The 70,059-nt window shown below is 53.3% G+C and overlaps 2 protein-coding genes across 2 annotated transcripts; both read right to left on the reverse strand.

Moving 5' to 3' along the window:
- Positions 1-14,121: 14,121 nt before the first annotated feature.
- PTGER2 (prostaglandin E receptor 2) lies at positions 14,122-24,960 on the reverse strand. Its single transcript, XM_019495698.2, has 2 exons — positions 24,183-24,960; positions 14,122-18,175 (listed from the first exon to the last, which is right to left on the reverse strand). The coding sequence occupies exons 1-2, from the start codon at positions 24,933-24,935 to the stop codon at positions 17,930-17,932; spliced, it is 999 nt and encodes a 332-aa protein (XP_019351243.2). The 5' UTR covers positions 24,936-24,960; the 3' UTR covers positions 14,122-17,929.
- A 19,784-nt stretch (positions 24,961-44,744) lies between these two features.
- Positions 44,745-54,904, reverse strand: LOC106737960 (prostaglandin D2 receptor). The gene is made up of 2 exons (XM_014601308.3): positions 54,044-54,904; positions 44,745-45,523 (listed from the first exon to the last, which is right to left on the reverse strand). Exons 1-2 carry the CDS (start codon positions 54,869-54,871, stop codon positions 45,269-45,271), a joined length of 1,083 nt encoding a protein of 360 aa, XP_014456794.2. The 5' UTR covers positions 54,872-54,904; the 3' UTR covers positions 44,745-45,268.
- Between the last annotated feature and the right edge of the window lie 15,155 nt (positions 54,905-70,059).

Below are 70,059 nucleotides of genomic sequence, written 5' to 3' on the forward strand. Positions count from 1 at the left end.
GGGCTTGAGATCCTTCCACGGGTGCCACACAACGTTAACATTGAGATGTGCAAACATGATTCACAAGAGCTTTCAAACAGGCCTCCAGAGTGTCCAAAACATGCTGATCCGTTGCGGTCTTTCTGAGCAATTTGCAGTGGAAGAGATGCTCTATTATTTTTCAGCAGTCAAAAATGCAGTGAAAGCTAAGAGCTGGCATTTTCTGAAGGGGAAAAGCTTAATGTTCTTGAGTTTAGAAAGGTTGAGAACCATAGGTCTAGATTAAGAACAACTTGTCAGAAATAGGTTGTTAAGATGGGTTTTCACTGGTGAAAAGTCAAAAACGAAATATGGACCAATGCTGGTGAAAGTTATCTTGGGCCCAAGTCACATTGTGAAGGAGAGACCCACCCGCCCCGGAGCAGCCATCAACTTGGTGATCTGGGCACGCGCTGGCGAGGCAGGTCGCTTTGGACCAAGCCCCCGGGCAACATCGTGAAGAATGGGGTCTACCCCACTGCAGTGGAGTGTCCTGCTCACCGGACCACTGGCTACTTTGGGGCATCCTGGTGCTCTTTGGAGACTTCTTGTGAAAAGCCCAGTAAAGAGCAAAAGGTCTATAATTTTTGGTAGGAGGGGGGAGCTTTTCTCAACCTCCATCAGCTGGCTGCGCAGAGTGTGCAGGCCACACAGCAGGATTTGCAGCGCTCGGCAGAAGTGGGGCATCCAAGGAGGAGTTTATGAACAACATGGAGTGTAACTTCCTCGAGCTGAAGCAGCTTCACAAACAGAGGCAGGCACCTCCGTAGATGTTGCAATCTTCTTGAGCTGGTGTAGCTGACTCATGAAACATATCGGTGCCAAAGCTCGGAGCAGGCATCCAGCTAACAGGGCGTACGGAGCTCAAGGCACAGCGATGTGCCAGCGTTCATCTAGCAGCATTCAGCAGCCTCTCCCCCCAGGAACCGAAAATGTACTCAAAAGCTGGAAAACCCCAGTATCAAGCCCCCGTCTTCCAAAACCTAGTGGAACCGATCACTCGGGGCAGATCACAAACCGAGCCAGGTTGGTCCTTAAAAACAATCTGGTTTCTGAGCCAGGAGATTCCTAACCAGCAACAAAAAAAGGTTGGAAAACTGTTAAAAACAACAGTCTTTTCCTTTTTTTTTACTCATGGAAAAAGTTCTCATTTCCCAAAGGTTGTATCCGATGAACAATAAGCCTGCCCCCAAAAAGTCATCCAGCGTCACAAGACAGTTCAGACAGAAAAGGGGAAGGAGGCCGTGACTCCTTGCTTGTTTTTGTGGGGAAGCTAATTAATGAAGGTCCTTTTCTGCCTTTCCTTGCAAGCCTATCTCAGTTACTGCATGGACCAAGCTCCCAGCTTCTCAGTCCAGTATTCCCGCGGCCCCGCCATGATCACGAGCTGCTCTCAGGAGCTCATGGATGGGCACCAGTTCTCTGCTCGTTTGCTCCAGTTCTCTGCTCGTTTGGGTGGGCGGCTGAGCTCTATTTAATGGAAATCACACGTCAGCCCCTTCTGTGCAATATAGCAACTTCATGTGTAATCCAATGCTAAGGCAGGTTTAAACAACCCAGAGAGGAACACCTCCGTGTATAGCTGAATACCTAGTCTGACATGTCACTCAGGTCCTACTCATGTTTTGCTTTCTCCCATCACTGTAGGAGACCTGTTTGGAAAGAGCTTGGCTGGATCCCTCCTATGCTACATCATCTCCCAGGACGTTTTCCTTGCCTGTTGTAACCTGGCATAAGACAGAGCAGTCCCCAGGCTGCTCTAGTGTGACCCAAGGTCAGCCCTGCACACAGCATCATCAGGTGAGAAGGAGCAGAAGCCAGCGAGCGTGAAGCGTGAATGCAGGCCCTCTGAAGTTCCCTCTGCCCCGGAGCCAGCCTTGTCTCCCCGCTGTAGCAATCAGCGGGCACAACCCCCCTCTTAGGCTCCAAGCACACAGATCCTGCAGTCTTGATTCAAACCAAATTCTCGTTTGGGTGCAAGGAAGCTTAGCTTGAATCAAGCTTAAGCGATGAAGCCAAGGTCAGTCTCTGAGAAACCAGCTCTTTCATCCAAGCCAGGGAGGTTGAGGTTGGATATTAGGAAAAACCTTCTCACCAGGAGGGTAGTAAAACACTGGAACAGGTCGCCCAGAGAGACTGTGCAATCTCCATCCTTGGAGGTTTTTAAGACAAAGCCGTGTCTGGGATGATGTAGTTGGGGCTGGTCCTGCTTTGAGCAGGGGTTGGACTAGATGTGACCTCCTGGGGTCCCTTCCCACCCCCTTTTTCTATGATCCTATAACTGGATCTTGATTTTCTTTACATCAGCATGGCCCTGTAAACTTCAGAGGGTTAGAAAATGAGTCAGAATCGAGGCCTAAATTATTTTATGCGGCAGAAAGTTTCTCCTCTCTTTTAATAGCCATCTTGAGAAGGGGGTGAGGTCACCTCCTGCCACCCAAAGCAAGCCAGAGGCCAATGCTGTATCCTTGATTCACCCAGCCTCCCACCACCACTCCTCCAGCTGCTGGCTGCACATCTGGAACTGTCCTGTGCTGACAAATGCAAGTGCACAAGTCCACACACAGCTGGTTTTCACTGCAGTTGGCTCGGCTCTGCTCGCTCACAATTGCATGAACTTCCTTGGCTGCCCAAATTCCCCTGCAGTCAGCAGGCTGATGTCCCCGATTATATTATGTCCCATGACTGCCACTGCACAGTTTGTCTAGAAGCTTTCTGATGCAATAAGGCTTGATTGTGGATCTTCCTGAGGACCTTATTAATCCTTATTAATTCATGGCTCTGGCCCTTATACACTTCCAATGATAAGAGACACGCAGGACAATTGAACACAAGCGGAGGTGGCTGATGGTCTGTGCCAGGGATGCAATGTTTTAAACAAGCTATTTCCAGCGTGCACTTTATCAGATGGAGGAATCGGGACAGGCTGGCCACTCACTTCCCTTTCCTGGGCTTTAGTAAAGATGATCCAGTCCCTGTTGACTTGCATTTAAAACCTAAAAAAAAGGAGTAAGGAGTCCTTAGTGGGGATCCCACCAGTTTTCCAGCTTCTGGTTTATTGTAGACAATGATTCGCCAACAAGGCAAGAGACTGTCTGGGCTAGTGGACAGGCCCTGAGTGTGCTCTGTTCGAGCTGGTTGTACTGGGCACAAGGCTCAGGTGGGAAACCAGGATAGCCTGCCTCTCTTACACAGCTGGAGGAAGGGCAGCCTCCTGGTGCAAGCACTGGGCTGAGTGTAGGGAGATCTGGGTTCGGATTTCAGCTTTGCTGTAGTCTTCCTGCAGGGCCCTGCCCAATCACTACCGTCCAGATCCATAAAGGTGTCTAGGCTTTACTCCCATTGGAAACCGCGTGTACATCCCCAAAGGCGAATCAGGGAGGGTGAGGCACTCCAGCACCCTTTGAGGTAATGGCAATGCAATGCAATGCAGATGTGGACACAGTGCTAAGGCCTCTGGTTTTGCAATCTGTATGGTATTTCTGGCCATGCAGTGGATGGAGAAGCTCCTGGCTGCACAGCCGGAGCTGTCCTGTGCTAACAAATAAAAGTGCAGAAAGATAAGGGCCGTGAATATGTTCTCCACAGGTTCGGCATTCAGAAACGGGGTGGAATGGGTTAGCCAAATGCTCAGTGCTGCTCTGCCGCGTGCTCCTCTCTGAGTATGTCCAACAGACTCTTAGGACCAGTTCAGTAACAGCTCCGTTCATCTTGGAGGCGCTACGTGGGTTTATGTGGATCCGGGGACCTTATTTCAAGAACACGTCGCGACTCGTCGAAGCCCCAGTTCGGTGCCCTGCAGCAGTACTGCCTGGGCTGGAGTCATGTCAGAGGCTTGTCGGAGGAAGTGTGCTGCCTCGGTGCACGGCCGGGGTTAAAGCTTGCAGAAGACCCAGCTAGACAAAGCCTTGGTGGGTCCTGCTTGGAGCAGGGGGTTGGACTAGATGTGACCTGGTGAGGTCCCTTCCAGCCCTCATTGCCTCTGATTCTGTGAATCTAAGCAGCTGCGTGCCCTCACACTTATAACCGTTCCCCTTTGGTGTTTCTGTCCCCTGTGTGAAAGTCCCACATCAACCCACTGTGGGACATCTGGGAAAGGAGAGGAGCTGATCACCCCAACCTGCCAAATCCTCTTCTACAGGCTCCTACACAACGTTTAAAACCATGTAGCACCCAAGTGCCTTCAGACATCACCTTGTCCCCTTCCTTGGCTCTCTGGAGTGTATTAGAGCAGCGCCAGGACATTGGCAGGGCCCTTTGTCCTCCTACTTTGCCCCTAGCAGGCAAGGTTGTCCCTGGTGTTTGGGGATATGTGCCTTGTCACTGAGTGATAGGGTTGATTTGTATGGTTTTAAGCATAGGCCAGCGGTTCCCAAGCTGTGCTATGGGTACCACCAGGAGTACGCAGACAACCTGTCAGTGGTACACGTTAACAGATTTATTATAATTACTTTATATGACAAAAATTTGCCGGTGGTACTTCAGGTTATATTGTTTGAAATTGGTGGTGTGCAATCTGTCAGAGTTTGGGAACTACTGGGCTGGACGGCGGATTTGTATGGGATGGTTTGGACTGGGCTGATCTTGCCTCAGGCAGGGAGTTGGACAAGATGATTTCCGGACGTCCCGTCCGGCCCCATGTCTCTGTGAATGAATCCATGACTAAGCTCCGGGCAGGGAAACCATCTGTCCCACATTTGTTCTTTCTCTTCCCCTCTCCATGCTCCATGCAGTGTGCTTGGTTGCCTTGGCAGGATTTTTCTTGTTTTCTTCAAGCCACTGCCCATCCCCAAGCTCACGCATGTTGGCACCGGTCCGCTGATTGTGCCAGAGAAGCTAGAGCAAAAGGCGCAAGGGAAAAGTCTACTTCTCCTTCCCTCTGCTCCCTGCTAGCTAAGCTCTGAAATGTCCCTTTTAATGGCAGGTAGAAACCAGCTGTGGGGGGGGTAGGCTAGGTGACTCTGGTAAGGTCTGGACAAAGGGGGTTTCCTTGGAGCGGTGGGATGGAAGGTAACGGAGGAGCTTGTGGAGGGAGCTGGGTCGAATTTCCCCTAGATGCTTCTTGGAAAAATCTAACAGACATTAGTGCAAAGGCAGGAAATCTCTGCAGGAGTTCGCTGGTGGCCTCTCCTGAACCAGGAACTATCTCTGGCCTGATGTCACTGCCCTCCTGGATGTGAGGCCTGGAAAGCCTGCTGCCAGCACCAGCCACCCCAGCTGTGCCCTCGTGGGAAGAAATTAGCCGAGAGCAGAGCCAGCGGGGATGGGTGCAAGTCCACGGTCCACCTGAGCCCTCAGCCAAGCGGGGGGAGACAGGGGAGCATGCATCTCTGTCCAGTGCAGCCAAAGCACCTGCAATGCCCCTTCTCCCAGTGGTGACCTAGGGCGCTCGTACATGTGACGATGTCACAATGTATACGTGACGAAGATTTCTCTTTGTGTGGCTCAGTGGTGTCGCACATTACCCGTACCCGAGTTTTGTGGGGTTTCAATGAGGTTGCATTGTTGCAAACTAAACTACATTGCAATTTGGAGCATTGCAGCCATTAGTCAGTTCACCCCTTGGCTGCGGGGGAGGCGGGCACACCGGGCAGGCTCCGTGGAAAAAAAGGATTGGAAAAAAGGTGCCTGTGGCTAACAGGATGCCTGGGTCCACCTGGGAACTGGCTGGCTTGCCCTTGGGGCAGCATGGGAAGGTGGCAGGTGGGTGGCTGGGTGTGCTGGTGGTCAGAGAAGGCGGCAGAGATGCTGCACAGGGTGCTTGAAGCCCGGGCAGGCTGCTAGCTGGCTGGGCGCTGCCCCAGCTCAGAGGCTCTCAAGCCAATGCTTTCCTGAGCCTGTCCGGGCTTCCAGTGCCCTGTGCACCACCCCTGCTGCACACCCAAGTGCCCTCCTGTCACCTTCCCATGCTTCCCCGGGGGCGAGCCATTCCCAGGTGGCCCCAGGAGGAGCCTGTCGAAGGCAGAAGCAGCGAGGTGCCCAATCCTTTTTTCTTTTCAGCGGAGCCTGCCGCCACTCCTGCAGCTGACAGATGAATAGCCCCCCAGCTGTGGGAGAGGCAGGCTGGCTTCACGGAAAAAAAAAGGATCAGGCCCCTTCAACCCTTCAGCAGGTAACTGCAGCCACCAAGACAATTACGTATCTAGTGACGGAAACTGAAACAGTGAGATTGCAATTAAAAACTCACCGTTTCTATTTAGGGGGCACAGAATGAAACCCAAAGGACTAGACCCCCGTCACGTGTACAAGCGCCCCGAGTGGCTGGGTAAGGACGTAAGGAAGCTGCGTGCTCCTTGGGGGCAAGGCTTATCCTTAAAGGCACAGGAAAGGTAGGAGTAAATGACGGATCCCAGGGACACCTTCAGTGCAGCAGGCTGCACAGCTGCAGGTTGTATTAAGTCCCTGGCCAGGTCCCACTCCTGTTGCTCCACGTTCCTCCAGCCACCATGGTACCATCCACAGGGTATCCTCTCTCCCCTCGCACGACTCAGAAAAGAAATGTCCCTCGTCCACCTGATAGGATTGTAATCCTGGCTGCCACCTTCAGAAACTTTCCATAGTCCAGCAAGAGCAACAGACCATTCTCTTCAGCAAATGCACGCAGACCCATAGCAATGGGCTCGCAGAGCTACCTAGATGGCTGACGCTCCCCTCCCTGGGCTTTACCCAGGCGAAGGCAGGGAGTGGCAGCTGGAGGAGGAAGTGGGGAGCCAGGAGGCTACGACTGCAGCTAGAGCGAGGGGGGGAGTGGTGGCTGCGGGGGTGGATCGGGGGGGAGGAGGGGTGCACCGGTGCACTCGCACCCCCTTTGATTCCTGCTCCATCCAAACTTTAAAACCAACAGCCTGAGAGAATCAATTCACTTCGTGGCTCAGTGTCCTCTCCCTGATTCCTGCTAATCTCTCTCCACACCATAGGTGTTAACAACCTTCGCCTCTTTTTAATGACCTCAATGCTCCACTATTCAAACCATCCTTTCTTCTACAACGTTGCTGTCTGTTAGCCCTTCCTAGAAATGCCTCTCTCCTGTTTCCCAGCCCTGCAGACTGTTTTTTGCTCTAGCTAAAATCCTTAGCTCAGGTGTGGTCATATTAACTCAGGTATAGAAATGACTGATGGCAGAGTATTGGCAGTTCTGTCAGGACACTAAAGAAGGCTAGATTTTGTTTAATAAGTCTTAATAAGGGGCTTATATCTAACTATAACGACTACAGGACTAACGAGAGTCTCTTTTGACTGTTTTGACTATTTTTTGCCTAGTTTGTTGTGCTTTTTAAAACTGTACCCTGTATACAATCTAGCAAATTAGTGCATGTTTCTAAAATGATATTCGTTTTTGCTTTGATCTCAAACTGAATAATATAGTGTTAGCCCCCTAGGATATTATTAAAGCCTCTAGTTTCTCTTTAACTAGAGAAAAATGTGGTTGTGTTATATGTGCCACACCATCTGCCACCCTCCTCCCCCCCACACACACATTTTCAAACCCCTAGATCTACCTATGAGTGACTGGGTGAAAGCCTGGGGGCTACATGCTAACCCCGACCTACTTTATATGGATAGAGGCACGCTGCTGTTTGGATGACTAGTAGCAGATGAGTTCAAACTGAAGAATGGAAGAAAATAGTCCTGGGTTTTTTTTGTAATGTGCCTAAATACCAAAGTTTAATTTTCTCAGACTTCAGAAAGAACATCCCCCGGGCTGGGCTGAGAACATTGATTCATAGTTTGTTTTATTGTTCACGTGTTTTGTGAGCCAAGCTCATGGTTTTACTTTCAGAAGTATGGGAAGAACTGAAGACCGGTGTGGTGTTTCCTCTAGTGCCTGAGTCACCCAATCCAGTTTTTTGGGATAAAACAGGCAGTCACCAGACCAGGAAGGGGTCTGTGCTGCTGGGTGTTTGAGCAAAACAGATGGCAGCAAAACTGAAGAAAGAAAAATTAATGTGTCTTTTGTAGCAAACCTGGAATGAAGCTAATGGAAGGGATCGTTTTGGCAGCCACGTGGCTCACAACAGCAGGGTCTTCATTATTTTCATCTTCCTCCATGTTCTGCTAATAAAATCCTCTTCTCATGCAAGGAGGAATTGCTCATCTCGGGTCATGGAGATCACACTCCCTGGCCTTGCTGGAGTGTGCAAATGGTTGTGCCCAGGCCTGACACTCCAGCTCCAGAAAAACATCTTTCATGGGAATGGGGAAAAACCTCTGCCTCTTTCATAGATTCATAGATTCGTAGATTCATAGATGTTAGGGTCGGAAGGGACCTCAATAGATCATCGAGTCCGACCCCCTGCATAAGCAGGAAAGAGTGCTGGGTCTAGATGACCCCAGCTAGATACTCGTCTAACCTCCTCTTGAAGACCCCCAGGGTAGGGGAGAGCACCACCTCCCTTGGGAGCCCGTTCCACACCTTGGCCACTCCAACTGTGAAGAAGTTCTTCCTAATGTCCAGTCTAAATCTGCTCTCTGCTAGCTTGTGGCCATTGCTTCTTGTAACCCCCGGGGGCGCCTTGGTGAATAAATACTCACCAATTCCCTTCTGTGCCCCCGTGATGAACTTATAGGCAGCCACAAGGTCGCCTCTCAACCTTCTCTTGCGGAGGCTGGAAAGGTCCAGTTTCTCTAGTCTCTCCTCGTAGGGCTCGGTCTGCAGGCCCTTGACCATACGAGTGGCCCTTCTCTGGACCCTCTCCAGGTTATCCACATCCTTTTTGAAGTGTGGCGCCCAGAATTGCACGCAGTACTCCAACTGCGGTCTGACCAGCGCCCGATAGAGGGGAAGTATCACCTCCCTGGACCTATTCGTCATGCATCTGCTGATGCACGATAAAGTGCCATTGGCTTTTCTGATGGCTTCGTCACACTGCCGGCTCATGTTCATCTGGGAGTCCACTAGGACTCCAAGATCCCTTTCCACTTCCGTGCCCCCCAGCAGGTCATTCCCTAGGCTGTAGGTGTGCTGGACATTTTTCCTCCCTAGGTGCAGCACTTTGCATTTCTCCTTGTTGAACTGCATCCTGTTGTTTTCTGCCCACTTGTGCAACCTGTCCAGGTCTGCCTGCAGCTGTTCCCTGCCCTCCGGCGTGTCCACTTCTCCCCATAGCTTTGTGTCATCCGCAAACTTGGACAGAGTACATTTGACTCCCTCGTCCAAGTCGCTGATGAAGACATTAAAGAATATCGGTCCAAGGACCGAGCCCTGCGGGACCCCACTGCCCACACCCTTCCAGGTCGAGACCGACCGATCCACCACGACTCTCTGGGTGCGACCCTCCAGCCAATTTGCCACCCACCGGACTGTGTAGTCATCCACATCACAGCCTCTTAACTTGTTCACCAGTATGGGGTGGGATACCGTATTGAAGGCCTTCCTGAAGTCTAAGTATACGACATCCACCCCTCCTCCTGTGTCCAGGCGTTTCGTAACCTGGTCATAAAAAGAGACTAGATTAGTCAGGCACGATCTGCCTGCCACGACCCTGTGCTGGTTTCCCCTCAGCATAATTTGTCCTGCTGGGCTCATCCACCTATTTCCATGCTCGCATCTAGTCTGTGCTGGATCTCTCTTTCCTAGGTTCGGATCTGTTCCCACTGAAATCCCACCCACCCCGGCACTCCTGAGCGGGCTGGGCAAACCACAGAAGGGATCTCCGTCCCCTGCCTTCCCCCACGCCCATCCTAGCACAGGAGCTAGGAGAGGAGGGCAGGGCGAGGGGACAGACACTGCAGACGCACACCTCTCTCCGAATCAGCTCCAAAGTGGAGCTCAATCACCACCCCCCCACACTCCCCCGATCCAACAGCGAACATCTGTTGGGTTGAGAGGGTTGGTCTAACTCATGGTGCTTTCTCTGAGGGCCTGATTCAGCTCAGCTCTTCTTTGACACCTGTCGAAGCTCCTGCAGGTAAATGGAGCTTTGCCTTCATACCGGCAGCCCCCAGAGCACAATCAGGGCCCCGCATCTCCCGTTACATAAAATCATTCCTCTTGATTAAAAAATCCCAGGGGAAAAGAGGCTGGATCAAAACAGGAGCAAGCAAGTTGTCCTTTGTCTGTCTACTGTCTCCAACTCCTGAAGGACAAAGGGGTCTGTTCACTGGGGACACCTCTTACACCCTACAGCAGTGGCTCTCTTCGGCTCCACACCTCCCTTGGAAAATGCCAGCTCTTAGCTTGCACTCAGTGTTTGACTAGGAAAAGAAATAACAGAGCAATTCTTCTGTGGCAAAGAGCTCGAAAAGACCCCAGCAGGTGAGAATGGTTTTGATGCTTTGTGTGTTCCCATCTGAAACCTCTGGGTTTATTTTGTGAATCACACACGAGGTGTTTTCACACCGGCACCCTTCGAAGGGTCTCGCAGCTGCAACCCCCTGGCTGAGAATCCCTGCCCTGTAGGCATGAGAGGAGGAAGGCTGCATTGCCCCACCGAGACAACAGAGCAAACCTGCCCTCTGATGCAATCAATGTGAATTTTTAAGTAGGCCATAAATGCCTACCGAATTTGTGCATGCTCTGTTAAGACCATATCTGCTCCCCTGTTTGTCTGCTATAGGAAAAAATCCTTTAACAAACAGAGGAAGATTGCTCCTCCATGGCCTGTTTCCCTTTGACCTGGTATTTGCAATGTTCTCAGTACACAAAATGGGAAATGACAGCTCAAATTTTATCATTGCAGGTGTCAATGGCCTGCAAAGCTTTCTACATTATAGATCAGCTGAACAGGATGGAAGTTACTTATGCCAGGAAATGTTTCCTGGAATAAGAGAAGCCTGTAAAAAGGTTACTAACACACTGGTAAATGAAAAGTGGGGAGAAAGCAAATACTGATGTAGGTGAGACAGGACAGGCCTCTGACACAGCCCCAGGGGCAGCCAACGAGCTCAGAGGCCAGGCTAATAATAGGAGATCGGTCCGAGAACGAAGGCTGAAGCTTTGCCTGTGCAAAGGGTATCACCCGGCTGCTGGGGAATGTGTGAACTGATCCCTATCTTGTTAGCGACTGGAAAGGAAAATACCCCCCCTGACTTCTTTAATTTGCTGAAATGTGCACTGGAGGCCAGAGCCCCGCAGGAGTCTGGAAATGAGCCCACGAGCTTTAGAAAGCAGGCTGGCCAAGAACGCAGAGGGAGGAAGGGAGAACGGGCTGGGAGCACCGGAGGCCTGGGAAAGACCAGTGGGTGGAGGGCTCAGCCAGATGCTTTAAGAACAATGGTCCAAATGAACTTCCCCGGCCGTTGCCATGAGGTTTGCAGCTGCTTTAATTGGACTGGGACAAGGACTAGCAGGAGACTGAACCAGAACGGGAGTGAGGGAGGATGGGCGGCACGGCAGAAAGTGCCTTCAGCACAGGCAGGAGCTGGCGGCGTCATGGGGAAAGGCAGGTGGATGTGCTCTACACAGAGCCAGGGTACAGGACCCTTTCTCCTCCTCCGGGCTTTCTCCTCTGTTGCCTGGGCTTCCAGAGAAAGGCGAAGGCCCAGCTCTGCTTTGAAAGGCAGGAAGTGGGACCCACATGCAGAGGATTGCAAGGCTGGGAGCGATGCTCTGACCTGCGGGAGGAAGGAGCCTGCGTTGGGAAGGGGGCTCTCGCTCCTTTTATTTGCACTGCCGGCTGGCGAGTCCAGGTGCCCCCGTCTAAAGTGCTGGGGCAGGCAGATGGGGCTGGGCTGCATCCCTCTGTCAATCCGGCCTCCAGCAGCCTGGCCAAGGCTCCATGGAGAGCCGGGCAGGCACTGGACATGCACGCTACACGTCTTCCCCAGTGCCTGCACTGCCATACAGGGCCCCCCAGTGCCCCTAGAGCTGCTTCCACCCCTCCCTCTGCCCCTTTGTACCTGCCCCTCCTCAATGTTTTTGCCTTCTGCCCCTCCACTTGCAGTTCACTGTCTTGTCACCCCTCTCCGCTGGGGCCAGAGCTGCCCTCCTCCCAGGGCTATTCTGCACCAGGAGGTCCCTTGTTGCTGGGGACCAAGGTGTGTCTGAGGCTGACCCAGCTTCCATGGAAATAGCTGTGAAGTTTGGCCTTGCCAGCCACTGGCCACCCACTGTGGTCAGATTAGGATGTAGTTTAGTTTAGTTTAGTTTAGTTTAGTTTAGTTTAGTTTGCAACAATGCAAACTCATTTAACAACCCTCAAAACTATTGCACGTGAACAGTGTGATGCCATTAAGCCGCACAAAGTGACATTTTTGTCACGTGTATATGGTAGTGGTGTCACGTGTACAAGCACCCTATGAGAGCTGTTCCCTGCCACCATCTATGGATGAAAGGTAAGTGGTTAATGAAGTACTGCCTACTCCTGCCTGGCAAACACAGGGTGTCTGCAGGATGTATTCAGAGAGCTCTGGGATCATGCATTTTTTCCAAGATAACCGGTTAGATTTGTGTAAATCACAGCTGGGTGGACATGTGGTCACTGTCTTGTGTTCCTGAACTCCAGGAACAGGAGCAGCAAAAGCCGGATGAGCATGAATAAAGGCTTAGGGACTTCCATGCTAGAGGGTTGCAAGAAGGTGTCTTCCTACCCAAATGAGCTAGGGTTGCTAGCTCTGCGGGCTGCAAGAAGGTGCCTTCCTACTCATGTGAGCCTTAGAGCGAGGTTTTGTCTCTGACCAAATCAAATGAAACCCTGCTCTGGTCCTGGGAAACCTGCCTTTGGGGGCACTTGCTCTTCCTGCAGAGCGTATAATATAGGCACATACCTGCTCAGACAAGTTTCTCCTGGAATCCAAGCACCATGCGCATGAGAAGCGAGCATGGCCTCTTTCTGGCCCTGGCCCTGGCCCTGGCCCTGGCCCTGTTTCTGGGTTTGTTTGGTTTTTTGCCCCTCACACCCCTCTAAACAAAGCTCTCTGCAGCCGACTGAGGAATTCCAGCCATCGTACGCACGAGCAGCAAAGCAGACACGTACGATCAGCAAAACCGAGGGTGAGCTGACTGCAGCCCTGAAAGGTGATGGAGAGGAGGGGAGCTGAAATATGTGCGCATCTTTTAAACATCTTTTAAACATCCCAGGAGCCACGTACAAGACGTGCACGGGGGAGTTTGTCTATCCGCGTCAGAAACGCGTGAGCACATGGCCGGATCCTCAGGTTTCCAGAGGTGCAGCACAAGCCCAGCTGTAATGGGAGTCCGTGGAAGCTGCATCTCTGCAAAGCAGGCCCTGGTACTCGGCTAGACCCCACCATCTCCATGAGTAAGTCCACCTTGGTGACTGCAGCTTCAGCTCCTTTTAAACATCTGCTCCAGCAAAATGAAGGTTGCGCGCTGCACATGTAGGGCAGCTTTATGGCCAACAGCTCCGCGGCAGCTGGGAACAGAGCTGAGTCAATTCTGCCCTGTATCAGTCATGCAGAGCCTCTCGTCTTAAAAGGTTTTTGCATTTCTTGAGCAATGCTATTCCACGTCTGTCGTCCGCCCACCCACGTTTCAGCAGCCAGCAAACTTCCTGTGGATGTTGGCTAATTGACAACTGACACAACCGCTGATATGTTCAGTTCAAGCTCAGGTATTAGCCGCTCTCACTTTTCACACAGATTCAAGCTGTATAAAAATCAGCACTATCATGGGGCCTGGCATTAATTGTTCTTTGGCTGAGCTCAAATTCACAACTTATGTCGTATTAATTAGATTGTACAAGCGGCATTCAGAGTTTGTGTTTTCATAAGCAAGTTGGGAAGCCAGTATATAATCTTGGAGTCAGAGGAGCGGATACAGCGTTTCTTTCAGTAGTGATGTCTTTTTTTCCATGCTGAGAAGTCATGATTCCAGTCCTGCCCCAGGAAATACGTTGGAGTCAAGTATATTTTGGTGACTTGGGAGCTGCATTTTTTCTGGAAGAAAATGAAGAATCGCAGGATCTGAAATATCAGGATTTAGGATCTGAAAGTGGGCAGATTCACTTCCATCACTTGAATTTTTCCGTAGTCCTTGCTCCTTCACCACAACTTCCTGCACCAAGGAGCAGCTCCCTCCCTGAAGTTTCCTTACACATTTTTCTTGTAAAACGCTCAGCATTATTTAGTGCGGTCTACATGTTTCACCCATGCGACCGGTCTAACCTGCCTGTGTGCACAGAAAAATCACACGCTTCAGGCAGCTTTGTTTGAAAGATGACTTTTATTACTATGCATCAATCACAGGAACGGGAAAAGCTTGGGACTTTGCCTGGTTATTTTCAGGCAGTAATTGAACCCTTAAATACCCATCACAAAGATCAAGTAGCAATGAAATAAAACACTGCATTGCTTTCAGATTCATTAGGAAGTGGAGCAACGCAGTCTCCGGAGACGTCTGACATCAGCTATCCCATGTTAGCAAATTCATCTCTGGCAAAAGCAGCTTCTGAGGCCCAAATCAGAATCACACAGCAGGGAAGGGAAGAGGGGGAGATAAAACGAGGTGATTCTCAGTTGAACTGGTGGAGCTGTAGCCTCTTACACCAGCGACGGATTTGCTCTCTGGCCTTTAATGGGGATTGCATAGCATGTGGACGTAACGCAGCATTTACCCTGAAATCCCGAGGAAGAGAGTACTACGTCCGGATACACAAACCAGCACTGGCAAGAATAAACATATCAGACGGTGCGTATCTGACAGCCTGAACATACGGGTTTTATGTATTTAAATAAAAATCTCCCCAGAAAGCAACACCCTCAAGCGTTCCAACTCATGTCGCAATATGAAAATAAGTTGTCAGCAAAGGAAAGTGCTGCGTTTCATTTCCTATTGACTAAGCCTTGCGCTCTGCAAGAGAGAGAGGTCAGCCCATTTTCCATGCAGAGAGCCCGCGGTTTGTCCGGGCACCGATGTCCATACCGCTCTGCCTGCCTCGAGCTCAGTGGGGCCAGGGTGAATGGACTGAAAGCAGAATAGGCTAGGGGGTCATAGCCCTGCTGGGCGAAGGCTGAGATGAGCTGACTGTTCAATGTAACCTGCGGGCTTTCCAGCCCTGGGATGTTCAGATGCCCGAGGAGAGGGGGCAGAGGCAAGCCGTGAGGGGGGCACAGGCAAGCCGTGATGTGCGCAGTGAAGGGGTTGTGGGGGTGAGAAGGGGGTGGCCTGCCATGATGGGGCACGTTCCAGTCCATGCCACCGATGCGTACTGCTATCAGTTGTGAGGCCAAGCAGCGTTAGCAATGCAGGCTGAGCACGAAGGGGCCTTCTGTGCATCGGTCCATCCCGACATGGCCTCATACCCCGAGGAAAGGCCTGTGCCATGCAGAGCGGCATGCCTAAGCAGCTGGCGTCATTGCCACAGAGCTGGGACTCGGCACGCTAGCTTGCATGCCGGCTGCTGGAGTAGACCGCGTCCAGCCATTCTCTGTTCATCAGCAGCCATTTGGCCTGTGCGAGGCAAGCAGCTACGGGGCCGGTTCTGCCCTGGTAGCACTGGCGGCTTCACCGAGAGCGGACTGGGCTGGCTCTGCACCAGGACCAAGCTCGGGCATGTCTCCGTTTGCTCTTCAAAGCTGTTCCTAATGTGCAAGACGAGCCAGCCAGCCAGACAAGTGCTGTACGAGCCAGGTGCTCCCGTACCCTCATTCAGGTCCCAGAATAGGAGCAAGGAGCTGCTTCACACTAACAAGTCGAGGAGCTGCTTCGCACTAATGATCGTGCAACCAGGCAGCATCGCTGGCTCCAAGAGCAGCAAATCACCCGCCCCGACACTGCCCCCAGCCCTCCATAACAGACAGGGATTGCCTTGGCTTACAAGCCTGAAACTCAAGAGAGGGAAGGCACCTGCCTTTCGTAGTCTTTAGGGCCAGTTTTTGCCTGTCCTTTACATTGAAGGGTCAGCCTGGGAGCTGAGGGGCTGTAAGGGCCTCTGCTGTCCTGCCAGACCTGATCAGGCGCAGCAAGGCAGGGTGGGGAGCAAAGCCGCCCCATGCAGGGCTGTCTTCCCTCTGCTGCCCAGGTCCTCCATGCCCTTTATCACAAGCCGAGCATCTGAGGTACAAGCTAGTCCCTGGGTGGTGGGGCTTGCTCTTGTGCTCTGGGTCAGGAGGTAATTCCCTGCAGGTCAGACCAGCAGAGACTGGTGAGGGCTTTTCCTGCCCTCTGGCATGGGGTGGTTTACGCTTCCCAGGGTCATCAGAGCCAAATCTAATACTTAGCACCTTCCCTGCCATTGCAATTGCCAAGGCTTTTGTAGGACTGCTCTCCTGCCCTCTCCCTGAACACTGCGGGGGGTTGCCCTCCTGTTATCGAGGGCTCGGAGACCCTGGGGTGTGAGGGGGCTGGAGTGGAGGCTCTTACAGACCCACACAGCTGCCTGTCACATCAGACACCGGCTCCAGAAGTCCCTTCCTAGCCTGTGCTGCCAGGGGACACCCCCTGTATCACCAGCAGACTGGTGAGGACGGAGCATGAGACCAAGCCACATCTCCAGCGTGGAAAGCCCATGGGAGAAGTTATATCAGTGTGTGCATGAAGTCAGCTGCCAGTGGCTGGGTCCGTGGAAAAAGGGCACCTGCTGCTGGAGCTGCCCTTTCAGCTCGTTCGACCGTAGGCCTGGATCTTTGTTTATGGGTTCACATTCAGGTTCAGGACTCGGGCAAGGAAGTGCTGCCTTCACTATTTAGCTGTTCTTTGCACAGGATCTAGCCTCCTGCAGGCAGGGGTTGACGTGTATGTGTGACCCAGCACCAGCACAGAGCAAGCCAGGGTCCTGTGCTAGCAGAGGGAAGCTCAGGGCGGGCACACAGGCAGGCAGAGGGGAGGTGAGAAGAATTCAGCATTCAGCCAGAAAGATCAAACCTGAGATGGAAAGGACCTTTCTGCACACACCAGAATGCAAAATTGGGATGGCTCTGGCTCATGGGCCGATGCTGAGCGAGGTTAGATGAGGCAGTGAGTGATGCCTGACAGGACCGGCTGGGTCCCCAGTTCAGGAGAAACTTTGCAGGTCTGAGTGTGCGAGGTAAGGACCAGCTCATGGGGGGTACTGGGCCGTGGCTCGCTCTGGGGCTGCGTGCCAGCGTCCTGCTCCACGTACCGGCTGCTTCAGATGCTATTGTGAGGGTCCAACTCCCCCCTGCACCACAGCGGAGGCCAGGACCCCTGAGACAGGCGGCCGGTTCCCCTCCAGGAACCAGCACGTACAAGCGACGTCCTGCGGCCTGTAGTTTGTGGACCTAGCCCAGGGATACAAAGGTGGTGGGTGATAGAGGAGCCCCTCACAAGAGCAGAGAAAACCTCCCTCCCTGCCTCTGCACAAGCACCGAGCACCTCCGGCACTCACAGGCTGCCAGGACCCCGTGTGTCCCCCCGCCTGGCACATGGGCTGTGAGCTTGAGGCACCATCAGCCCCTTGCTGCCTCCGCCCTGTAGTGAAGGCTACAAGTCCAGCTGGGAGAGAGGCAGAAAGCTCAGGCCTAAGGTGAGGTGAGAGGGAGGATGGACTGAGGCAGGTGTAGCAGCAGGGGGGAAGGAGCTCGGTTTCGGTAGTTGGATACACCGTGTGTTAAGCTACAGCAAGCTGAGGCCTCAGTGGCTTTGGTGATACAACCACTGTCCTGCAGCTACACTTGGTGTCTCCATCCCTCTGCTGAGTTGTCTCATGAGGCAATAGTGTCACCTGGGCTTCCCAGGAACAGTTTCAAACACGCTAGACAGCAGTGCATCCTATGCTGAGCGCACAGTACCCGAGCTAGAGGAGGCAAATCCAGTTACTGTCAGCTTCTCAGACACGGTCCCGAAAGGGGGTTCTGACGTGCTGCATCGTGTGCTCGCATCACGTGGACTTCTCACGGGCTTTCCAATGGGTGCTACAGAGTCCCATCGGCCCGGCTGCGGTTTGGTCCGTTGGACAGCATATGTAGTCGTTCGTCAACCTGAAAGCACCGATTGGTGCATGCTTTTACCCTGAGGAGCCCTGGTCTTCCAGATGTCTTCTGCCAAATCTGCCTACTGACTACAAAGGTCTGTCTGCTTATTGAGTTCGGCCTGTTCAACGGCCAGCGTCGGCGCCTCCTTTTTGGTCTTGCAGGACATCTCACAGCACAGCACAGAATGTATCAACCTCAGCACCGGCGGCCTCAGGATGGCAAAGATCCAGGGGTCAATGATTGAATTCATGGATAGAAACCTCAGCGCCCGGAGGTCCTCTTGGTAGTTTTCGGACTGGGTAAAATGGTTCACGTAAACGCGGAACTGCAGAAACAGAAAGGGAAAAATCAAACGCTAGGACCTGTCCCTCGTCTGAGGGCATTTGGAGAGACAGCTCTAAAATGCCATCCCCTGTGCTGCCCTCCCCAAGGGCTCTAAGCAACATCTGGATGAATTTCTGCGGCAGATGTGTTGCTGTTACGGCTCTAAGCAAATTCTAAAGGCTTTTATATTCTCTCTGAAAGCCATGGGACAGGCACAGTAAGAGCGAGCCCACTGTACCCATCATATTGGTGATCCCAGATTTAGGGCTTCTAAATGACACTGTGGCCTTTGCCATCCCTAAGGCAGTAAGGAAAGGACAGATACAGTGCATGTGAGACCACAGAAAATTGCTCAGAGCTCTGGAGGCTGGCCAGTGCTTGGCTGGGCCTGTGTGTGCAAAGAGATTTTGTTTATCCCAAGTGCAACTGGGACCACAGCTCCCTGGGGGATCCTTTTGCTGTGTCTCTGATCTCCCTTTGTGTGGGCTGTGCTGGCTCTACCCAGAGCATGCAGGTGCAAGGAGCAACCCACGGTCTGAGTCCCCAGATGATCGCTGTACTGGATCACTTCCCAAGACACGCTTGCCTGCCACGTCACGGTAGCGCTTACAGGCCGTGCTGGGAAGATGACACAGCACATCTTACTCATGTGACCCCAGCTGCTCAGTCCCAGCGGTCGGGCATCTAGGAACTGACAACTGTGTAGCAATGCTGGACTCGAATGCTCTGGCTGGAGGGGGCTGGGAGGAGATGGTGACACGGACCCGGCCCTTTGCCCCCACAGAAAGGGGTTCGCCTCTTGCACATGTCATGACCAAAAGTGAACTGAATTGTGTTGCCTTGGTTACCAAAGCACAGGGTAAACTGCCAGCTGTCGAGCCACAGACCACTACTGAGCACTAGCGGATGCCACTAAAACTTCACCTTCAGTATCACTAACTACTATCACCTCGGGCAAGTGTGAACTTGTCTATATAACACACAAAGGCTTAGGCATGCATGCCTAAGATACGATCAGTGCCCAAACCTTCGGTCTGGCATTTCTCAGGCTTCAGAGCATCACAAGACAGTTTCAGAAAGGAAATCACTTGTTGTGTGCTCTTCCAAGGCTTAAACGCCTTCCCCTAAGCCTGTGATTCTCAACCAGAGGCACAAGATCTTTCCAAGGATGCTGTGGCAATTGCTCCTCCTCTTGCCCAGTGCTGGGCACCCCAGTGTCCCATAGACAAGCAGCACCCACAGCTGCTCCCTACCCCGCCGGCAGCTCCCATGCTCCCTGGGCTGGTGGGCAGGGTCATGGGTGCACGTGGCTGTGTTTGAGTCCCGGCGATTGTCCCCTTGGACAATTCTGAAAAACGATGAAGGGGCACCTCAAGGCTGGCAAGGTTGAGAACCACTGCCCTAAAGGTTCCCTGCTGGGCACTGCTCCGTGCTGGTGCTTTGTGACTCCAGGGGGTCGGTCCAGTCTCCCATGGGGATTCCTGTGTTCTTACATGCACGAAGTGGGCCTGAAAGAGACCCTCCAACAGCTCACAGGACAGCTACTTCAACAGCGACCTAGCAGGGACCAGGTACTTCCGGGCAGCAGTGCTGGCTGGACCCAAAACTTCCAGTGCTGCCTTTTCACAGTGCTCAACCAACTAATGATAGCATAACATTCATCTGCCTTACTTGTTTATGGTACACTGAGGTTCCTAGGTAGTGAAGCAAATGGACCTGTCCTACGCATTCATGACAGGCTGCCAAAGCGCCCTTTCATTCAAGGTCTTTTAACTCTCTCTCCCTTTTCTGGTGATCACCAAAAGTGTGGCATGTTTATGACCCTGATTATATAATGTGGTTTCTGGTGACAGCAGAGAGCTGGACTGAAGGACCCAGGATGTCCCTTTTGGTCCTGTGTTTCTATGTCCCCAAAATACTTGCTTTCCAAGGCAGACCTGCTGCAAGCACCCATTTTCAGTAAGAGTGATGCGAGTCCACCAGCCATTAGGTCTCATGATCACAGAAACATAGAAAATGAGGGTGTGAAGGGACCTCAGGAGGTCACATCTAGTCCAACCCCTGCTCCAAGCAAACTAGATCATCCCAGCCAAGACTTTGTCTAGCTGGGTCTTAACCTCCAAGGATGGAGACTCCACCACCTCTCTGGGTAACCTGTTCCTATGCTTTACTACCCTCCCAGTGAGAAAGTTTTTCCTAATATCAAATTTAAACTTCCCTTGCTGCAGCTTGAGATGGTTGCTCCTTGTTTTGTCATCAAATGTGTCTGCATGTGACTATAGTGGGTGGGGAAAAGTTAGGAGCAGGGCAAAAGGCCATTTAAATTTGTTTAAGGCTCATTGAGTGATAGTGAAACAGCTCCTGTGACTACACATCCAATCCCAGAGGAAGCAAAAGAGCCTTTGGAAGCTCCTGAATGTCCTTTTTCCCTGTCCTGGAATATGCACACAATGATTCAGCCTGGCCAGCGGTTACTGGTTTCCCCTGGGACCTTCTTCTCTAAGTGCTAAAGAAAGATAATGTCAGACTAAGTCTGTGAATATAAAATTAGCTTTAGCTTGTGTTCTTCTGCTGGGCAGGTCTTGCTTTTAGCAGGAACAAAATGACTGAGAAACACGACACAGGATCCCAAACCAATGGATAGCTTTGTATGGAGACAGGTATATTCACAGAAAAGAGGGCTGGAAAGGACCTTGAGGAATCATCTACTGTCTCCCTGCCCTGAGATAGGACCAGCTCTACCTAAACATCTGTCAGGACTGGTTTGATGGAGAACCAAAGTGATTTGGCAGCTCCCAGTGGGTTGCGGTACATCTGAATGACAAGGGAAAGTAGAAAGCTTAGGGTGTCCCTGAGAGTCACGTTCCTCATTGGTGTCACGTTGGAGACACCCACGAGAGGCGGCCTCCCAGCGCTTGGCACCGAGGACGGGGTCAGGACACGTGGGTGCTCTGGCCAAGTTTCTCTGTGAGTCAGCAATGTTGCTCAACTCCCTCAGCCTGCCCGACCCTCAGTTTCCTTGTCTGTTCACCCAGAGCACCCTTGATCTGGGGTCACAGGCACTTCCGTGAGCTGTGGGTGCACGGGGCAAGAGTGTCTTTGTGGGAATACAGCTTTGTTTCCAAGTCCCAGAGGAAATCTTCATGGCTGGGCACAAGGACACCTCTGCCTGAAGACGCATGGCAGCTCTGTCACAGCAGGATTAAAACTTGTGTGCAGATACAGGCTGGGGTGCGACTCCAGCAGTGGTTCTCAACTGTTTGAGACTCCTGGCCCCTCTTGGAAAACACCAGCTCCTAGCTTGCACTTGGGTTTTGCCTATGGACAAGTCCTAGAGCAGTTCTTCTCTTGCAGAGAACTCAGAAAGACCCCGACAGGGCAGAGGGGACTGGACACTGGATTCCCACCTGAAATCTCTGGGTTCGTCTTGCGACTCAGGTATAGTGGGTGGCCTACCTGACAGTGCTCGTACCATGGGGCACCCCAGAAAGGATCCCGGGGCATGTGCCTGGGAATCACTCGGCTACAGGCATCGCTTCCAGATCCCTTCCCCTGTACAGCTGCAATCGATGCTCAGCAGGCAAAACCAGTCTTGCTTTACAAAGGCTTCCACCGAGGTGCGCTCACAGCCCTGGTGCAGTCTCTTCTCTGCCCATCCACACACGTCTCTTCTGCTTCTGCCCAGGCACTTCCCCTGCCCCTCCAGTGAGCCCTCGTGGCCAGCGCCCCTTCCCTGCCACCTGGGCACCTGATTCCCACTTTGCACTGCACCTGTACCTGCGACCTCCTCCTGGGGACAGCCTAGCCCCTGGCCACTTCAGTCACAACGGCAGTGGCCTCTGCGGACCCCGTAGCCCTCGTTCCCCTGAGCTCTAAGGACTCAAGAGCTGCCATCAACTGGATTGGACCATATGAAACCACTCTCTCTCCTTTTTCCTGGCCCCGATGTTTCACCCATCGAGCGAGCCTTTGCTCTGCCATGCTGCTTGTCCAGAGCTACATGATCAGAAGCAGCTATGTCAGAGCCCTGCAGACTGTTTTTCACTCAATCCAATGAAGTTATAGTTATTTGTACTTTGATTTGAAACTGAATAACACTGCCCTAAAAGCCCCTAGCTTAGGAGTAACGCTTCTAGTTTCTTTTTAAGGGGAGAAAAATGTGTGCCGTGTTATAGGTGAGGATGAGCCTCCCCCCTCTGCACCCGCTTCTCACTGTACGGGAAGCACTGAGTCCTGAGAAGTGGGGCTGGAAGGGACGCCCCAGAGGTTACAGCTAGCTCAACCCCTGCCCCCTCCAAACCATCCTGTACAATCCATCACCTACACCCGACACAAGACGACCGTCAGCCCTGACACGACACACACCTGGCACCCACGCCTGCCCCAGGGAAAAGAAGGTGACCACAGCAGCCAGCGCCCTGCTTCTAGAAAATGTTGTCACTACGTGCTCAAGGGAGCTCAGGCACAGGCTGTGCCCCTGCTACACAAGAAGGAGGCTGTACCAGTCCGACCCTGGGGTAAAAATCCCTTCTTGATCCCAAATGTGGCATTGGTCTGACCCTGAGCAAGGAGGGGCAAGACCCTCTAGCCCAAAACCTTTAAGTCCCTGCAGAAGCACTGGCACTGCCCAGCCACCATCCCCAGCCTGGGCTGCACCAGCACCCAGTGCTGCTGTGGGAGGCTTCAAAACCCCCTGACACCTCAAATCCTAGAGCAGCGGGGCTGGAAGGGACACCACAGGTCCCCTCTCGTCCAACACATGGAGCAATGAAACCGGCTGGAGAGCTGGGGAACAGGACTGCGGAGAGGCCAAGGGGGGTGGGGGATGAACAGCAGCCTTCAGCAAAGAGGATGGAGCTGGGCAGGTGGCAGAGGACAGGCGGCAGCAGAGACGAGAGGAGGGTGAAGCCCCTCCGGAGGCAGCAGTGAAATCACAGACTCACAAACCACGAGGGCTGGAAGGGACCTCAGGAGGTCACATATAGTCCCGTGTTTCTCCAACCTTTTTTGCACCAGGGCCCATTTGCAAACATCGACCCAGTGCCCCTCACTCCCGCCCTGCTGCCCTCAGGCCCCAGCCCCGTGTGGGGCAGGGGGTAGGGCTGAGGGGCAGGGGGGCCCAAGCAGTCCCGGGCATGCTGGACCTCTGCAGCCTGCAAGGGAAAAGCCCAGTGTTCCCACATTTTTCTCCTTGAAAGCAGAACCCATTTTTAAAGTTTATTCCCTGCCCTTCCATACATTTTTGTGACCTGCGGGTTGGAAAACGCTGATCTCCTCCACACCCTGCTCCAAGCACCACCAGCCCCAGGGGTATCACCTCTCCCACACCCCAAGGACGGAGACTCCTCCACCTCTCCCCCATGAGCCGCAGCCTTAGGGAAGGGCAAACCAGGCAACCTCCCAGGGGCCAAAATTTGGTGGAAGGGTGATGTTTTTGCAAGGAAGTGGCTCTATTTGCATTTAAACAGTCAACTATTTATCTAATTCCCCCACAGACTATTAAAAAGATCCTCCTGTTCCTCTCCCACCTCATAGATGGACACTCCCACCCCTCTCCCACCCCCATGGACAGAGACTCCTGTCCCTCTCCCCTATGGATGGAGAGTCCCACACCTCTCCCACCCCCATGGACGGACACTCCCGCACCTCTCCCCTATGGATGGAGAGTCCCACACCTCTCCTAACCCCATTGATGGCCTCTCCCGCACCTCTCCCCTATGGATGGAGAGTCCCACACCTCTCCTAACCCCATTGATGGCCTCTCCCGCACCTCTCCCCTATGGATGGAGAGTCCCACACCTCTCCTAACCCCATTGATGGCCTCTCCCGCACCTCTCCCCTATGGATGGAGAGTCCCACACCTCTCCTAACCCCATTGATGGCCTCTCCCGCACCTCTCCCCTATGGATGGAGAGTCCCGCACCTCTCCTGACTCCGTTGACGCGACACTCCCGCACCTCTCCCCCCCCCACGGACGGACACTCCCGCCCTTCCCCACCCCGGCTCACCGTGAAGGGCAGCGAGCAGACGACGAAGGTGACGGTGACGACGGCGAGCAGCACGAGGTGGTCCATCTCGCGGGCGAGCGCGGCGGGCGGGCCGGGCCGGCGGTGCCGCATGCGGAGCAGGGCGGCGGCGGCGCCCAGGTTGCAGAGCAGCACGGCGGCCACGAGCGCCAGCAGCAGCGAGGCGTAGAGCAGCGGGTAGGCGCCGCCGCGCCGCATCCGCACGAAGCACCAGGTGCCGGGGCAGTGCTGCTCGTAGCGGCCCCAGCCCAGCAGCGGCGGCGCGGCGCCGGCCAGCGCCAGCCCGTAGAGCGCGGGCAGCGCCCGCAGCGCCCCGGCCCGCGCCCGGCCCCGCAGCCGCGCGTACAGGTAGGGCCGCGCCAGCGCCACGCAGCGCTCCAGCGCCAGCGCGCCCAGCAGCAGCGGCGTGGCCAGCCCGAAGAAGCTCATGCCGAAGCCGAAGCCGCCGCACACGCGCGGCCCCAGCGCCTCCAGCGAGCTGTTGCGGCCGTAGGCGGCCAGCACCACGGGGCTGAGCAGGCACGTGCCCAGCAGGTCGGTGCCCACCAGCCCGGCCAGCAGCACGTGGAAGGGCCCGCGCTGCCCCTTGCCGCCGCCCCGCCGCCGCCGCGCCCGCAGCAGCAGCGCCAGCGCCAGCACGTTGCCCAGCGCGCCCGCCGCGAACATCACGGCGCTGATGGCCGGGCTCTCCCCCGCCGGCAGCTGCCGCAGCTCCCCGCACGCCTCCAGCCTCATGCTGCACTGAGCCGCGCCGCCGCCTGCCCGCCCGCCCGCCCGCCCGCCCGCTCCTGTGCCCGCGCCCCGCCCCGCCTCGCCTCGCCTCGCCTCCAGCCCCCGCGCCCCGCCGGGCCTCAACCCGCTCAGCCCCCGCGCGAGCAGGCGGGGAGGGCACCTGGCGGCCGTCTATGAACTGGCCAAGGGGGGCAGCAGGTGAGGAGCTACCGGGAGCGACTAGCAGCAACGGCCACAAGTTGATGGAGAGTAGGTTCAGGCTGGATATCAGGAGGCGCTGCTTCACCGTCAGGGCGGCTAGGAGCTGGAACACACGTTCATAGATTTCATAGACATTAGGGCTGGAAGGGACCGCGGAAGATCATCGAGTCCAGCCCCCTGCCCCGAGGGCAGGAAGTCAGCTGGGGTCACAGGATCCCAGCAAGATGAGCATCCATCCAAGGGAACTTCCAAGGGAAGTGGTGCTGGCTCCTACCCTGAGGGTCTAGACAGCCACCTAGCCGGGGTTGTTTGACCCCAGCGTTCATTCCTGCCACGGCAGGGGGTCGCACTTGATGATCTGCTCAGGTCCCTTCCGACCCGACCGACTATGAAACCTTTCCTCACTCATTGGCATCCCTGGGGCAGGGAGGCTACAGGAAAGGGGACAACGGGGGACAGGCCATAAAGCAACAGGGATGGGAGGTTTGTAAGAAGGAGGGCAAAGGGAGACGCCATGCCGGACGGTACCCGCTGGCCCCCAGTTGGGCCCAAGGAGCCAGCGGACGCTTCCCAGCGATACAGGCAGTCCTTGACTTACAACGTTTCAAGTTACAGCGTTTATAAATGGACGCCCCGTTTCAACTTTCTGACGTTGGTTTCGACTTTACAACGCTTGATCCGATGTGACGCCACGCCAGCGAACAAAAAAACCTGACTGTCACAAACTGGTCAGGGGGGACCGGCAGGCATTGGGGAAGTCCTTGTTCTCCCGAGTACTACCGGGAGTGACAAGAAATAATGGTCACAAGCTGGCAGAGGGTAGATTCAGGCTAGACATCAGGAGGCGCTAGTTCACTGTCAGGGCGGCTAGGATCTGGAACCAACTTGCAAGGGAAGTGGTGCTGGCTCCTACCCTGGGGGTCTTTCAGAGGAGGTTAGACGAACACCTTGCTGGGGTCGTTTGACCCCAGTGCTCTTTCCTGCCCATGGCAGGGGGTCGGACTTGATGATCTGTCAAGGTCCCTTCCGACCCGACCAACTATGAGACTATGAAGTTCGCTGTGTCGCTCATCTACCTGGAGAACGTCTGCCCAAACTTCCTTGGATGCTTTCTTTAAGAAAGCAGATGAGACTCCAGAAAAACCTGCATCCGGGACCCCTTAGACGACTCCAGTCAAGAACCCGTCAAAAAGTCCAACCGAGAGCCTTTTAAAAAGTCCAGCAAAGTCACCTCAAAGAAATCCTTCCAAATCAATAAGATTGCTATATGGGCCTGTTTGTCACCTTTCATCACCCGTTGGCTTCCCTGGGGCAGGGAGGCTACAGGAAAGGTGACAACTGGGAACAGGTCATAAAGCAGCAGGGATCAGAGGTTTGTAACAAGGGGGGCGAAGGGAGATGCCACGCTGGACGGCACCCGCTGGCTCTCAAATGGGCCCGAGGAGCCTGTGGATGCCGCCCTGCGATGCTCTGCTCAGAGATGGGAATGAAGTCGGGTGTCTCTAGTGGGTTATGGAATAGAGAAAATCCCACACAATTTACTGATTCGTTTTGATGCACTGGCTGGGGGAGTAGTTAACTGATTGCACGATTTCACAATGATTACACACTTAATTTATACAACACAATTTTATTTTAAAACTCTTTGCTACGTATATAACACTGCTTAGCTTTAAGAAACACCACAAACATTAAAAACACAATAATTACATATATCAGAAACAATGCTCCGAATGCACTTCCTTCCCAAACAATACTATAAGAATTAGTGTTACAAAAACAACTACAATTACAACTAAAAGTTAAATTTGAATCAATACTATTATTTTCATAATATACTTACAATCCTAGAATTCCAAGAAGCCAAATACCAAAATATGGTTTCATTCCTCAGTAGTACAATTCAATGGGTTGGCCTCAGTAGTACGGTTCAATGAAATGGGCTCAGCAATACAATTCAATAGGCTGGCCTCAGCAGTGATAGGACTAAGTCCCCTTCCTTCAGTCCCTTTCAGGTGCTCCGCGGCTTCAGCGTGAACTAAGAGATTCGTGTTCACGGAGAGGGTGGTTCAGGTGATCAGTCTGAACCGGGCTATACTTGCCATTTTTCCTTCATTGTTCTACAAGTATAGTCATCTCCAAATTGGGACAGTAAGTTACCGTTTTTATTGAGCGAGCTGCCGTCAGTGGGCTCCTCCTACTCAATATATCACTGCTCCCAAATTTGGGCTCGGATCTTACTCAGCAGATTCTTTTGCCTTTGTTGAGCATTTTAAATTACCTTTGGGAAACTTCCATATCACTGCAAATGCCCTTTTCTTACCAATCTGGTCAAAAGGCCTCAGGGTTTGATCTCTTGGAATTCAGGATATTTGCTCTCTTTGTAAAAGATTTCTAAAGGTGAAATTTAAATTAAGACTTTAAGCGAAGTCAGGACCTTTTGCACGTAGTCCCCAAAACAAAGAACTAGATAAGGAGATAAATCTTATCTTCTTCCTGAAACTGGCTAATGGGCAACCTTTACAAACATTCAAACTATTTCATTCAATATGACATCGGGCAAGGAGAGGCTCTGCTCCAAAGATGGGAGGGAGATGCTCTGCTCCCACGTGGCCCTGGGGGACTCTCCCACCAGAGCCTTCTGGCTGCGCAGGCGGATAGCCAGCGCTGTGGGACGCGGGCCTGTTTGTCACCTTTCCTCGCTTGTTAGCTTCCCTGGGGCAGGGAGCCTACAGGAAAGGTGACAAATCATAAAACAACAGGGGTCGGAGGTTCATAACTTCTCCACAGTAAGGGTGGCCAAAAGTTGGAACGGGCTGCCAAGGGAGGTGGTGCTCTCCCGTACCTTGGGGGTCTTTAAGAGAAGGCTGGATAGGCATCTGGCAGGGGTCATCTGACCCCAGTGCTCTTTCCTGCCTATGCAGGAGGTCAGACTTGATGATCTGTTGAGGTCCCTTCCAACCTGAGCATCTGAATAAGAAGGAGGACAAAGGGAGACACCGAGCAGAGCATGCCGGACTGCACCCACTGGCCCTCAAATGGGTCCGAGGAGCCAGTGGATACTGCCCAGGGATACTCTGCTTGGAGATGGGAATGAAGTAGAGTGAGGAAAGTGGCCCCAAGGACTCTCCTGCCGAGAGCCTCCTGGCCGGGCGGGTGGATAGGTTTCAAACAAGAGCACGAAACAGGGACACCGAGCAGAGCACGCCGGACGGCGCCTGCTGGTCCTTGGATGAGTCCGGTGGATGCTGCCCAGTGATGCTGTGCATCAAGACAGGAATGAAGCAGGGTGAAGGAAGCGGCCCTGCAGTGCTCGGGGAGCCGCTCGGCCAGAGCCTCCTCCCTGGTCAGGTACGGCCAGCTTGGCCAGGGCCAGGAGGAGGTTGACTAGGAGGTCTCGGCACCCTCGGGCTTCTCCTCCCCAGGCTGTCAGTCAGACCAGGCCGTGCCGCCTCAGTCCTGTTTTCATCCCTCCGCTGGGCACTCACAAGTGTCCGCAGCAGTGGAGGTGCAACGCTTGACAAAGTGTGGGGGTTTTGTTGCAAAAATACACTTTTCTATATATCAAAACAACGATACCTATACACTCAGGCCTTTATGGGTCTGCCTCATGACTGCTCCAGTTCGCTTGACAGTCCATAACACACCTACACAGTGAGCCATTTTCATCCCGTTACAATACTGCATCCGTCACCATCTCCTTTACCCATCACAATCATGCAGCATTACCGCCCCCGTGCCCCTTCCCCTCCCCAACCCTCTCCCAATCTTTCCATTTCCTTCCCCAGTCTCTTCACTCACGTCTCCTTCTCTCTGGCGGTCTCGCCCTCTGGTGCCAGTCCTTTCATTTCCATGTGCCCTCCCTCATTTTTCCCCTTCGTCTTCTGCTGTCGTCCTGTAGTACATCCGCAGCTCGCTCGCTCCCGTTCTGACGCAGTCCTTGACTGGGAGGTTCGTGAGTCTGTGCAGGAGCAAGCTGCTGGTCTTCCACAGGGGCTTCCCAAAGCAGGAGGTGAACTGGACACAGGACTCCAGATGTGGCCTCCCCGGTGCTGAATAGAGGGGAAGAATCACTGCCCTCGATCTGCTGGTAACACACCAACCAGTGCAGCCCAGGGTGCCGTTAGCCTTCTTGGCAGCAAGGCTCAAATTCAGCTCATTGTCCACTGTGTCCCCCAGGTCCTTTTCTGCAGAGCGGCTGCTTAGCTAGCCAGTCCCCAGCCTGCACGAGCACAGACTGGCCACCCTCTCTCCTTTCTTCATGGCCGTGGTGTGTCGTGACGCCTGTCTTTTGCAGGGTGTTTGTCTGCTGGCCACGTCGGGGAATGTCTCTCTTGTAAACACTGGTCTTGTAAAAGCAGGGGTAATGTGATGTGTAAGAGCAGGTGGGAAGCTGCAGAGCGGTGATGACTGTTAATTGGCAGTACAACTCCAGAAACTCCCAAGGGCTGGAGGTCGGGGCGGGGAAAGGAAGAGGAAGCGGGAGTAAGGAGAAGAGAGAGTGGATATACATGGGACCTGGGCAGCCGTGCACAAGTGGAGCTGGAGATCCCACCGGCGTGGTCAGCCAGGACTGTATGGACTGCAGCCAGGCGACCACCTACAATCACAGAGAAGTGGGGCCAGAAGGGACTTCAGCTTGCCTCCGACTATGGACCCTGGTAACATCCCCTGGCTCTAACCACTAGGCAGAACGCCTCTGTGGACCCTGGTATCTCTTCTGTTTCACAGCCCAGCAGACTGTTTTTTGCTCTTGCTAAAAACCTCAACTCCAGCGTGGTTTTGTTAGCTCAGATGTAGGAATGACTGACAGCAAAGTATTGGAGGCACTCTCCAGACACTCAGTAAGGTGAGATTTCGTTTTAGGGATCGAATAAGTGAGGTCCATGTAACTAGAATGACAGCAGGACCAAGGAGACAATATCCTGTGACTATTTTTTGCCCAGTTCGCTGTGTTTTTTTAAAACTTTATAGGTACTCTAGCAAATGACTGCACGTTCCAATCGTTCTGTTTGTTTTTTGCTCTGATTTTAAACCGGATCATACAGTGTTAGCCAAAGTGCTAACCAACTAGTGCACTCATTCACTAGGGCGTATATAAAGTTAAAAAAACCAAACCACCACACACTAGGCAAAAAATAGTCAAAAGAGACTGTAGCGTGAGTCCTGTCGTCTTTCTAGTTACATGGGCATCACTTAGATTCATAAATGCAGTTTAGCCTTCCTGTGTGGCTTGAAAGCACCTCCAAAACTTCCCTGCCCGTCATTTCTACACCTGGTTCATACCACACCTGAGTTACGGTTCTTAGCTAGAGCAGAAAACCATCTGCAGGGCTGTGAAATAGAAGAGAGACATTCCCAGGAAGGGCTAACAGACAGCAACAGTGCAGAAGAAAGGATTGTTTCAATAGGGGAACATCAAGGCCATTAAAAAGGAGAGAGGGTCATTAGCCCCCATGGAGGAGAGAGAGATCAAGAGGAATTGGGGAGATGATAGTAAGCCATGAAGCCAGCTGGTTCAGTGCTGCCTGACTAGGATTGCTGCTCTCCCTCCCAGGCAGTTGGCGTTCAAGTTTGGGTGGAGCAGGATTCAGAGAGGCATGCGATGGCACCGCTGCACCCCCTTGATGCAGATAACCGGGTGCGGGGGTGTGGACAGGGGAGGGCAGGGCGATGGGTTTCCCCTCCTCTGCCTGTGTCTGGCCACCTCTGCTGCCCACCCGGTCACCCCAGCACCTGGGCAGAGGAGAGGGAAACAGGCACTGAAAGTGGCTCCCCCTCCTTGCACACTGTCTCCAGGGCAAACTCCCTCCAGCTCCGGGACTCCCGGTCCCTGGAGTTCAATCCAGGGAGTCGGGGAGCCGCATCCACCCCAAGCCACTGAATCAGCATCGAGGTGGCTTCCCAGCCCCTCTGCCGAGCCCAGCTCACCCACCACAGAGTAGCCTTTTGCCTGGCCCCCGCAGTCTGCTCATCCATAACCGAGCTCTAGACAAGCTATTTAGGCTCGGGAGGACGTCCCTGGTTAGTCATAGGCTGATCCTTCTCCATTTACAAACAGCGGTAATGTTCTCACAGGAAAGAGGTCAGCTGGTTTCATGCCCTGTGTAAGCACAGCCAAGCAAGCAGGCCAGATGGACTCTTAGCAACGAGGCGCTGTGCACAACTTCCAGCTTTCTAAGAAGAAAACCAGAAGCGGAAAAGCCAGGGATCTTCCGTACGGTGGGGACTGATTCAGACTGCACCCGTCAGGAGTAACTCCATGGGGCAGGATCGGCCCTATCCAAACCCCTATGAAAGCCCACGGGGTCGCCCCTGCGGGAGGACTATCAGACCTGGCCCCAGCATTTTCACTGGGAACAGCATTTCCTAAATCTCTGCACATGGTATGTCATGCATGTAAACATCCCAGGGCTGTATTTGTATTTGGTTTTTTTGAGATATTCCCTTTGACATCCACGGAGCTGTTTTTGACTTAGCGGGGTGAGGTGATAGCACAATGAAGCTGTGGGATTGCAGTCGTAGGCCTGTATTTGGGGAGAAAAAACTGGGATGGAGCTGGACTGTGCTTGGGCCTCTACTTTCAGCAGGGCTGAATGAAACGTCCTCAAACGGCCAAGGGTTTTAACAGCAAATACCGTGCATTTGCAAGGCAGTGCTCTCACGGATCTCAGAGTATGGCCATGTCATAACTTGAAGCACTACGAGCTCATGGCGGCTCCACTGGGACTTTACAAAAACCACCTTGAACCCTTTCTGCTTCTTTATAACTCCAGCTCCCACTGGGATATTTGTTTAAAAGTCCCACAGAGATTTGCAAGCATCCACAGGGAGCTCCATGTAAACTTTTCAAAGGCCATCTATATTTCCAAGGGCAATGCCAACACTCGTCTGTTCTTCCTGAAGGGCAATCATGTGGGGTCACTTCTTTGAATGAGTCATTTCAGAAGCATTCAGCAGAGAGGGTAGCATTTGGTGGAGCTCCCCTCTTGGGGCGAGGGGTCAAGGTTGGATATTTGAAGGTAGGGAGTCCTCCCTTGTGGTCTACACCAGTAACAATCTTGAATAATTATGGGAAAGCCAGAGGAGTTATGAAGCTATATAGCTCAAGGGAAAGAGGGAGAGTCACACTGGGAAGCAAAATGGTGCTAAAGGCAAAGAAGAAGGGAAAGGCATGGACCCAGCCATGCAACTTTCCAGGGGCCGAGAGGGTGTTTACTGTGAAAATACCTCCAAGCTCTGCCGAGTTCCTAACCCCCTTTTCCCACCTCACCCCCTATTCCCGATTCTAAGGGATTTGCTCATCGACCAGATGCAGAGACCCGGGTGCCAATCCTTTGGGTTAAAAGTGCTGTGAAAACATAGCCCCAAATGGGTCAGGCCCCAGCAGCCCTCAAGGCCTCAGTACACAGATGCGAGGACAGTAGGAGTCCAGCTCTGAAATCTCTGCCCAACATGCCTCCTATAGCAGAACGGACAGGTGCTAACGTAAAAGCCCGCATGGACATCAGCGTTACGCTGCCATGCTAGAGCCGGTGAGAAGATGTGACTTGACCGCAGCCAAGGTTGGGCATGGTGACTGGGCTGTGCCAATGCTCCTGCTGGGACTTAAAAGTCAAGAGGTTCCTGGCTTGGGGGTCTTACCCTGCTGCTCAAGGCCAGACCGATCTCCAACCTTGGAGTCAGGAAGGATTATTATTCCCTTCTCAGATTGGTACGGACTGCAGGGGGCTTGCCTTCCTCTGAAGCAGGGGGCGGATGGGCCTCTACCCAACATCTCTTGAGTGTATATTAACAACATTTTAAAAAGCAGGATCTTGGATGCTGTGGTTCCCCGGCTTTACCTGTGGCAGGTGGGAGCGTTATGTCTTGTGTCATGTCAGGACCGATGGTATTTTTACTAAGAGGTTAGATGATGGATTTGTATGGGATGGTTTGGATAGGTCCGATCCTGCCCCAGGCAGGGGGTTGAACTTACTAGATGACCTTTGGAGGTCCCTTCTAGCCTCACTTTTCTGTGACTCTATGACGGTGCCTTGTCTCTTCACCACTTGCAGCCAGTCGGAAAGGCAGCTCTTTGCACAATGTTTTAATTGCTCACTCATACAGCGCAATTGCACCATGCAGCGTTTATTTGCTCTTTGCTAGACTTGAGCAGCCAGGGACTATGAGCACACTACAAGAAGTTATTAAAATGCCGTTGTGGTCTGTAACCTTATTTAAAAGGTCATGTTTGAGTTGAAGCTTGACAAAGGGAAACCTCCCACAGGGCAGGCCGCAGTGCTGGGGTGAGCTGAGGTTTAGAAGAGCAGCACCTGGGCTGTGTCCTGGGTGTAATATTTGCATTTCTCATTGTGGTTTCCTGAGTCATGGTAAGCTGTTCTAACACAAAAAATCAGGACATGGATTATTAACCCCCTCCAGGCAAAGGGGGCACGGCCAACTCTGCAGCTCTGTCCTCTCTTCTTCTCCCCGTTCAGCCTCCAGCATTGAGGGGAGCAGGGGCTGTGTGGCTTAGGCACATGAGGGGTGTCTTTGGCCTGAATACAGGGTGAAGGACAGATGGGGACCACTCCTGCTCCACATTGCTGTTGCCTTCCAGCTGTTCCTTCCCCTCTTCATTAGACCCAGGGAAGCACCCAGAGTGGAGGCAAGGGGAAATGCATGCAGGGCTGTGCTCCTGCTAGGTGCGAGGAGCAGCTGAGAGCCTGTCCTGGCCCAGACACCTGCCTGAGGGTCCACCTGGGCTGTGGGGATCCATCTAAGGGGGCTGGAGAAGGCGTCACCTCCTGGAGGTAGAACCAGAGATGGGCAAAAATTGAGACTGTTCCACTTATGTGATTGGCTTATCTTGATCTAGATCCAATTGGCAAACATTTGCATGACAGTAGACAAGGCAAGCTCCGTGTGATAAGCTGTGCTGTCTGTGCTTCCTTGGTTCCAGGGGGTCTCTACACTATTGAAGCCCCTTACTGACTGCTGCCTACTCTCACTTGGCTCTCCTCCCTGTCTGAGCCAGGGGAGGAGATAGGCCTCTCTGCTCTTCCACGGGTTTAGGCAGAGTTAAGTGACACACAAGACTTCGCTAGACTGGAGACTGCTGTCTGATCAGACCATGGGTTCTGCTCTGTTAGCATCACACAGCCGGTGACTGTCCAACCTGTGCTAGTCACCGGTGCAGAGTTCATCTGCACTTTGAGGGCAAATCACTCATGGCCCCAATAGGTCATAGAAGGGCTTTTCACCAGGTGAGCTTCTAAGGGGGAGGGAGAGGGGAATGAAAAGGCTTTGAGTCAGGTCATCATGCTTCAACGATGAGACAAAATTCACTCCTACTGCAAACCCACTGACTCCAGCACTCAGCTGTCCTGGTTAAGGTCACAGGAGTGATGTAGAGTGTGGCAGAAAGCCACCTTTGTTTCTCTCCCAAAAACTCTGCTCTGTGACAATTTTGATTAGGATGGGCCCAGCAGAGAGAGACATCCTTACCGTATCTCTTTGGGTAACCTGAGCTGGATACATTCCCGAGGGGGGAGGAAACCTGCTCCCTCTGCCTACGTGACTGGCATCACATACCTGGGTGAGGGGCTTCCTTCCTGCTGGGCTAGAGTCTGCCCGGCAACTAGTGATGTATTTCAAATTGGTTGGCTGACAGCCGACAGGTACTGACCTCCATTGGCCCAGGTGAATGAGGTCACAAGGGCTGTATAAGTTAAGGACTGCCCAGGAGGAGCGGGGCAGCAGCCATGAGGGATACTCGGGAACAAAGAAGAGCTGGACCATCTGAAACTTGCTCTCTTTCTCAAAACTCATGATCAAGGAACTGCCTGCCTCCAAAGGGAATCTCCAACAGCCTCTGGATGACACTTGTGAGGAAGCTACCTGAGATCCAACTAGATATATAGCTTACAGTAACTCAGATGTGAGATCAAAGACTCCCCCAGCCACAGGAGTTTGCTCTATGGGATTTCTCTGATATTGCTCTACCCTGCACCCTATTCTAACCCTACTCTCTGTAACCAATAAAGTTCTCCTTTGTGACTGGTGTAGGAGACTTATTGAGGGGTGGGTTTAATTATGCCTAGGAGGCCCCTTGGGTCTGCGGACTAAGGGAGACTATCCTTATTGGCCCCCGACTTGGGAAAGTGCCCCAAGTTCTTGTATTGGGTTGAGTACCCATAGGACTATTAGGCCAGTGTTTCCCCAAGGACACAGGCCCCAGACAGTCCCTTCTCAGGGTGGTGGCAGCACATGTTACCCCCGGACTCTGCAGTGGGGCTTGAAAGGGGGCCTGCCAGGGCTTAGTCGCCCCTGGAGAGACACATGGAGTCCAGAAGCTGGGTGGGCATGGTGAGGTGGGAGGCTCAATGAAGGAGCTCCCCCTACTGGCCTGTCACATAGAGTATGTAGAAATGTCTATCTTCATTGATAGCTACAGCAGGCAACTGAGCACGTGGATCCAACAATGTTCACAAAACATTGACAGACTCTCCCCCAGTTTAATGATCTGTTTTAATGGCATACACAAAATAGCCGGCTGGTTTCTCAACAGCAGTCCTCCTGATCTCAGTGGCCCTAGCGGGGTTAAGGCACACAAGTTTCTATAGCCAGTGGCACACAAGGGAAAGATGTGGCTAGCATCCCCTCCGGCTGCCTTGGCTTCTCTAGCCCGCATGACCAGGGAACATTTAGGGTGTGAATAGCAAGAGGCAGCCTTTAGCAAGTCCAGGGCAAGGCTTGATCCCACACCGCTGAGCCATAGGAGGACATGAGATCTGCTCTGCTATCTCCTCGGCTGCAGCCATGTCATTGTGGCCCTGACCCAGCAACAAGAGGTCATTAGTTTGCTGTGTTAGTCTGAAGTCTATCAGAAGGCAGGGTAGCTTTGTACCTTATAGACTAACTAAACCAGAGATGTAAAGCATAAGGTTTGGTGAGCATTAGCTGACTTCATCAGACACTGTGAAAGGACATGCACAGAACAGGGTAGCAAATGGAGAGAGGGATGTGAATACAAAAGACAGGGAAGGAGGGAGAAGGGGAGGGCAGGAGGGGGAAACAGTGCTGGGAGAGGCAAATAAGCAATCAACCCATAGGGACAAAGGGGGACAAAGAAGCTAATCCAGGTAATGGGATAAGAATCTGTAGCCCCTGTTGAGACCATACTTACCATAGTCCAGTCTGGGGGTGACATCTTGTTCTGCAATGTCCCATTCAAACTGGTTTTTAAAGCTTTGTGATTTAAGAACAGCTACTCTGAGGCCAATGATGGAGGGTCCAGGGAGGTTAAAGTGTTTGCCATGGGGTTGTGTGTCTTTCCAGAACTGGTGTCTGATCGGTGTTCACTTATTTTTTCACATACCATGTAGACATCAGCGGGGCACTGAAAGCAGGTGACAGCATGCATGACATTTGGTGGAGGCGCACGTAAATGAGCCTCGAATGGTATAATTTGGGGGTGGTCAACCTGCAGCATGTATGCCACAAGTCAGGGAGGGGACGGATAGCACAGAGCAGGGAGCAGAAAGCCGAGCAGCAGATCAGGCTGGAAGTACAGGGAAGGAAGCAGAAATTGGAGCAGTAGAGTGGGCAGGGAGCACTGGGCAGAGAGCAGAAGGCAGAGCGGCAGATTGGGTAGAGGAAGGGAATCAGAGTGGTCCTCAGAGAGGGCGCAGGGCTAATCCATGCCACGCCTGCCAAAAAGACTGGTCCCTGCTGTTCTAATCTGTTATTCAGTCCAGTGATGATGTGGTCTGTGTTGATGAAGGGGCACAGCTGGCATCTGGGTCCATTGCAAGACCTGGTGCCTCCCTGAGAATGGGAGTTAGGTAGTGTGGTGTCTGTAGTAGATGCTGTGAGTACAACCCCACCCCCTTGGTCAGGGTCCCCCAACTCTCCTGCCATGACTTGTTGGTACCTGAAGAGAAGGAGGGGGTTCAGTGGTGTTTTTCTTCCCCTGTCGACCCAAAGACGGGGTTACTCATAAGAAGAGTGCCATGGTGTTCCTCAGGGCTCCACCTCCCCTACACCCCTTCCGCTCGCCAACCGCTCGGGTGTTCCACTCATTGCTCCACTGATCTCTGTAAGCCCTTTTACTATGAGGTCCAGCATCAGCTTCAGCAAACCTACCGGCTACCTGGATGTTAATGCCTCTGGAGCCTCAGTCCCTGATCCCGAAGGGCTGAGCCCCAGGCATTTGGTGTCCTCCCCGCTCTAAGAGAGAAGGACATTTCTATAAGCTTTGAAATTGAGGGGCTGGGAGATTGTCTGTCCCCAGCCTAATGCCCCAAACTGCTCCACCTCCTTTGATGTGGGGCAGTGTCTTCAGGGCTGCAACAACCAGCCTCCGGAGCCACCGCCTGCCCAGTGTGCTCCCAGCTGGCTCTCTCTCCCCCTCCACCAGCTTCCAGCAGGATTTTTGAATTCCCCACAGTGATGGCATCAGCTGCTGCAATTAGCTGGCCACCACCTCACCCGGGAAGCAGCCGCTTTAAGAGCCTGTGCAATGCTAGGGTGGCGGGGCTCCTGCTCTGCTCCTGCTTGTCCTGGCAGTAAGTTTGATGGGGTACAGGGGGCTTGGTCGCTCCCCCTGGGAATGCCCGGGCTTGCCTCCGACATCCTCAGTGCCTGTGGGGACTTCTCGCCACCACAGGTAGCCTGTTGTTTGAGAAGTGGTTTGAGGTAGGGGGTCTGTCTGCAAGCCACAACAGGTTCGTCCCCAGGGCTACCTTGAAACGGTTGTCCTTTTCCACGAGGGGTTGGAGGTCATTCATAATGTGTCCCAGGTGTTCAAGCTGGGGCTACAGGCGACAACCAGACAGACTCTGTTGTCCTTGTCCTGGGGTTGGTATTGTAGCAGGTTGGAGTGAGGTCTGAGCCTGGCTTTGTTGATTGAAGAAGCTAGAGCGTGGGGGTTGCATTGTATGGTAGGAATCCCTGTTGCAATGCACCAAAGCACACAAATACATTTAAGTGCGTGTGTAAATCAGTCCCGAACAGGGGAGGGTACACTTAGAACATTTGGACATTTGGAAGAGGGCCAATGTGGTGCCTATCTTCAAGAAAGGGAAGAGGGATGACCCTGCAAGCTATAGACCGGTCAGTCTGACTTCGGTCCTGGGAAAAATCTTTGAAAAAATTGTTAAGAAGACCATCAATTACAAGCTTGTAACTGGTAAGGTATTAAGAAGCAACCAGCATGGCTTTGTCCAGGATAGATCATGCCTGACAAACCCAGTGTCCATTTATGAGCAGGTAACTAACTAGCTGGACCAGGGACATGAGGTTGACATCACTTACTTAGACTTCAGTAAAGCCTTTGATTCTGTTTCCCACGAGATTATCTCCATTATATTGGAGGGTACTGGCCTAGACCAGCCTACAGTGGGATGGGTGGACAACTGGCTTAGAGGCCGATCCCAGAGAGTTGTAATCAATGAGATGGCCTCATCCTGGAGGGCCGTCTCCAGTGGTGTCCCCCAGAGAACGGTGCTTGGAGCTGTGCTCTTTAACCTATTTATTAATGACTTGGATGAGGGGGTGGAAAGCTCAAAGATTAAGTTTGTGGATGATACCAAGCTCATCAGAGGATGAGGTAAGGATCCAGGATGACCTTGATAGACTGGTTTTACAGGCTGAATGGAATCAGATGAGGTTTAGTGGGGAAAAGTGCCAGGTCCTGGGGCTCACGATCAACCAGAAGATAAACATGAGCCAGCAGTGCAATGAGGTTCCCAGCAGGGCAAATACAGCTCTGATGTGCATCAGCCGATGTGTGGCCAGTAGATCCAGGGAGGTGCACCTCCCTCTCTTTTTGGTGTTGGTGAGGCCGCAGCTGGAGTACTGTGTCCAGGGCACTGCACTTCAGGAAGGACACGGATGAGCTCAAGAGGGTACAAAGAAGGGCCACCCATATGATTAGGCACCTGGAGAATAGGCCCTATGAGGAGGGGCTCCGGGAACTGGGCCTGTTCAGTCTGAGTAAGAGAAAACTGAGATTTGACCTGATAGCCGCCTACAAGTACATCGGGGGGAGCACCAAGGTCTAGGGGAGCAGCTCTTCAGGAAGGCACTCCTTGGGAGTGGACTTGATTATCTTACAGGTCCCTTCCGGTCCTTCGATCCTATGATCCTATGATGCTAAATCTACCGATGCATTGGGGTGGATATCATCAGGGAGAAGGCAATTCAGCTTTCCACCATGTTGCAGCCAAAGTGCAAATGGGGTCAAATCCTGCGTAGGAACAGCTTGAAGGAGCCTTTTATTCACAGGGGGCTTTGAGAAAGTAAATGTATCCTGCTGAGAGGTTGTTCAGTGCCTGCTTGTGTATTGACCTAATTGATCAGAGCATGTCCGAGCTGTGGGTGTTTTGGCACGTGGTATGGAACTTCCTGGAAGCTAATTTTGCTTGTGAGGTTTGAGGTTTTGCAGCTCATCACTGCTAGGGCTAATTGCAATGCAGCAAACTGCATTGCTGCTGTAACGGGAAAGTGGTAGGGTTTTTTCCCTCCGGGCCTGATGACAGGAAAATGCCAGCTGGGATGGGTTGTGCGTGTCTGGTTCAGTGTGCTTTCCTTGGCCAATCCCTTGTTTATTCCTCACTGTCTCATCTCCAGCAAGTCCCATATGGGGCTTTCTTTCCCTTCCTACCAGGGAGGAGACAATTTCCAAGAGCCGTGCTTTTCCAGATGACAATCAGAGGTCATGCCTGCATAAGCAAGGGGCATCGGTTTGACCTATGGGGCGAATAGATCTGGTGAAATTGGTGCCTAAAGTGTAAAGTCTCTCCCCCTGTTATTGCAAGAGGTGCTTAAAGCGATCTTCAAATGGAAACTTCCACAAGGGTTTGACCTGGTTCAGCTAAAGCAGTGCAAAGGTGTGTGTGTGTGAGCACACCCTCTGCCCTGGCAGGGTGACTCAGTAGGTGACATTTATGTGAAAGTGAAGAGAAACATGAAGTTAGATTAAGCAGGTTCCTTTTTAGACCAAATGCACTGCTGCCATAGCTAAGGTGGGGGGATGCATTGACTGGGGAAGGCTGATGCTCCTGCCAGGACTTAGAAAACCCAGAGGTTCCTGCCTAAAGGGTCTTGCTCTTCTGCTTGGGGACCTACCAGTCATCAGGTTTGGGGTCAGGAAGGAATTTTCCCCCTTGGTCAGACTGGCGTGAAGCCAGGCAGAAGGCTGGTGCCTTTATGGTCTGGTATGGACAGCAGGGTTTTGCTTTCCTCTGTAGTGTGAGACCTGGTCCTCTCCCCAGGGTCCTTTTTGGCCATTGCAAGTGGCAGGGTGTAATCCATGCCCTTGCTTGTCCTGCTCTTGTCGACAGTCTGTTGTAGGGTGTTCTTGGTGCTCCTGGCTTTGTGCCTGCTAACGTTTGCCTTTGCATGCCAGGGGCTGGACCCAGTACCCTGGGAGGTCCCTCTCAGTCCTGTATTCCCATGAGATCAGCTGCCTGTTGGACATGGGTCGGTTAGATACAGGGTGTATGTGGTAATGGGGAGGGTATAGCTAGCACACCACCTGAATGCTGGGTGCAAACCTGGTGTGATTGCACGCCAAGGGAATAGAGGTGGGGAGGAGGTAGCTAAGGAAGGGTGTTACATTAAGCAAACTTCCTGCTGTAAGAGCCTTGGATTGAGCCAAGCATCCTCCAAAGCTGGGGTCAGGGGGCAGGTGAGGCATTGCTGTCTCCTTGCTCCTCCATGGCTGGAAGAGCCAGAGCCTGGTTCACCTTCCCCTGAGCAGTATTGCCCAGAGCTGGTCCAAGTTACCCTTCCCGTGCACAGCCCCACCTTGCTGCCATGCAAGGCCGTCCAGCAAAGATTCCCGGCACAACCTGCAGAGAACAGCACACCATGGGCAGGGACCATGGGGCTGGCCCTGAGTGCATGAGCTATACAGACCCCGTAACTGTCCCTCACTTCTACCCTCCTGAAATGCATGCATTAATGACCTCCGAAGTGTTTTGACACAAAGCAAAGCTCACACCCAGCCTGCATTTAGCAACGTGTCCTCTCTCAGGGCAGCTGCAACCCTGATGCCGAAACAAGAACAGCAACTCTGCGCGTGACGGCCACAGGACTTTGCAGAGGGGTGCAGGATGGCTCCCAGCTGGTCTCTTCTCAGCTGGTCTGATCCAAAGCCCACTGCAACCCCTGAGTGCATCTCCACTGACTGTGCACCGAGTTCCTAATGGACTGAGGGGCCACGTTCAGTGCAGGAGGCATCTTGCACCGGTGCTAAAGTAAGGCTGGGACAAACCGTGCGATAGATCAGGGCAGGACCCCCAGGGAGGCCACAAGCTGATTGTGTTGTGCTTTTATATCGGTGCTTAAGTATCGCTGGTTTCTTATGCAGATTGGGGGCTATTTCCCCTGGGCCGGTTTCCCGGGAGAACCCCTGGGATACCTCGATCCTCTGTGCCAGAAGGCACAGGCAAAGCTCCTGCTGACGACTACAGGGATTTGGCTCATGCACTTCCCCAGACTGATATTGGGCTGTGCCGCCCTCGGAGATTGCAAGTACCCTCCGTGGCTGCCATGGACCGGATGCCTGGGAGGGGTCACCGCCAGCACCCAGGCCGGGAGGTAGGCAAAGGTGTTGAATCTGCATGTGTGAATGTTAAGTGACTTTGTGTGGAATCTGCTCATGCCAATATGTGTATAGCTTTTCTTTATGCTTCCAAGATATTCTGTGCCTGCCGCTCGTGTCCACATTTAATTGTCATTTATTTGTGAGCACCTTGGACAAACGTAACATAGGCAGCCAGAGGCACCTGCCCAGGGGCCTACTATCAGATGGCACGTTATCAAGATGCAGCTGTTTCTCTGTCCCCCTCCACCCCACAAGGTTTCTTTGTAAAGGACAGTGAGCTCTGAGCTCACAGCATCTCCCAGCTGAAGCCCTAAGCAAGGAGGTCCCCGCTGCACTGGGGTCCGGAGCTGAGGGATGCACCCCAGGGAGCAGATCATGACAAATCAAGTCCTGAGCGATCGGCAGCAGCGGGAGGGATGCACTGGAGCAACCTGCATCCTTAGAGCATCTCTGAGCCCGCAGGGCTGTGTCCCCCCATGCCCGCCAACCTTTCCAGCCAGTCTTAGCATTCATCACCGTGCGCCCAGCAAGGCGGGGACCGGGCTCGCCAGGCAGCCAGAGGTAAAGCACTCCCAAAAGTCACATGAATGAGAAGAGAAGCTGGGAATCCGCTCTACCACGTAAAGCAACCCCTTCACTCAATCCACAGCTAAATCCCCGGTGACTTCAGGAGGGCTCTGCCTGGCTCAGAGGGCTGCAGTTGCCGGACCTAGTCTCCCCGGTGCCTAGCCACTAAAACCTGCTCCAAGAGCCAGCCAGCGCCACGTGAGCAGCACACCAGCGGTGCTCTGAAACCAGGAGGACCTTAAAGCTGGTTTACACCTAAACCTGCACTCCTCAGGGGGCAAGAGGATAGTGCCCGCGGGAACGGGGCACAGGGTCTCAGAGGAGCGATGCCCCAGGGATGAGGGCAGTGCTGGTCGGAGATGGGGAAGACTCGCACTCAGTTCCCTGCCTGCCCCAGACAGCCCAGGGGCCCTACGGCAGATCACTTGGTGTCTGTGTCTCAGCGGCCTAGAGCTCCCCAGCCTTCCCAAGGGGCTGAAGGAGAGTGCGGGGAGAGCCGGTGAGCGGGGCGACTCATTCCCCATCACTCGTGACTCGATTTAGCTCCTTGGCCCTTGCCCGGTATTGACCCAGACTAGACGCAGGAACTGCATGGGCTCAGAAGGGCCTGGCAAGGGACCAGCAGCAGCCTGCTCATGCCACCTGCCCTCGAGACACTAACGGGGCTTGGCTCCGATTGCCAGAAGCAGCGACTGCGCCGCAGTTTTGGGGGCTCAGAGCTGACGGTGCCGCTGGCCACGGTGTGCCCGTTATGCAGAGGGCCCACATTCACGCACAGCACAAAGAGCTGGGGTCTGAAACAGGCTGAACACCCTGGGAGTACTCAGCACCTCTGAACACCAAGTACGCAGGCAAGTGCTGAAATACGTCAGGGGCCCGAGCGTGCTAATGTGAGCTCCGCTTCATCCTCCTGGTTTGAAACAAGGCTCAGGACCAGCCACTTCTTGCAGCCCCTGCTCTGTCTTTAGGAGGTCCCCTCGTAAGCACATGGCTTTGCACGGGGAAGGCAGAGGGTTTGTGCAAGAATCCAGGTAGCAGCTTCAGCAACCTGCGGGGTACACACCTACCCTCCGGGTACAAGAATCTGACACATCCCCGAACCAGCGTGAAATGGCTGCATCCCATCTCTTCCCTTGCAGTACACAAGGAAGACTGGCACAGGTTCTGCTTTCCAAGTACTCTCTTTAGAGTCAGGATACAGCACCACGGCCTGCCAGCAAATGCAACATCACCTCCCACAGAAGAGCCAAGTCCCCTGGGAGGTAAAAATTTACTCCTGGCACCTGTGAGAACTTGGGCCGGGCAGTACAACAGTGATGTTTGCATGAGCTCGTGCTTTAAATATTTCTTAAGCTCCTTCTCTCCTAGCTACATGCACCAGTCATTAATGACAATTCATGCATGTCAATCATGGTCAGGGAGCCCCAATTAAAAAGACGGTTTGTCTCATTTTGGATGTACCCTGTACCGTGCCTTTTCCCAAAAACCTCCTGTCACGACTAAGGATATCTGCTGCCGTAAGTGTGGTACTAGACTAATTAGATGTTTGCTTAATGTGAATATAACATGCTTTAATAGCTTCAAGCCAGGCTGTGTAGAACACGTCGGGCAAGAGCACGAAATCCAGCCTGCCTGAATAAATGTGATCGTTAAAGCAAAGTATTCACTGAAGGTTGTCTATCAAGTAGAAGCCATCCTGGAGAAGGCATGAAGCCCAGCACTGCCTCAAGAAGAGTTAACGTAACAAATCACATCATGTAAAAGGCCTTTCGGAAATATGCTGTCAGGCCTTTTTCACTGACAACATTCAAGCTCTTTTGCTTTCCCAGTATATATAATACATTTTGGCTCTGCCCAGCTGTTTATGGTCTTAAACCCAACTTGGCAAAAGCTCACCCGACTGCAACTTAATTCATGTGAAGCTGTTCCATGCCGGGAGCCTTTGCTGGAGCCAAGTGTCACACATGGATCAATCTCTGCTGGTTCCCACAGGGCCCTGAAGTGCTGTGGTCCTGCACCCAGAACGCTCCTGGCCTGCCAGACCAGAGTCCTGCTTGCAAATCCAGGGCAAGGCATGGTAGGATAAATAACCCGGCTGCATGCAGAGATAGCCGTCTATGCTCTAGGGATCACCTCTAGCACTGCAAAACCCCACTGGGGCAGCTCCAAACGGCTGCATCAGCTGAATAGCTGACCGCAGGATAAGCTCAAACATCAGAACGGCCTGGTCCAGGACCCCCGCCGCAGGCCAGGCCAGCTAGCTTGAGCGGGAGGCACCTGGAGACTGCTGCGTGTGAAGAGGAAGCAGGTGAGGGCCAACGCTCTGCTTGTACCTTGAACTCACGCCCCAGGGAAGACAGCCCTGGAGAACCATTAATCCGAGACACCCTGTCCTGTGCATTTAAGACAATCTGGGTGTTGGTCGAGGAGAGGGTCACACTGGAGAATTGATTATCCACAGCTTTTGTTTATTTTAATTTAAAGACTGACTTGCCCATTGATGGGGGCAGGTGGGGGCATGTGAGAGACGCACACCCCATGCAGCCCTGCAAGTCAATGGGCTCCTCCGTGCGGAGCAACTTGTAGTTCTGGGTGTGGGACCTCACTGGAGAATAAGATCCGCAGACCAGAGTTAGAGACATTCACCGCATTAGGCAGCAAATGCCTTATTTGCACAGTCCAGATGCTCCAGGAGGCTAAGTGCAGCCATGTCAAGACATTCATCGTTACTACCACGGCCCCAGATTTTAGCTCCAACCTGGGACAGGGAGTGAGAGCTGCAGCCGGGGGGAGAAGCTTCAGGTCTGTCGAACATGTACACAGCGAGAACGCAGGTGCTTTCCCTTCCCCAGGACACACGTTCACACATCTGATGCTTTGTGCACACGATCCATTCCTCCCAGTCGCGCCCATGGTCACGGTCGGTGCTGACTGTAGGCCAGTGTGAACAAGGAGCAATGCAATATCCCCTTCAAGTCATCCCAGAAAGTGAGCGGCTGCTTGCTGCCTGGCAGGCTCCATGCCCGGGGCACAGAATCGGAGGCCGGGCAGCTTTCTTATAGTTCAGTCTCCTGCAAAGTCGGTGGAAAAACATACGGAAGGAGGAGGTGCGGAAGATGATGAACACCCAGGGGTCCACGATGGAATTCACTGACATGAACCGCAGGGCGGTGAGGTCCGCTTTCTCGTTGAAGTCAGGAGCAAAGGCCCCGATGTAGGCACGCACCTGTGATGAAGAGGAAAGCGATCTTGTTAGCAAAGCTAGAAGCCAAGTTCTGGGTTCTCCAGTCCTCCCAGGTAGCTTTCACCCCAGGGTCAGCCTTCATTCTCAGCTGGCTTAAGGTTTGGAAGGGACCTCAGGAGATCACACCTAATCCAACCTCCTGCTCCAAGCAGGACCAGCCCCAACTACATCATCCCAGCCACGGCTTTGTCTAACCTAGTCTTCAAAACCTCCAAGGATGGAGAGTTCATAACCTCTCTGGGTAACCTCTTCCAGTGTTTTCCTACCTTCCACATGAGAAAGTTCTTCCTAATACCCAAGCTCAACTTCCCTTGCTGCAACTGGAGCCTGTTGCTCCTTGTTCTGCCATCTGCCACCGCTGAGACCAGTCCCGCTTTGCCCTGACACCAACAGCACGCTCCACTCTAACCCGCCCCACGGACCCAAGGGTAAGCAATCTGCTCCTGAGCAATGAAATAACAGTTTCCCTGCATACGACTCCACTTCACACAGCTGAAACTCCAGCTCAAGAGTGCTGGCGAGTTCATACCAGCCGCACCTCGCGCCCTGTTCATGTTCGTGGTTCCTCTGCAGACAAGCTCAGTAGCTGGTGTTGTGCTGAGCCTAACTCTGATCTCTGCTGGATGGGGACAGACCGCGAGTGGCTCTGCTGAAGTCACCGTGGAGCTGGACTGGGGCAGCATCAAGAATGGGCTTGATATTTTGGGCCATGCAATGGCTATGAACAAACTTTCTCTCAATCGCTGTGGCAGGTCTAAGATCTAAGCAACCTTTCTGCTCCCTGATCATGGCATCACCAGGGAACTACACAGCCCCTCTAAACTTTAAGGCCTGATCTCAGTGACCCCAGCCAGCCCAGTCCCATGCAAAAAGCTCCACCGACAGAGGGTCAGGCAGGGGCCTGGGACCTTGTCCCCACCTCTGGCATGGGCTCTCTCTGGAGGGAGGGGAGCAGATGAGCTCTGCAGGCTTCAAGCCACGCCAGCACTTCCCGTGTCCCAGGAATCCCCTGCAGCACAGTCCAAAGCGACTGCAGCAGGGAGCGGGGAGGGTCTGGGCTTCACCTTCCCATAGCTCAGGGGATTAACAATGCAGTCAAGCCGACGTGCAACCCCTGGTAAGAGTCAACCCCCGGTAAGAGCAGCATCCACTTACCAGCAGAATCCTACTGTGCATCCAGACCACACTCCCTGTAACAGCAGCAGCCTCTTAGGAGCAACATAGCTCTAAGACACTGGCATGTTGCTACTAAAAGACATTATTAACTGCACTGGCTCCGCTTTGCAAGGAGACTGCTCCTTGACTTACTGGCCCTTGGGCCTGATGCTCATTCTCTTTCCACTGGTGTAACTCCGCTTACACCACGGGACTCGTTCTAGATTTCCCCTGGGAGGAAGGGAGACTCAGGCCCTGCTCATGCAAAAGATGGCTTGCAGAGAATATATACAAGCAGCGGGTTAGTCTCAGGACAACCCAAAGGACCCCTGGAAGCTGTGAACTGTGTGGCCTGCATTCAAGCGCACTGTGAGAAGAGCCCTTCTGTCTACGGCAGTGGTTCTCAGCCAGGTTGGCGTGGCATCCCGGGGGCACAGAGATCCTCTCAAGGGTGCCACACACAATGCTAGTGCTGTGAGGTGCGCAAACAGGATTTGCAGGATAAACCCAGAGATGTCAAACAGGAGTCCACAGTGTTGAAACCATTCTGCCCTGCTGCAGTCTCCGAGGTCTTTGCAACAGCAGAATTGCTCTGTTACTTTCTGTAGTTGGGAAATGAGTGAAAACTAAGAGCTGGCATTTTCCAAAGGGTGCCTTGAGTTAAATGGCAGGGGTGGGGCACGAAGCCTCATGAGGCTGGGGACCACTGATCTAAAGCCCAGCCTTGGGAGCAGGGACTGGACTTTGACATAACCTGGGGAGTTGTCTTTGCCAGCAGATTGGGGAGCAACGTCAGGAAGTTCCTCCACTTCTCCAGCCTAAATTTCCCCTGCTGCAGCTTGAGGCCATTGCTCCTAGTCCTGTCCGCCACGGCCACAGAGAAAAGCCCATCTCTGTTTTCTCTATAATCACTGTTCAACTAGTTGAAGACCGCTATCAAATCCCCCCAGTCTTCTTTTCTCCAGACTAAACAACCCTAGTTCTTTTAGCTTTTCTTTACGGCTCCGTAGACCCAGGCCTGAGACCCCTGCACGGGGAAGGGAGCAGGGGCTGGGCAGCCCTGGGGGTTTGCACCTCGGCTGTACTGGACCTGAGCCCACGCTGGGCTGCCTGGAAGTGCATGAACAGCCGCGCTTGGGAAGGGCTCACCGAGCTCTCACAGCATGTCCATCACCAAGGTATGCTTGTTTTGGCCGGAGGGAGAAATACAGTCCTGGGCATGTTCAAATACCTGTGATTCTTGGGCCAGAGTCAAAGCCAGACCCATTCCTTCCCCCAGCTCCGCTCTGCTGCTTAGCACGTTCTGACGCCAGGGCAGGCAGCGATCTGAAAGCCATTTAGCAGCTAAACCAGCTTTCCATTGAATGCGATTATTGGAAAATGCCCATGAGGAGACTAGTTACAGACAGGCAACAGGAAAAATAACCAAACAGAGGGTTTTTTCCCTGTGCAGGGCTCAGAAAAGGCCCATTAAATTAAAAAACCCACACTGAAGTCTAACACAAATGATTGCACTAGTGGGACTCCTCTTTCGCTTGCACTGGGGCAAACTCGAAGTGACCTCGCTTCAGTAAGGAGAAAGATGCTGGCAGGTGAGGAAAGCAGAATCCAGCCTATGCCTTCGAGACTTGCTTTTAAAAATGCCTCTGCTGCAAAACTGCACGTGCACTTCTCCTAGAGTAAGTGGGGGCTTGCACGGTTCACAGCAAGCGCCGGGTTCAAAGCAAAGGTATTTGAGGAAGTGAGGGATCGAGCTCCTTGAGACTCTTCTGTCTCCTCCCAGCTCAGAAGCTGTGTGTGACGCGAGTTCCCTCTTGTGGGCAAAAAAACCGTGTTGCATTTGAGCTTCACAGAATCATAGAAAATTTGGGTTTAAAGGGAGCTCAGGAGATCACATCTAGTCCAACCACCTGCTCCAAGCAGGACCAGCCCCAACTACATCATCCCAGACACGGCTTTGTCTAGCTGGGTCTTCAGCACCTGCAAGGATGGAGACTCCACCACCTCTCTGGGTAACCAGTGCTTTACTACCTTCCAAGTTAAAAAGCATTTCCTAATATCTAGCCTCAACTTCCCTTGCTGCAGCTTGAGCCCATTGCTCCTTGTCCTGTCGTCTGCCCCCACTGAGACCAGTCCAGCTCCATCCTCTTTGCAGCCCCCCTATGGAGAGTTGAAGGCTGCTATCAAATCCCACCTCGCTCTTCTCTTCCCTAGACTCAATAACCCCAGCTCCCTCAGCCTCTCCTCATAAGCCACGTGCCCCTAACCATTCACCCTGCTGGCCCGTGCTGTACAGGGGTATTCGATCATCATTAACGCTACTTCTACAGGACGTGTTCAGACAAGCCATCAGGTCCCCGGGCAGATGGTGGCCATCTCTAGGGCCTCTGGGGGAGCCCTAACGGAGATCAGGGTCAGGCAGAACAGGACTGGAGGCTGGCAGCACAGAGTGGGGTTTTAAAAGGTATCTCTGTGTCTACAGATGCAGGTGGGGGCCTATTAAGGATCTCTAAGCACAGAGGTACCTTCCAGTGGGAGATGAGGGCCAAGCAGGGATGAAGGATTAAGCACTGCAGGGCTAAATTTGTACGCAGCTGGCCCCAGAAGGGACTCCAGCCCCCTGCACATATTGACCCGATGGCTACAGTAACTCAGGTGAGCAAGCGGCTGGACAAGGCTTTCAGGACAGCGACTTTGCACTGAGGATCCAACGAAGCCCCCACCTTGACGTGACTTTACTGGCCCCAGGTGCCCGGGCACTTTCGAAAGCGCTGGCTGCACTGTTTCAACACCTACAAGCACATGGCATCCTTGCATTTTACTACTGGGGCACGTTTCATCAGGTGCCCAGGGCTGCGGGGATAGCCGTGTCAGCATAGCTGGGCCAGCAGAGCCCTCTAGCGGGGACACCACGCATACCCGCATCCTAGCCCGCACAGCGGTGGGGCTGAGGTTTGCAGAGCTGCCCTGGTCTGAGGTTATTCATCATCAAGACTGTGCCCACCTCTCAGCGGGGGAAAGGGGCCCTACGTGCTGCCACCTACACGACTACCTGCAGCAGTCGCAGGGAATAGGAGAGTTGTACACACCTGCTCCCAAACCTGTTTCTTCAAACTGGATTTGGTCTGTGTGATTCCCCCTGACCAGTCTAATAATAATTTCTCATGTAAAACAGGCACCGGCTGCTTAGTCTTTAGACCTGAGTGGCGTCTGTGTTGTGTTCCTCGGTCCCCTCTTTGCATTGGAGGAGGTGTTGTGGGATTTCCTTGCTGCTAAAAGGGGTAAAGCGTTGAGATGGTGGATTGTACAGGATGGTTTGGACGGGGATGATCTTGCCTCAGGGCAGGGGTTAGACTAGATGTGACCTCCGAAGGTCTCTTGCAGCTCAACTTCTGCATGAGTCTGGGATACATCTCCTCTCCCCAGGGATGGCTGGACTTTCTCTGCCAATTTAACTCGGATCCCTGTTCATCACTATACATTTAGAGAGAGGATTTCTTGATGAGCTCTCCACCTCACCTGTCGCTGTTACTTAGCTGGGACTAAAAGATGCTAGTGGTCAGTCTCCACACAATACCACTACACTGCACGCTTGTCTACTTTCCTAAAAAAGGAGAGGAAAGTCCATAGGGGCACCTGGCCAATTTTTATCATCTTGGAAAACCCTATGAAATCTCTGCTAAAACTATTTCCAGTAACAGACCTACCCAACATTGCAGAAGTGATGACATTTACACTTACAACACCCAGGCGATAAGATCAATAAGAGAATAGGGTTGAGATCTTCCTAAGCAGACAGTGAGGGGGTTTCCTCCATTTGCAGTCTTGGCAAATCTTTACTATCCTTCGGTTTTTTTGTTGGATTTAAGGGTTATGCAGAGAAATGTACTCCTCACTGGGTCACGCTTCTCAGTCTGAACTCACACAGAAATAATGTAGTTGGAGACAGCAAGGGATCAAAATATACGTTGTAGACCAAAGAGCATGGGTTTCAGGTTCGATCCCCAGCTGAACTAAATGAACTGGGGGCCCTTCCAGCCTTACTTCTCCATGGAGCTGTATGTCTGCCTCCACATCCTAAACCCTAGTCCAACTAATGTCATGAAATCCAAGGAGCTCATTAAAGAGGACCCGACCTTCTGAAATCTGTCTCCCCACCCAAATTTCTCCCCCTCAAATTTCTATGGACTTTTCGGCTGCTCAAAAAATCATTGTACAGTACTACCTCTCTCAAATACAGGTTTCCTTGTGTTTCTTAAAAGAATTTTTTTCAAGATCTGTGGTCTGCAGGAATTTTTCATATTGAAAGCTAATGATAACCTACAAAATTACATTTAAGCAAAAAGGAAGTCAACCTTTCCAAGTCACAGAAAAGATTGGTTATGGGGGTGTGGGAAAGCATATTAAAAGTATAACATTTACTCTCATTTATATCCTCTTCTATGAAACATCCTTAAATGGATTTTTCTCCAAATTTCATCCCCTAAGTGACTTTTTTACAGTAAGAACTCTCATTTCCTTTTAATCATGTAATTATAAAAGGCATCTGGGACTATTAAAATGTCCCTCCTTCTATTAACAGGCATCATATAGCTGGCTGCACTTTGACGCAATGACGCACCCTCTCCTCCAGCTGGACCTTTTATATACAAAACAGCATTAACCACAGTAAACAGAGGTCATGAGAGGTGGTTAGCCAGGTTAGCTCCAAGCCAGGCAGGAGGCAAGGCAGGGTCACACCTTAGAAATTAACTGGGTCAGAAAGGCATGAGCTTTCCTCAGTAAACAGGATGCATCAGTATGAGATATATAATAAACTGGGTTTATCCAGTTTCCATCTCCGTATAAAATGACATGTAGATGGCTCCCTATACAAGCAAAGGTATGAATACTGCACAACATCCAGGTTTGATCATTTCAACTTGTAAGTTTAACAAAAACCTGTCTCAAACGAGTCAACCCACAGACACCAGTTAAACTAATGCTCGTGGCTAACTACTCACATGCACAAGCACTTGCAGAAACTTCGAAATGAGCAGAATCGGTTTAGTTTTCTGTGACATATATGTGGGCACTGCGTAATGGAAAAATCAGCTTTAGGGAGAATGGGAAGGGGCTTCTGAGAAGCCCTGGGATGAGAAGGGTAGGCAGTGTTTAAGATGCTCCCCGGAGGGGTTTAGCCCTCTCACGGTGTCATACACAGAACGCTCCCTAAACCAGACTTTAAACTCTGCTTTAAAGCACAGGCAGGAGCGGAGCAGTGACAGAAGACGCATGACTTGTTCTTCTACACGATCAGCTCCATCTCGGTGCACGAGTGAAAAATAGGGTCTTTCCAGCTGAAGCTCAAGTGCTCCAGGACTTCTCAGAAGTCAGCTCACTTGGCTGCTCTTTTGGATGTTATCGGCAACAACAGGATCCTGCCATCCAAACTTTGCTGTTGGCTCTGTCGAAGGGACGTGGGGGGAAGAGAAAGGAGCCTAGCTGCCGGGAATGGACAGGCACCGCTACCTTGATGCTGCAGGGCTGGCCACAGCAAAAAGTGGCTGGGTCTGGGTTTTGTTTTGTTCAGACAACTTTGTCTTCACTTGAAAGCGAAGCACTTGGCTGCCTGCGCTGTGCAAGACAACGGGACAGGCACTGGGTCGGGTCCCCAGGGCTTTCGGTTCCCTTGCTCTCTGAATGATTTCCTGGCACTGCAAGGGGTGGAGCAGGCAAGGGGAGGAAGAAGGGGCCATTTCAAAGGTCACTTCTAGGCCATACCTCCCGTCTAAAGGATCTTTATTACTGAGGAGACCTGAGGAAGGGCCCAAGTCCCTAATCCCTCCCTTGTTGCCTATTTTAAGGCTGTTTCAGGTGCATCTGGAAAGAGGAGGGATTGCAGTCCTCTGTCCACAGGAAAGGTAGGGCAGTGAGAGCTCCCCCGGAGCCGGAGCTGGAGCCACGAGGCTCTGCAGTGCGGCCCCTGGGCTCTTGGCAGAAAGCGGCAACCAAGTGCCAGTGCCGTCACGGGGGGCCTGTCAGTCCTGCACACCCGAGTCCTGTAGCCCATGCTCGTCCCTCCCTCCCTGTGAACTCATGTGGGGCTCTGCATGCGGGCACCAAGCGCTGGGTTCCCCATCGGGCTGGGTGCTCTTTGGTTCACACCGACTGCTGGGTGCCAGTCTGGCTCAGCCCACAGCTGAGAGGAGAGGGGCGGTCACTGCCCAGCGCCAGTCAGATGTTGGGGTCTCCACCTCTGCTGCCAGCACGAGGGACAAGACTCCCTGGCCCGCAGCACAAGGCCTCACCCTGCCCTCTGGGAGGGTGCTGATCTGGGCACGTTCTAGCCATGGAAGGCTCTGCAGCGCCCTCAGCCCCCACGTGGTGCTCAGTCCCATGCCGCCCCCATCCTCCTTTCCTGCAGCTCCAGCAAGCCACCAGTCCCTGCCCAGTAGGTGCATGTCTCCCACCACACCCTGCCTACCAGCCCTGCTGGGGCCCTGCCTGCTTCCAGGCTCCTGAGGAGGTGGGTCGAGGAACCAGGGGCAAAGTCCTGCCCCCTCGAAATCCCCAGCAGCTCGGCTCTGCGCTGCAGCCACCTCCGATTCCCTCCTCGCCCGCAGCTGTGTGTACTGGAGGGGGTCCTGTCTTAACGCCACACACGGGTCTCCCATTCACTTAGTCCATGAGGCTCAACTCTGCCCTGCCTTCTCACCACAGCTGCCTGCAGGAGGGGCCCAGGTGCCAGTGCATTACCTGCCAACCCCTCTCACCTCCCGCCATGGCTCTGCATCTGCACCCCTAGCAAGGGGCTCCCTGGTCCTCTCCTGCCCAGTGCACAGGAGACAAGATCGGGCCATTCCCTTGCCTGGTGGGAAGCCCAGGGTGTGGGCAGGGACCCAGAAAAGATGGCCAGGGGCTGGAGCTGGGCCAGGGGCAGGGGTAAGGACAGGGACCTAGGAAAGGCAGGGGTAAGGACAGGGACCTAGGAGAGTCTGGGGCAAGGGCTGGAGTTGTTCCTGCTAGAGCTGGGACAGGGACCTAAGAAAGGCAGGGACAGGGGTAGAGACAGGGATCTAAGAAAAGCACCGGCAGGGACCTAAGAAAGGCAGGGGCTGGGGCTGCCCCTGCTGGCACTGGCACAGGGGCTGGGGTGAGGCAGGGACCCATGAAAGGCAGGAGCAGGGCCAGGAGCAGAGATGGAGACTTAGGAAAGGCTGGGGCTGGGACAGGGGCTGGAGTTGCCCTTGCTGGAGCTGGGACGGGGACCTAGGAAAGGCAGGGGCAGGGGCTGGGACAGGGGCAGAGGGAAGTCAGGGCGGGAGCTGCGGAAGGCAGAGGCAGGGGCGGCGGGGCTGTACTCACGACGAGCGGCAGCGAGCAGACGGCGAAGAGCGCGGCCATGAGCGCCAGCAGCACGACGTGGTCGAGCTCGCGGAGGCCGGGCCGGGCGCGGGGGCCGGGGCCGCGGGGGCCGGGGGGCCCGGGGCGGCGGCGGGCCAGGCGGAGGAGGCTGCGCGCCGCGCCCAGGCTGCAGAGCGCCACGGCCAGCACGAGGGCGGCCAGCAGCGAGGCGTAGAGCAGCGGGAAGGCGCCGCCGCGCGCCAGGCGCACGAAGCACCACGTGCCGGGGCAGTGCTGCGCGTAGCGGCCCCAGCCCAGGCGCGGCGCGGCGCTGAGCAGCGCGCACAGGGCGGCGGCCGGCAGCAGCAGCAGCAGCGCGGCGCGGCGGCGGCGGGCGCAGCGGCGGCGGTAGCAGTGCGGCCGGGCCAGCGCCAGCCAGCAGCCCGCGGCCAGCGCCAGCAGCGCCAGCGCCGGCGCCAGCCCGAAGAAGGCCATGAGCGCGGCGAAGAGCCCGCACAGCCCCGCGCCCTCGCCGCCCGCCGCCCCGTCGCCCGGCCACAGCTGGCTCAGGCTGCTGTTGCGCGCGTAGGCGGCCAGCACCACGGGGCTCAGCAGCGCCTTGCCCAGCAGGTCGGTGAGCGCCAGCCCGGCCGCCAGCAGCCAGAAGCCGGGCGCCTTCCCGCGGCCCCGCGCCCGCTGCCGCGCCAGCAGCGCCAGCGCCAGCGCGTTGCCCGCCAGCCCCGCGCCGAACAGCAGCGCGCCCGGCAGCGCCGACTGCCCGCTCTGCACCGCGCGGCTGCGCCGGCACGGGTAGCCCTCCGCCTCCGCCGCCGCCGCCGCCGCCTCCATCGCCCGCTCTGCCGCCGCCGCTCCGCTCCGCTCTGCTCCCGCAGCGCAGCCCCGCGCCCACACGCGCCGCCTCCGGCCGCCAGCCCGCCCCGCCCCGCCCCGCCCCGCGCTCCCAGCGCCGTGCCCCTGACAGTCCGCGTCCTGCTGCCGTCCTGCGCTCCCAGCGCCGTGCCCTCTAGTCCCCAGCCCTCCTGCATCGTCCTGCAGCCCGTCCTGCACTCCCAGCGCCGTGCCCTCTAGTCCCCAGCCCTCCTGCATCGTCCTGCAGCCCGTCCTGCGCTCCCAGCGCCGTGCCCTCTAGTCCCCAGCCCTCCTGCATCGTCCTGCAGCCCGTCCTGCGCTCCCAGCGCCGTGCCCTCTAGTCCCCAGCCCTCCTGCATCGTCCTGCAGCGCGTCCTGTGCTCCCAGCGCCGTGCCCTCTAGTCCCCAGCCCTCCTGCATCGTCCTGCAGCCCGTCCTGCGCTCCCAGCGCCGTGCCCTCTAGTCCCCAGCCCTCCTGCATCGTCCTGCAGCGCGTCCTGTGCTCCCAGCGCCGTGCCCTCTAGTCCCCAGCCCTCCTGCATCGTCCTGCAGCCCGTCCTGCGCTCCCAGCGCCGTGCCCTCTAGTCCCCAGCCCTCCTGCATCGTCCTGCAGCGCGTCCTGTGCTCCCAGCGCCGTGCCCTCTAGTCCCCAGCCCTCCTGCATCGTCCTGCAGCCCGTCCTGCGCTCCCAGCGCCGTGCCCTCTAGTCCCCAGCCCTCCTGCATCGTCCTGCAGCCCGTCCTGCGCTCCCAGCGCCGTGCCCTCTAGTCCCCAGCCCTCCTGCATCGTCCTGCAGCGCGTCCTGTGCTCCCAGCGCCGTGCCCTCTAGTCCCCAGCCCTCCTGCATCGTCCTGCAGCCCGTCCTGCGCTCCCAGCGCCGTGCCCTCTAGTCCCCAGCCCTCCTGCATCGTCCTGCAGCGCGTCCTGTGCTCCCAGCGCCGTGCCCTCTAGTCCCCAGCCCTCCTGCATCGTCCTGCAGCCCGTCCTGCGCTCCCAGCGCCGTGCCCTCTAGTCCCCAGCCCTCCTGCATCGTCCTGCAGCCCGTCCTGCGCTCCCAGCGCCGTGCCCTCTAGTCCCCAGCCCTCCTGCATCGTCCTGCAGCCCGTCCTGCGCTCCCAGCGCCGTGCCCTCTAGTCCCCAGCCCTCCTGCATCGTCCTGCAGCGCGTCCTGTGCTCCCAGCGCCGTGCCCTCTAGTCCCCAGCCCTCCTGCATCGTCCTGCAGCCCGTCCTGCGCTCCCAGCGCCGTGCCCTCTAGTCCCCAGCCCTCCTGCATCGTCCTGCAGCCTGTCCTGTACTTCCAGCATTGTGCTCTCCAGTCCCCAGCCCCCCTTTATCATCCTGCAGCCTGTCCTGCGCTCCCAACACTGTGCCTCTCCAAGTCCCCAGCCCTCCTTTATTCTGCAGCCTGTCCTGTCCGTCCAGCTCACGTGGCCCCTAGAAGTCCACATCCCTCCTTTATCATCCCGCAGTCTGTCCTGCGCTTCCAGTTATGGCAAGTTCCTAGGTCCCCACCACGGTCCAGCACTGTGCCCCTGCAAGTCCGCACCCTCCATCATCGTGCAGCCTGTCCTGTGCTTCCAGTACTGTGCCCCCTCCAGGTCCCCAACCCTCCTTCATCCTGCAACCTGTCCTGTGCTTCCAGCGCTGTGCCCGTCATCAGTCCCCAGCCCTCCTTTATCATCCTTCTCAAGCAAATCCCGGGACGTTCTCAAGCAAATCCCGGGACTTCATTCTCCCCCTGTACTCGGCCTTAGTGAGGCCGCAGCTGGAGTACTGAGTCCAGTTTTGGGCTCCACAATTCAAAAAGGATGTGGAGAAGCTTGAGAGAGTCCAGAGAAGAGCCACGCGCATGATCAGAGGTCAGGGAAGCAGACCCTACGATGACAGGCTGAGAGACCTGGGGCTCTTTAGCCTGGAAAAGCGCAGGCTCAGGGGTGATCTGATGGCCACCTACAAGTTTATCAGGGGTGACCACCAGTATCTGGGGGAACGTTTGTTCACCAGAGCGCCCCAAGGGATGACGAGGACGAACGGTCACAAACTACTACAAGATCGTTTCAGGCTGGACATAAGGAAGAATTTCTTTACTGTCCGAGCCCCCAAGGTCTGGAACAGCCTGCCGCCGGAGGTTGTTCAAGCGCCTTCATTGAACACCTTCAAGATGAAACTGGATGCTTATCTTGCTGGGATCCTATGACCCCAGCTGACGTCCTGCCCTTTGGGCGAGGGGCTGGACTCGATGATCTTCCGAGGTCCCTTACAGCCCTAATGTCTATGAAATCTATGAAATCCTGCAGTCTGTCCTGAGCTTCCAGCATTGTGCCCCTAGCAGTCCCCAGCCCTCCTTTATCATAGATTCATAGATTCATAGATGTTAGGGTCGGAAGGGACCTCAATAGATCATCAAGTCCGACCCCCTGCATAAGCAGGAAAGAGTGCTGGGGGAGCCCGTTCCAGACCTTGGCCACTCGAACTGTGAAGAAGTTCTTCCTAATGTCCAGTCTAAATCTGCTCTCTGCTGGCTTGTGGCCATTGTTTCTTGTCACCCCCGGGGGCGCCTTGGTGAATAAATCCTCACCAATTCCCTTCTGTGCCCCCGTGATGAACTTATAGGCAGCCACAAGGTCACCTCTCAGCCTTCTCCTGCGGAGGCTGAAAAGGTCCAGTTTCTCTAGTCTCTCCTCGTAGGGCTTGGTCTGCAGGCCCTTGACCATACGAGTTGCCCTTCTCTGGACCCTCTCCAGGTTATCCGCATCCTTCTTGAAGTGTGGCGCCCAGAATTGCACGCAGTACTCCAACTGCGGTCTGACCAGCGCCCGATAGAGGGGAAGTATCACCTCCTTGGATCTATTGGTCATGCATCTGCTGATACACGATAAAGTGCCATTGGCTTTTCTGATGGCTTCGTCACACTGCCGGCTCATGTTCATCTTGGAGTCCACTAGGACTCCAAGATCCCTTTCCACTTCCGTGCCACCCAGCAGGTCATTCCCTAGGCTGTAGGTGTGCTGGACATTTTTCCTCCCTAGGTGCAGCACTTTGCATTTCTCCTTGTTGAACTGCATCCTGTTGTTTTCTGCCCACTTGTCCAACCTGTCCAGGTCTGCCTGCAGCTGTTCCCTGCCCTCCGGCGTGTCCACTTCTCCCCATAGCTTTGTGTCATCTGCAAACTTGGACAGAGTACATTTCACTCCCACGTCCAAGTTGCTGATGAAGACATTAAAGAGTATCGGTCCAAGGACCGAACCCTGCGGGACCCCACTGCCCACACCCTTCCAGGTCGAGACCGACCCATCCACCACGACTCTTTGGGTGCGACCCTCTAGCCAATTCGCCACCCACCGGACTGCGTAGTCATCCACATCACAGCCTCTTAACTTGTTCACCAGTATGGGGTGGGATACCGTATCGAAGGCCTTCCTGAAGTCCAGGTATACGACATCCACCCCTCCTCCTGTGTCCAGGCGTTTCGTAACCTGGTCATAGAAAGAGACTAGGTTGGTCAGGCACGATCTGCCCGCCACAAACCCATGCTGGTTTATCCTTCTACCTGTCCTGCGCTTCCTAGCACTGTGCACCTAGAAGTCCGCACCCCTCCTTTATCATCCTGCAACCTGTCCTGCACTTCCAACGCTGTGCCCCCTAGAAGTTTCCAGCCCTCCAGGCATGTATGTGGTAGCCGTGTTGCTCTGATACAAAAAGAAATGCAGAACTCTTGGTTCAGAGATCAGACCTTTTATTAGATCAACTAAGAAACTGCAAAAAGTTATCTTTTTCTGCAATCTTTCCAGGGCGCACATGCCCTTCCTCAGGGTCAGGGAAAGTTAAAGATGGTAAAAAAAAACCCTCAGTAGGAAATAATCTTCATTTTTGCACAGATGAAGCTGAAGGTGGAAGTCTGTTCCTCTGGGTCCATGAGAGTGTCTTTGTGAGTTGCTCTTTGATGTGCAGATCAGGCAGGGGTCCACTGCTGGATTATGACATGCTGAGGCCCTAAACTTTGTCCATCTTAAGAGGCCCCATATGATAAAAGAATAATAATAATAATATAATAATAATATGTATTTTTGTCATATTAGAATGAAAATGTCCATATTTGGAGAGTCATTTTCCCATATTTCCTTTATTTACCAAATGATTATTATAAAACTTGATATCGAGTCCATTGGGGTTTTTTTCTTATTTAGAGGCCCCTCGTACTGTGCGTCCCTAAACTGTAGTTTAAAAATCGAGCCCTGCAGGATTCCCTCCCTGGTGGTGTCAGATGACAGACAGGCAGGGAGGTGTAGAAATCTTTCTTGTTATTCAGCAATGAAGTTTACATCCAAAATCAGCTAAAATTTGGCATCTTTCATGTTTCAGGGATGTATTTCCTTCTCGCTATCTTCCCATGAAACCAAGCCTCTTTGCTCCTTGAGTCAGACGAAATCCGTTTTTTTGGAAATCCAGCATCCTCATTTTGCTGAGCTCCTGCTTTGCCTGTCTCAGGATCTGGAATTCAATCCTATCACGATCATGTCATCTCAAGTTACCCATCACCGTCACATCCTCCACCAGTTCTTCCCTGTTGGTCAAGACAACATCCAAGATAGATGATCCCCTAGTTGTATTCTCCACTTTCTGGAAGAGAAAGTGGTCCTCCACACAAGTTAGGAACCAGCTCGACATTTTACATTTGGCCGCATTCTTCTTCTAGCAGATGTCTGGAAAGTGGGCGTCTCCCATCTGTAACATCCTGTAGCTTTTGGATAGATTTGCCAGTGCTTGAAGAGTGCCTCATCCACCTCCCCTTTCCTTATTAGGTTGCCTACAATAAATCCCCACCATTATATCGGTGCCTCATCTTTCACCTTTCATCTTCACCCAGTTCTGCTTTGTCGTCTTCCTCCTCCTGAACTAGAGAACAAATGCGTTTCTGACATACAAGGCAACACCACCACCTTTTCACCCAGCCCTGTCCTTCCAAAACCGAGGGTGACCCTCTGTGTTGACATCCTGCCATAAGAGCTGTCCCACTAGGTCTCAGTGATGCCATTCGGATCAATTCTTTACACAGGCTGCAGTTTGCAACTCATTTATTCCTCATGACTCTCATTTGTGGACATGTATCAGATGTATTCTGCATTTTGACCTCCTTGCTTCCCTTTTGCACCCCTTGGTGCAGTCCTTTAGCTGCCTGGCCAACCTGCTCAGTTCGTGCCTGGCCGTGTCATTGATGCCTACGTGGACAAGCAGGAAGGGATAGTGGTCTGAAGGCTGGATGAGCTCCAGCCATCTCTCTGTGATATCCTGAATTTGGGCTCCAGGCAAGCTGCACACCACCTGGGCCCCCAGATTGGGATGGCAAATTGGTGCCTGTCCCCCACAGAAGGGAGTCACCAAACATCACCACTCTTCTCTCCTTTCCAGGCGCAGTGGTCCTGGAGCCCCTGTCCTGGGGGCCCTGCATTTCCTGCTCTCTCGGCTGCTGCCTCCTCTGCTTCATGCATGCACATCCTCTCCTCTGCCTCTTCCCCAGCACTTCTACCACAGAGTGCTTGAAAGCAAGCTTTTGATACGGTCTCCCACAGCATTCTCACAAGAAAGCTAGGGAGGTACAGGTTGCATGAATGGTCTGTAAGGTGGATAGAAAGTTGGCTGGATCATCGGGCTCGGAGGGTAGTAACCAATGACTTGATGTCTAGTTGGCAGCCGGCATCAAGTGTATGCCTCAGGGGTCGGAACTGGGACCAGTTTTGTTCATGTCTTCATCAGTGACCAGGAAGATGGGATGCAGTGTACCCTCAGCAAGGTTGCAGATGACACCAAGCTATGGGGGGAGTAGTAGATACGCGGGAGGGGAGGGCTAGGATTCAGAGAGACCTAGACAAATTGGAGGATTGGGCCAAAAGACATGAGGTGCAACAAGAACAAGTGCAAAGTCCTGCACTTTGGACAGAACAATCCCCTGCACTGGTGCAGGATGGGGGTGACGGGCAGGGCAGTAGCTCTGCAGAAAAGGACCTGGGGTTGGCAGGGGACAAGAAGGTGAACAGGAGCCAGCAGTGTGCCCTTGCTGCCAAGAAGGCTACCGGCATCCTGGGCTGCACTGGTAGGAGTGTGGCCAGCAGGCCAAGGGATGTGATTCTTCCCCTCTATTCAGCACCGGTGACGCCACATCCTGTGTCCAGTTTTGGGCCCTGACCAGAGAAAGGATGTGGACAAATAGGAGAGAGTCCAGCGGAGGGCAACAGAAATGGTTTGGGGGATGGGGGACGTGACTGGTGAGGAAAGGCTGAGGGAACAGGGCTGATTTAGTCTGGAGAAGAGAAGACTGAGTGGGATTGAATAGCAACCATCAACTCCCTGCAGGGGGTTGCAAAGAGGATGGAGCTGGACTGGTCTCAGTGGGGGCAGATGACAGGACAAGGAGCAATGGGCTCCAGTTGCAGCAAGGGCGGTTTAGGTTGGATATTAGGAAAAACTCTCTTATGAGGAGGGTAGTAAAGCACTGATACCCAGAAAGGTTGTGAAGTCTCCATCCTTGGAGGTTTTTCAGACCCAGATAGACAAAACCTTGGCTGGGATGATGTAGTTGGGGCTGGTCCTGCTTGGAGCAGGGGGGTGGACTGGATGTGACCTCCTGAGGTCCCTTCACCCCTCATTTTCTATGATTGCTTCTTGGGGGATTGGTTCTTGAGACAGCATCACCAAGCGATTCGTTCTTGGGGAATTGATCCTTGAGAGACAGTCCCCGGGACTGTTCCTTGGGGATTGTTTTTTGAGAGAAAGCCACCAGGGATTGGTTCCTGGGGGACTAATTCTTGAGAGAAAATCACCGGGCATGTGTCCTTGGCGGATTAGTTCTTCAGAGGAAATCACTAGAGATTGTTTCTTTGGGAGGTTGATCCTTGAGAGAAAGTCATCAGGGATTGGTCCTTGGGGATTGGGTTTTTTTAAAGAAAGTCACAAGGGATTTGCTTCAGGGGGATAGATTCTTGAGAGAAATTGCTGGGGATTGGTTCTTGGTGTGTTGGTACTTGAGAGAAATCACTGGGGAGTCGTTCTTGGGCACTGAGTCTTGAGAGAAAGCCAGCAGGAATTGGTCCTCGGTGGGTTGGTCTTTGAGAGAAATTCACCCGGGATTGGTTCCTGGGGGACTGATTCTTTAAAGAGTCACTGGGGGTAGGTTCTTGGGGAACTAATTCAGGAAAGAAAAGTCACCAGGGATTGGTGTTTGGTGGGTTGGTTCTTGAGAGGAAGTCACTGGATATTGGCTCTTGATGTACTGACTCTTGAAAGAAAGTCACCAGGGATTGGTCCTTGGGAGACTGGTTCTTGAGGGAAAGTCGCCATGGATTGGTGTTTGGTGGGTTCTTGAGATAAAAGCACCAGGGATCGGTTCTTGAGGGATTGGTTCTTGGGGGATTGGTTGTTCAAGAGTGAGTCACCAGAAAGTGTTCTTGAAAGATTGATTCTTGAGAGAGCCACTGGGGATTGGTTCTTGGGGGACTGATCTTGAGAGAAGGACACACGAGATTGGTTCTTGCTATATTGGTCTTTGAAAGAAAGTCACCAGGAATTGGTTCCGAGGCACAGATCACTTGAAGAAAATCACCAGGGATTGGTTCTTGAGAGAAAGTCACTTGGGATTGGTTCTTGAGGGACTGTTTCTTGGGGAATTGATTGGTTTTTGAGGTATTGGTCTTTGAAAGAAAGTCCCCAGGAATTGGTTCCTGAGAGACAGTCACTGGGGATTGGTTCTTGGGGGTTGGTTCTTGACTGAAAGTCACCAAGGATTGGTTCTTGGGGATTGGTTCTTGAGAGACGGTCACCAGGAATGGTTTCTTGGGGGGGTTGATTCATGAGAAAAAGTCACTGGGGACTGGTCCTTGAGAATTGGTTCTTGAGAGAAAGGCAGTAGGGATTGATTCCTGGTGGGTTGGTTCTTGAGAGAAAGCCACATGGGTTTGGTCTTGAGAGATTGATCTATCTTTGAGAGAAATTCAATAGGGATTGGTTCCTAGGGGTATGTATGATTCTTGAGAAAAAAGTCACAGGGGATTTATTCTTGTGGGGTTGGTTCTTAATAGAACGTCACTGAAGATTGGTTCTTGGGGAATTGGTTTTTGAGAGAAACTCACCAAGGATTGGTTCTTGGAAGCTTATTTTTGAGACAATGTCACCAGATGTTGGTTCTTGAGGGATTAGTTTTCAAAAGAAAGTCACCAGGGACTGGTTCATTCATGGATTCATAGATGTCAGGGGCTGGAAGGGACCTCACAAGACAATCTTGACTCTCTCAAGACACAAGGATGAGGTTCACCATGAAACCATGAGTCAATGCTAAGTTCAAAGCTCACACGAGAGGTGATGATGAAGGGAATTGTGAAGTAAATAAGAAGTGTCACGATGCCCCTTTATAAATCCACGGGACGTCCACATGTGGAAGGCTGCGCCCAGGGCTTGTCCCCACACTCCTAGGGGAGATAGAAGAGCTGGAGAAAGGACAGAGAAGGTCTCTAAGGATGATGAGGGGTTTGCAGGGGCTTCCCTTTGGGGAGAGACTAGAGAGACCAGGCCTGCTCAGATTAGAAGAGTGATGTTTGAGGGGGCGCAGGATGAGGGTTTAAAACATAGTGGTGAAAAAAAAAAAAGTCACCAGGGTTTGATTATTGACAGTCTCTCACCGACAGGGACAAGGGGTCACCTTGAAACAAGTCTGGAGTGAGTTTAAAACTAACGGGAGGGAGTCCTTTTACACCCCAGGGTGTAGAGGGGTAACCAGATTCACCAAGGGATTGGACAGGTCCTTGGAGGAAAGGGGCATCAGTAGCTATGGAGCATGGGAGTGAGGGGCACCGCCTCTGAATCAGACCCTCCTAGACTGTAAGTGCTGGAGGCTGCAAATGGGAGAGGAAGTGGGGAAAATACCCTGGTCAGACCCAGTTCACTTTGCCTTTCAGCATCTCCCTTGCCTTTCCATGTCATCCCTTTGGGACCCGCCAAATTTAGCTGGGCTCAATGCACGCACGCACGCACACACACACACACACACACACACACACACACACACACACACACCACCTCCCCCACCCATATTTACTCAAAGATAAGATGCCCCCCCCAATAATTAGATTCTAATTTATAATTTTGTTATAATTTTCTAGGTGTAGAATCTAATTATTGGAGGTTTGCCTTGAATTTGTCCGTCTCTCACTGCTACAGCACAGAATATAAAACTCTAGGGATCAGGTGGCCCCCTTCAACTTCTTTGCCTTCCCTGAACTGTCAGGCCTTGCTCTTCCTGAGCACATGGAAGTGAGGAGCAAAATTTGCATATAGGTAGATTACAACAGGTACCTATAGATTTAGTTCAGGCAGAATGGATGCATTTCACCTTTTTATTTATCTCCTGCAAGCTTTAGCACAGGCATATACATACACAGTACATACATACGCACATACATACGGCATCCTTCCCTCTCTGTGCAATACCCAGTGTTTGCACTATTCAGGAGAAGGAAAGGTAAGTGCAGCTCTGCACCAGAGCAAAGCCAGGCAGGGCCCTTTCCTAGAGAGCAGCCATTTAGCTTGGTCCCATTCCAGTCCCAAAAGTGCTGCTTTGAAATCTCCCGCTTCAACCTGCACAACACTGGGACTGAACAGGCAGGACAGAAATGGCGTGTGTTCCCCCATCACACATGCATCGTATATTCATAGATTTATAGATGTTAGGGTCAGAAGGGACCTCAATAGATCATCAAGTCCGACCCCCAATATGAGGCATCATAAACAGAAGGCCTGGGCTAGCATAGGGCCAGGATGGTTAAGGTCCCGTGCTAGGGCTCCAGAGGTGGGTTCCAGCACGCTAGCCTCACACCCAAGGCTGCTCCTAGTTGACCTGCTGCACATGATTATTCTGGCTGGGGACCTGGAGGCAGTGAGCTGTGATGTGAGCCGTGCTCTAGCCATGCCAGCTTGATGGGCTGCTGGCTTCTGCTGGACCTTTGATCTCGACATATGATAAAGCCCCTTTCAGAATGGGGCGAGGTGGGCTCCTCTCAGGCCAGCGGTCACCAGCCTCCCACCTACCTCCGGGCATGCCACCTGCCTGTCTCGCCCGCCACGACTTGTTGGAAAGCTACTAAGTAGATGTTGATTAAGCGGGAGGCTGCCCATTTCTTGCCCCAGTGCCAGGGGTTGCTATCTGCAGCTCTGTTCCTCCCCTACACCACAGCCCAAGCCTCACAAATGGCATCCAGATGTTAACAGTCACACCAGCCCCACACTAGGCTCCCGAATCCTCCTAGTAGGACCCTCCTTTGATCCCTCCACTCAGGCGGCCTATGCTGCTTTCATTTGCGCTGCCGAGCTCCTTGTAGCTGGCTCCCCTCTCGGGCATGGTCCTCATTTGGGACCTACGGCCATACACAGGCCCTGGCCTCACCTCCAAAGCTAGGTGGGGTCCCAGGACCACAACTCTGGGTGCCCCTAGTGGTGGCGCCTGGCCCTTTTGACCTTCTTGGTCCTGGCCCCAGCATGGACCAGTCAAGGGGGCACTCTACTCCTGGCCTCACTAGTTCCACGTTCTCTCCGGGTCTACCTTCCTGGATGCGGGGAGCTGGGGTACCTTGCACCACGACTGGTGCCCCAGGGTCTCACAGGGGACTCTCACTCCCCCCCTGGGGCACCAAATCGTGGTGCTACTTCAGGTCTTACATTTGACCCACACTCAGCCTCCCAGCAGTGGAGGACTTACCTGGGTCAGGACTCACCTCTCTCACTCTGGGGCTAAGCCCCCATTCACTTGGCCTCTGGCCCAAACCTCAGCCTCAGGTGTCCAAAGACTTACTTGGGGCTCCAGATCTCTGCTCCTCACTTGGGGCTACCCCCTCACTGGGGCTCCACAACTCCACCCCCTCACTTCGGCTACAACGCCGCCCCTCTATTGGGGCTACAGGTCTCTGACCCTTACTTGGGGCTACCCCCCTCACTGGGGCTCCACAACTCCACCCCCTCACTTGAGGCCATGGGGATTTGCTCCCCGGTGGGCTCAGGTGGCCATAGCCATGCCTGTCCCCAACTTTCCCTCTCAGGGTCTCAAACCCCTGCAGGGCTCAGGCAGCCTCAGCTGTGCCTGGCCCCAACTACCTCCGATGGTATGCAAACCCACCCGAAGGTGAGGGCCAGGGTTAAGGTGCCCCGACCCACCTTTCACCAGGGTGATAACTGGCCTGGCATTTCCTGGGGGCTCCCACACCACTGAGAGCACCACCAGGCCACCCACTCCTGGCAGAATGCAGTTTTAGGACATGCCCAGGACCGGGAGCCTCCTGACCATCCCCTACAGCTCCTCCCTTACTTCCAGATGATACCAGCAGCCCTGCAGCCAGGTAATGTTGTTGCCTGGCCTTCTAGGCAGCAAAATGCCCTGTTTATATGGGCAGCCCTAGATCCAAAATGGCCGCCCTCATCAGGCACCTGTGGGCTGCTGGCTTCAGGCCCTTAAAGTGGCAGGCAACCGCAGTGCCCTGGCACACAGAACCTCTCCCTCTTTTCAGAACAGCCCTCAGACACCTGTTTAACTCTTACATGCTGTCCTGAGTAGGCCTTAATGAAAGGACACATATGTAGGATTTAAGAAAATGAAAGAGCCCCGGCTGTTCTGTGAAAGCCATGTAATGCTATCCTGCAAGTAAGATAAACATGCTACATTCTTGAGGAGAGCCAAGCAAAGTAGACAGAGATAATTTGTCAGCTCCTTCAAGATGAAGAACAGAAAAGGTTATTGCTCTGAACAGATTTTTCAGTTCACCCTTGCTTGTTAATGCCTGGCCCTGATAATTTATTTTATGCTTATGCAAAGAGCAACTAAAATAAATATTTTACAAACATGGGTCCTGGTCTTGCATTCCTTGATCACCAAGAGCTCATTAACTTGGAGACACATAAAGAACGCAGGATCAGGCCCCGCTTTTAACCAGTGGTTTGGGTACTGGGCTTAGGAGGACAAACTTCCTTAGGAGAAGGAAGCGAGGTGTTCACTGCAGGCCTGTGCAGTTTTGCCGTGATGGGAGCTGAGGCAGACTCTCTCTTTAGTTACGCTGGCTGAGGGGTTCCCATCTACACCAGGATTTGGTCCGGTGTAGATAGGAACCCCTGATCTGTTGTTCAAGGAGCTTGGACCAGAGCACTACAAAAGCCATGGTGTTTGCTTAGTTCAGGCTCAAGCAACAAAAGGCAAGTTGGGATCTTGGATGTTGCAGATGCTGCTGTGGTTTCAGCCGTAGGTGTCTTGTCACCTGCGTAGCTGCAGTGATGCAGACCCCCGTGCCAGATGTGCACAACAGCTGCCAGCCAGGATCTCCCCACAAGGCAGTGGGTTGAGGCTTGGAACTGGACTTTCCATGCCTCAGAGCAGCTGTGCTGTCTACACTGGTGCAGCTGCATGAGGACGCCGGCCTCCACTCCCTCTGAGGAAAGCAAACCCTATCCATGGCTCATGGACAGCATGTTGCCTGCAAGAGCCTCTGGCACGGCTCATGGACACAAGAAGTCAGGAAGTCTAAAACCCGGGTGGACAGGAAAATCAAAGCATAAATCTGCTGCCAATGTGCTACTTTCTCAGCCTTGTTGCCTGGACCTGAGAAAGTTAGTGACCACAGCCCAAAGGGCCAGAGCACAGTACAAATAATTAGAGATGTAGCTTGTTGAAAGTCTGTTCTGGGCCTTCTGGTGGCCCCTTGCACCTCTCCTCCTTTCCCAGTCCCACCCCACTGCATGGCTGTGTTTAGGCCCATATAAACAGGCAAGAGCCCTCCATCCTCCACTATTAAAAGCAATGGGAGCTCTGGCATTGACTTCACCGACCAACCCCATGAAGACTCTTAACTAAGTTAAGAGGCACAAAAATGTTCTTGGAAGCAATCTCAGTCCTGTTCTAAGTGCTCGGAGAGACACAAGAGGCCAAAGCAGAGACATTTATTGTCCCCTTTTAAATAACAATATCTTCTGTGCCGTCTTTAGAAAGAAAAGAGGCTACAAGAAGAACTTGGACAAGCATTTTACAGTTGTAAGGTGACCTGCCCCTTACTTGAAAATAAAATGGACTGCTTTAATTAGCTGCTTTGTTCTTTATTGGACCCCACTGAGTTTGAAGATGTTATTTTTAAGGTATCAAATTATTGCTTAAGCCAGGGCCACGGGCCCTCATTAGTGCACTTGCCAGGTTTGATACTGCATGTCCCAGACTGTGTTGGAGACAGGCAGGGCAAATTATGCTGAGGGGAAACCAGCACGGGTTTGTGGCAGGCAGATCGTGCCTGACCAATCTAGTCTCCTTCTATGATCAGGTTACGAAACACCTGGACACAGGAGGAGGGGTGGATGTCGTATACTTAGACTTCAGGAAGGCCTTCGATACGGTATCCCACCCCATACTGGTGAACAAGCTAAGAGGCTGTGATGTGGATGACTACACAGTCCGGTGGGTGGCGAATTGGCTAGAAGGTCGCACCCAAAGAGTCGTGGTAGATGGGTTGGTCTCGACCTGGAAGGGTGTGGGCAGTGGGGTCCCGCAGGGCTCGGTCCTTGGACCAATACTCTTTAATGTCTTCATCAGCGACTTGGACGAGGGAGTGAAGTGTACTCTGTCCAAGTTTGCAGATGACACAAAGCTATGGGGAGAAGTGGACACGCCGGAGGGCAGGGAACAGCTGCAGGCAGACCTGGACAGGTTGGACAAGTGGGCAGAAAACAACAGGATGCAGTTCAACAAGGAGAAATGCAAAGTGCTGCACCTAGGGAGGAAAAATGTCCAGCACACCTACAGCCTAGGGAATGACCTGCTGGGTGGCACACAGGTGGAAAGGGATCTTGGAGTCCTAGTGGACTCCAAGATGAACGTGAGTCGGCAGTGTGACGAAGCCATCAGAAAAGCCAATGGCACTTTATCGTGCATCAGCAGATGCATGACGAACAGGTCCAAGGAGGTGATACTTCCCCTCTATAGGGCACTGGTCAGACCACAGTTGGAGTACTGCATGCAATTCTGGGCGCCACACTTCAAGAAGGATGCGGATAACCTGGAGAGGGTCTAGAGAAGGGTCACTCGTATGGTTAAGGGCCTGCAGACCAAGCCCTACGAGGAGAGACTAGAGAAACTGGACCTTTTCAGCCTCCACAAGAGAAGGTTGAGAGGCGACCTTGTGGCTGCCTATAAGTTCATCACGGGGGCACAGAAGGGAATTGGTGAGGATTTATTCACCAAGGCGCCCCCGGGGGTTACAAGAAACAATGGCCACAAGCTAGTAGAGAGCAGATTTAGACTGGACATAAGGAAGAACTTCTTCACAGTTCGAGTGGCCAATGTCTGGAACGGGCTCCCAAGGGAGGTGGTGCTCTCCCCTACCCTGGGGGTCTTCAAGAGGAGGTTAGACGAGTATCTAGCTGGGGTCATCTAGACCCAGCACTCTTTCCTGCTTATGCAGGGGGTCGGACTCGATGATCTATTGAGGTCCCTTCCGACCCTAACATCTATGAATCTATGAATCTATGAGTTGCATCATGGTTCGCATTTGGCAAAGTAATCCCAAAATAGGTTACAGCTAATAATCCCAAGGCACAGAGGGAAAGCTTTCTCTTTGCTGGGAGTCTGCTTCTGTATTTCTTCTGCAACTAGAACAGTCTTCAGTGGGCACTTTGGGCACAGAAGGGAAGATCTGCCCTGAATTTTCAATGATCTTGTCCTTACAAGTTGCAAAACACAGGACCCCAATGATGTATAATGTTGTACTTCTATGTGCGACAGCTTCTGTGTGGCTGCTGAGGCCTACCAACAGGACAGCTGGCAGGATCAGGACCCTATTGATTGTGGCTAAACAGTAAAGAAAAAATGTAATGGGTATCAACACTTCTGAGCGGAAAAACTCAATTTTTCAAGCATACATTCTCAAATACCCTGTGATCCCGTATTAGAAAAAAATCAAAGAGGATCAAAAACTCCTAAAAGTAATAACAAACATGCAGAAGGTGGGAGCTGTGAGGTGCTCTCATCTCAGTAGACAGTGCAGTGCCACCCCGATCAAAATATTTGGCTGGAAACCAGAAATGAGAGATTGCCATCGGCTCATCCCTTAAGCCACGTACTGCCCCCATTCAGTTCTTTATGTGACTAAGATATGAC

The sequence above is a fragment of the Alligator mississippiensis genome, chromosome 2 (genome assembly GCF_030867095.1).
Source record: "Alligator mississippiensis isolate rAllMis1 chromosome 2, rAllMis1, whole genome shotgun sequence".
Lineage (NCBI taxonomy): Eukaryota > Metazoa > Chordata > Crocodylia > Alligatoridae > Alligator > Alligator mississippiensis.

Excerpts from the sequence above, each read along its gene's own strand:
- PTGER2 (XM_019495698.2), bottom strand. The coding sequence starts at position 24,935 with ATGAGGCTGGAGGCGTGCGGGGAGCTGCGGCAGCTGCCGGCGGGGGAG. Across the intron at positions 18,176-24,182 it reads TCTGCTCGCTGCCCTTCACG|TTCCGCGTTTACGTGAACCA; the intron begins GTGAGCCGGGGT and ends CTGTTTCTGCAG.
- LOC106737960 (XM_014601308.3), bottom strand. The coding sequence starts at position 54,871 with ATGGAGGCGGCGGCGGCGGCGGCGGAGGCGGAGGGCTACCCGTGCCGG. Across the intron at positions 45,524-54,043 it reads TCTGCTCGCTGCCGCTCGTC|GTGCGTGCCTACATCGGGGC; the intron begins GTGAGTACAGCC and ends TCTTCATCACAG.